Below are 70826 nucleotides of genomic sequence, written 5' to 3' on the forward strand. Positions count from 1 at the left end.
GCTTTGATTCAATGTTGCGTACTTGTGCAGCTCATTGCTTGTGGTGTTGCGGTGGCTACCTACAACGATGGGGCAACAGATTTCAGAGACACTCCTGCTTACAAGGAATCGCAAACACAGGAGTTCCCTGAGGAGTCCGAATCATCAAGCGCTGATGTGTTTGAAGGCAATCCGACTGAAGTAGCACCAGCTCTTGAGTAGGGCTGGCAAGGAGACACGAGGGAGAGAAGATGATGACCCTCTGTCTGCGGTATAGCCTATAGGACTTTTCCTTGAAAGTAGCTGGTAAGCATGTACGTTTTGGTTGAAATCATGATGCTATGAAATTTGGCTCGTAATTATTGTGTACTGAATTTTCCCCTGGAAGAAATTATAGATGGCTAGTACCTAGTGCTGATGGATTTCATCTGTATTTTATATATACCCACTTACCCAGAAGGCCAGAAGTAGGGAAAAAGAAAGAGAGCAACCGTTGCCATCTTTCCTGAATTTTGCATTCATGTGCTCCCTTTCCGTTAAAGGATGGCTATTCATGCATACAGTCCAAGAAAAATGTGTAATTCAAATGAATTTCACAAATTACATTCTGTACCGGCACAATTCAAATCATGTCAGTACTGCTGCTCCCTGCTGCAACACGTGGCATCATCAGAATCAGTCTGGATGTTTTTTTTTTTTCAACTTCATACAGTTCGTCCAGCTATCATTTCAGACTGCCAAGCAACTTCTAAATCTTGGCATGTAATTTGCTCTTTACTGCACATCATTTTAACTTAGGTGCTTTAGTGAGCACCCAAGTTACCCCAAGGGGTTGGGTTGGCCCTCCTGTACAAGGCTAATGGCTTTAGCTGAGTGGGCTCAAGGCTCAACCGCTGGACTGCTGGAGCCCCAACCAACCGGTGGCCACGGGACGAGCACCGGAGCACGCAAAAGCGCCATGGCCGTGGTGGAATTCCCAGGCAGACAGGGAACCCTCCGTTAAAGCGGACAAGCAAACATACGCATTGCGCGCTGCTGTTCTTGCGTCGTGGCCCAACTTTTCATGATCCGGGACAGCAAAAGAGGGCGAGGGCGAGGCCGTCCTCTTTGCGGAGCTTGCCTCACACGATCCATGGCGGCGGTGGTTGCGCACGGCACGGGAAAGCTACGGCGGCGGCGTCCATAAATGTTCGCTGCCAGTTTGCCATTCCATGACAACAGCTGAAACAGACGCGAACAGCAGAGAGCATCCCCCTGCCTGCCGAGGAACGATGGCGGCGTACGCGGTGATCGCGGCGGAGGACGCGGCGCGGCTGGTGTCCCTGCTGGCGCCCCTGCTCGTCGTAGCGCTCGTCGCCGCTGTGGTCGCGGCGGCGTGGGCGGACGGTGGCGCGCGCGGGGCCGTGGCGGCGCTGGCGGACGCGCAGGCCGCGGAGTGGGCGCGGTACGTGTTCGGCCCGGAGGCCGCGGAGTCCGCCGCGCCGCCGCCGGCGCCGAGCCCACTCCCGGTGGCGTTGCAAGGGCAGCGCGGCTGAGGTAGATTAGACAGTAGTCTGGTGCGTACAATGCAGGCGCCCTTTTACGTTCGCTACTAATTCCTCAGACGTGTGCGATGCTTATAGATGTCAAAGCATCGTCTTCGTCTCGCTTACGGATCAGATATTATTGTGGATCCGAGGTTATTGCAATTCAGCAATTGCAAGTGTCGTTATACTGTCTTACCATTTGATTGATTTACTCTATCTCTACTACTAAAAATTCTCTAAGCGGGACGCTACCTTCCGTCGTCCGTCCAGGTCGTGCGATCCGCGCACGTCTTCTTTCGTTCAGCCACCATCCCATCCCATGCGTCCGATCAGCATTAGTCCATTTTGTGCTACGTGCGGCGTCCGATCGGAGTCCAATTCGAATTAAAAAACGCGTACAAAGCGCGCCTGTATCCTGCCGTGATCTGCGCAGGCTGTGATCCTGGGCGACGTCGTCCCCATCGCCGCCCCTGTACGCATCGCAACTGGCGCATCTGCTACGCCGCACGGAGCACGTCGTCCGCATCACCGCCCCGGTCCGCATCGCCGCCGGCGCCCCGGTCCGCTCCGTCCAGATCCGCGCCCCGGTCCGAATCACCCACGCCGCCCAGGTCCTCATCCCGCCGGAGCCCCTGTCCGCATCGACGCCGGCGCCCCGGTCCGCATCGACGCGGGTGCCCCGGACCGCATCGCCGCCGCCGCCCAGGTCCGCTCCGTACCCTGCATCGTCCGCCGCTCCTTCCCCGGCGTCGGCGAAGGCGTCTCCGCTTCTCTGTTCGGGCGTTGCAACTCCACGGCTTCCTGCTGTCGTCGCTTGTTGCTGGCGTCGTTGCGACGGGAGTTGGGATCACGAACTGGCGGCGCAGCTCCATGGTTTCAGGCTTTCAGGTGCTTTCAAGCCAGAGGCTATGCCATCGCCGGCCATCCCTGATCCCAGACTTTGGTGCTGCTATTTCAGGTGATTTGCCAGGGAGTTCTTTGCCATCGCCGGCCATCCCTGATCCCAGACTTTGGTGCTGCTATTTCAGGTGATTTGCCAGGGAGTTCTTGAAGAGTTAGACGTAAGGGTTCTCCTAGAGGCTCCCTTTACATACCTGCATTTCATTATCACAGTCGGTACCATATAACAGGGATATCCACTCTTACTGCGGCAAGACAGGACCCGCGTAGTTATCCGTAACTGCGCGCAAAGGACGGAGTAGCCAAGTCACACGGGTCAGGCTCTTTCCTCACCAGGCCAATGGCCCCGGACCCGTTCCCCGGCTGGGGATGGGTCCGGAGACGCCACGTGTCCCTAAGGAAGGAAAGCTCCGAGCTGACAGCCGAGGCCTCGGACCCCCATAGGGGTCCGGGACCTCCTGCGTCCATCCGGACCTCCCTTACCGCGTGAGGGTCCGGAGCCGCCACGTGTCCCAGAGGCACGGGCGCGGGCTCGTGCGCGAGTCTTCCGCTGGAAGACTCGCCCACCCACCGCATTTAATGCGGATGGTTGAGGCATGCTCTGTCGCCGCGGCACGCGGGACAGCCTTTGTCAGGTCTCACTGTGCATCGCGTATTACCAAGGTACACAGTGCAGCTGCCTGTGCCGCACCCGCTCAGAGCCCGTCTGCCGCATTAATTGGATACGACGGCACGACACTTTTCCATCATGCCGCCTACGCCGCAAGCTACACGGCCCGTTTAGCTACGTGGCAGACAACGCCACTGGCTATACCTGGCGCCGTTCCGACAAGACAGCGCATGGACACGCTGAACGGGGAACTCCAGGAGCAGACAATGGAATCTAGAAGAGAGATCTCCTTCGCCTGCGACGCCATAATTATGAACAGTACGTTATCTTGTACTACATCATTGGGCCCACCTGTCGGGGTCCCAACAGCCATGTACGCGTCCCCTTGAGATATAAAAGGGAGGCGCTCGTTGTACACAACAAGCTCTCCAGAGACACACAACACACAAGCTCTCGCGGACTCTCTCGAGGCAAGGCAATACAACACACAGTGGACGTAGGGTATTACGCTCCGGCGGCTCGAACCACTCTAATCCTGCTGTGTTCATCGTGTTCTTGAGCGAGATCGAACTAGGACTAGCTAACCCCCGAGTACACACCCTCTGGGCTTAGGCAGGTGCCTTCCGCCACCCGGCTGTGGTTTGCAGCACCACGACATTTGGCGCGCCAGGTAGGGGAAGTACCTGGTGGCAGTTCATCTCTTCCTCGTCTCCATGGTTCGTGTGGACGATGTGGAGATGACGGAGGGTGTGGCGTCCTCCACGCCACACGCCTCTCGCGTTCCTGCTCCAGTGGCAACCGTGCCCGTGGGGCAGGCGCCGTCGGCGGCAGCGCGCGCTGCTCGATGGCAAGGGTCAGGGCGGCCGTCACGGGCCCCCTCGCAGGCTGCGAGCGGCGGAGCGCTGGCGGCGGCTAGGGAGTTGTTTCGCAACCCTCCGGCTGCTGCAGCCTCGCCAAACGCCCTGAGGCAGTGGCGGGACGACGTTGACCGTCTCCTCCATCTGGCTCAGGCCTCCCCCAGTTCTGTAAGGACTGGGCAACGACCTCCGCCCGGCAATGCGGTGTACCTACCACCAGCGCCAGGGCGGTGCGTCGGCATCCGTGCGCTCCCCCACCGTGAGGGGTGCACGGACAGAAGACCTGCGGGTGGAGCTCAACCGCCGGCGCGCGGGAGAGGATGCCCGCATCTCCGTCGAGAGGGCGCGAGAGCGCCGTCTCAACATTGAGGGTCGCAACCTCAATGCCGACTTGGACGTGGCAGCACCCAAGCCTCCAGTGAACGCCCGGATACAGGCGTGCGCCCCGGTGGCTGGGGTGGGCTGCGCTGCGCTGGCGGAGGACCTCCGCGCGGTGGCATGGCCGTCCATGTTCCGCCCGGACCTGCCGGAGAAGTACGACGGTACCACTAACCCGTCGGAATTCCTGCAGGTGTACGTTACCGCCATCACAACAGCTGGTGGTAACGACGCCGTCATGGCGAGCTACTTTCATGTAGCCTTGTCTGGGCCAGCCCGGACTTGGCTCATGAACCTCACTCCTGGGACGATTCAGTCCTGGGAGGAGCTCTGTGCGAGGTTCACAGCGAACTTCGCCAGTGCCTACCAGCAGCATGGTGTGGAGGCCCACCTCCACGCCATGAGGCAGAAACCCGGAGAGACGCTCCGGGCCTTCATCTCGCGCTTCACCAAGGTACGGGGTACCATTCCTCGTATCTCCGATGCATCTATTATCACTGCTTTCCGCCAGGGGGTACGTGATGAGAAGATGCTCGAGAAGCTGGCGACGCACGAGGTGGAAAGCGTTACTACGCTTTTCTCCCTGGCAGACAAGTGTGCCAGGGCCGCTGAGGGCCGTGCATGGCACTCAGCCCCCCAAGACGGAGACGCCAAGGCTGGTGGCTCCGGTGCTACCGCTCAGGGCGGTGGCAAGAAGAAGAAGAACAAGAACCGGAGTCGCGGGGAGCCACATTCTGGCGGGCCAGTCGTTGCAGCAGCGGCGCCAGCAGCGGCGCCGGCTGCTGCAGCAGCGGCTGGGGGCCAGAATGCACATGGCAAATGCCCTCGCCCGCAAGGTGGAAGCGGAGGTTCATGCCCAGTGCATCCCACCGCTCGCCACAGCGCCGCTGACTGCCGCGAGATCCAGAAGCTCGCGAAGCGGGTCAGTGGGCGGCGTGAGCAGTCTTCCAAGGACGGCTCCCCCCTCCTTGCCAGCGGCCTGGCAAGGAGAAAGCCTCCGACAGCGGAGTCGCTGCTGGAGAGAAGGAGCTGGGGTACCAGTCCCCCGCTCAGGAGCTGAAGGGCGTCTACCACGACGACGACTCCAATTCCGACAACGGCGACCGCCGCAAGAAGCTGTACGTAATGTACGGCGGAAGCTGGGAGCTTGTCTCCCGGCGGGACGTGAAGACCCTTCGCCGAGAGGTCCTTTCGGTGAAGCCGGGGGTCCCGAAGGCCGCGCCGCACCAGAGGTGGATGAACACCACCATCTCTTTCGGGCCATCCGACTGCCCGGAGAATATGGCCGGAGCTGGTGTGCTACCTCTAGTCACCGCTCCTGTTATATCCAATGTGAGGCTCTATGACGTGCTGATCGACGGTGGGGCTGGCCTCAACGTCATCAGCTATGCAGCGTTCAAGCAGCTGCAGATCCCGGAGTCCAAGCTGACTCCCTCTCGCCCATTCTCCGAAGTGGGCCCATATCCGGTGTTCCCTCTGGGAGCATCACACTGCCGGTCACGTTCGGGTCCGAGGAGAACTTCCGCACAGAGAGCGTTCTGTTCGATGTTGCGGAGGTGAACCTCCCGTTCAACGCCATCATTGGCCGGCCGGCACTCTACCGCTTCATGGCCATTTCTCATTACAGGTATTTGGTCTTGAAGATGCCTTCCCCTGCCGGTGTCCTCACCGTGCAGGGCGACCGCACCACTGCCGTCGCTGCAGTTGAGTGGTTGCATGCTCTGGCGGCAGAGGCTACACGTTCCGAGGAGGACCCATCCCCCTCGCAACCCAGGGCGCCTGCAATGGCACCCAGAGTTCAGCCGTCCGATCCGGACGATGTCCCCGTGAAGACGGTCCAGATCGGGGCGGACTCCTCCAGGACCACTCGCATCGCAGGGAACCTGGAGGAGAAATAGGAAGACACGCTCATCGCTTTCCTCCGGGCAAATGTCGACGTGTTCGCCTGGGAACCGTCGCAGATGCCCGGGATCCCCAGGGAATTGATCGAGCACAATCTGAGGATCTACCCCGACGCCACGCCGGTGCGCCAGAAGCCTCAGAAGCAGTCCGTGGAGCGACAGAACTTCATCCGCGAAGAAGTGCACAAGCTGCTGCACGCTGGCTTCATCGAGGAGGTCCACCACCCCGAGTGGTTGGCCAACCCGGTCGTCGTCCCAAAGGCCAACGGGAAGCTTCGGATGTGCATCGACTACACCAGCCTCAACAAGGCATGTCCTAGAGACCCCTATCCTCTTCCACGTATCGATCAGATCGTGGACTCCACCTCCGGGTGTGACCTTTTGTCTTTCCTAGATGCATACTCTGGTTTCCACCAGATTCAGATGTCTATAGAGGATAGGAAGCATAGTGCTTTTGTAACAGTAGATGGGCTTTATTGCTACATTGTCATGCCGTATGGTCTAAGGAATGCCTTACCCACGTTTGTACGAGCTATGAACAAAACCTTCTGTAATCTAATTAGAGATATTGTTGAGGTGTATGTTGATGACATTGTGGTCAAGACCAAGGTAGGGTCAACACTAGTGGAGGACCTGTCCCTCATCTTCGACCGGCTCCGCGCCACGCGCACGAAGCTGAACCCCGAGAAGTGCATCTTCGGCGTCTCAGCAGGGAAGCTACTGGGTTTCCTGGTCTCACATCGAGTCATCGAGGCAAATCCAGCCAAGATCAAGGCGATCGAAGCGATGAGGCCTCCCGGCCGCATCAAGGACGTCTAGAAGCTTACTGGATCTCTCGCCGCTCTTAGCCGCTTCATATCGAGGCTGGCTGAGAGGGCCCTCCCCTTCTTCAAACTATTGAGGAAGTCCGGTCCATTCACTTGGACCGAAGAGGCTGAGCAAGCCTTCCAGGAACTGAAGCAACATCTCACCTCACTGCCAGTATTGGTGGCTCCAGAGCCAGGTGAGCCGTTGTTTCTATATCTTGCTGCGTCCGCAGAGGCGGTCATCATGGTGCTGGTCACCGAAAGGACGGTGCAAACCCGCCAGGGGGACACCAGGGTCTCCCCGGCCAAGGATGGTGAGCCGGACCCCGGACACGGGGGCCCGTCAGCCTCACCTCTGCTTGAAGCTCCGGAACCCGGACAAGGGGGTCCGGAGGAGCCTCGTACCAGTGGGAACCCAGGACCGCTGGGGGCCCAAGGACCTGACGTGGAGGATAAGGGCGAACCGGACCCGGTCACCAGGGTCCGGACCATCCAAAAGCTAGTCTACTACGTCAGCGAGGTCCTCCACGAGGCGAAGGCCAGGTATCTTGAGACGGATAAGCTTATCTATGCGATACTTATTGCGTCCAGGAAACTGTGCCACTACTTTCAGGCACACCGAGTTGTTGTAGTGACCTCTTATCCGCTAAGAGCGATCCTGCACAACTCCAACGCCACAGGCAATATCGCCAAGTGGGCAGCAGAGTTGTCTGAGTTTCAACTGGACTTCCAGCCTCGCCATGCAGTCAAGAGCCAGATCTTGGCTGACTTCATAGTGGAATGGACTCCTTCCCCAAGCAATTATGGGGGTCCGGACTTCAACGCCGGACCCCCAGAGCCGGAAGTCAGAACACCAGTCTTCACCGAGCCCCACTGGACACTCTTCTTCGACGGGTCCGCCCGCGAGAAGTGGGCTGGAGCTAGTGTGGTCCTCATCGATCCAAATGGAGATCAGCTGAAGTACATGGTGCACCTTGAGTTCAAGGCCACCACCAACATGGCGGAGTACGAAGCTCTGATCTTCGGCCTGACGCAAGCCCTATCTCTGGGGGTCCGGTAGTTTCTGGTGAAGGGGGACTCACAGCTAATCATCAAGCAGGTCCGAGGGGATTGCAGCTGCAACAATCCCCAGCTCGCGGCATACCTCATCCATGTGAGGAAGCTCAAGAAGGACTTCGACGCCTTGGAACTGCAACACGTTCCCCGCGAACTCAACTCAGCAGCGGATGATCTCTCCGCGAGAGCATCTACCTGGGCATCCGTGCCCGAGGGCGTCTTCGAAAGACGGTTGCTGAGACCTACCGCCCAGCCTGCCGAACTGGGTGAAGGGGATAAAGCTAGCACCTCGAAGCTAGCTGTCCCGGCGGCATTCCACGTGTGGTGCCCGCCCTGGGTTGTGAGGTCTGTTGAGGATCCTGGAGACCTCATAGAGCCACTCCCACCTGCTCAGGAAGCTCCCGATGCATGGATCTCCGAGATCCGGGACTAGCTGAAAGACAATATCCTCCCTGATGACGATGTGTCCGCTGAGCGCATAGTACGATTGGCTAAATGCTACGCGGTGGTAGAATGGGATCTCTACCGCCGTGGCGCCAATGGGGTCCTCATGTGGTGCATTTCCCAGGGAGAGGGCCGCGAGTTGCTCGCGGAGATCCATGGAGGCGAGTGTGGAAATCATTCCTCATCTCGCACGCTTGTTGGCAAAGCCTTCCGGCATGGCTTCTACTGGCCAACAGCACTTCAGGATGCGGCTGAGTTGGTAAAGTCCTGCAAAGCATGCTAGTTCCATGCAAAGCAAATACACACACCGGCTCAAGCTCTGCAGATGATTCCGCCCTCATGGCCATTCGCCGTGTGGGGCGTGGATATCCTGGGGCCATTCCCCCGGGCCGTCGGCGGGTACCGGTTCCTCTACGTCGCCATCGACAAGTTCACAAAGTGGCCGGAGGTTACCCCTGTGGTGAACATCACCAAAAAGTCAGCAGTCACATTCCTCAAGTCCATTGTGTGTAGATTTGGCGTCCCAAACCGCATCATCGCGGACAACGGGACCCAATTCAAAAGCAGACTCTTCCATCGGCATCCAGCTGTGCTTTGCGTCCGTGGCACACCCCCGCAGCAATGGACAGGTTGAGAGAGCGAATGTAGAGATCCTCAGGGGACTCAAAACCCGCACCTACAACTGCTTGAAGAAGCATGGTGCCAAATGGGTTGACGAGCTTACGTGCGTACTATGGGGAAATCGGACCACACCCAGCCGAGCCACCTGGGAGACTCCATTCTTCCTGGTCTACGGGGCTGAAGCATGCCTCCCCCTAGAAATTCACCTGGGCTCACCACGGGTCCAGGCTTTTGACGAGTCCATGCAGGAGCAGCTGCGGTGTGACGACGTGGACTTCGTTGACGAATGAAGGTGGCGAGCAGCAATCCGAAATGCACGCTACAACCAGGCGCTCCGGCGCTATCATCAACGGTTCGTGCACAGTAGGGAGCTCCGGGCTGGCGACCTCGTCCTCAGACGGATCCTGAACCGAGCAGGGTTCCACAAGCTCTCCCCCAGCTAGGAGGGGCCCTTCAAGGTGACAGAGGTGTGCCGGCCCGGATGCATTCGCCTCGCCACAGAAGATAGAGTGCCGCTGCCCAACCCATGGAACATAGAACATCTGCGTAAGTTTTACACTTAGGCAGAGTGGCGAAATGAATTTTTCCTTTGTAATAAGATAGAATCAGCGTGCGGCCCGGAGCGGTTGGGGTCCGCCCCTGTAAACCCGACCTCTGGCATCCATCGCACCGTCGGCTAGCATTAACGCGCGGCCCAGAGCGGTAGAGGTCCGCCCTTGTAAACCCGGCCTTTGGCATCCACCGCGCAAGCCATGTATATCAGATTGCAAAGGAAAGATTTGCCCAGTTCTATCTTTGTGTCAAAATTTAAATTCGCATTACGATTCTTGAGATTTTACTTCCCTAACCCCCCGCGTGAACTTCCACTTTTGTCGCTACAACTAAGATCTGTATTGAGTTACTGGACTGTCGTACTGGTCCGGACCCTCTTGCTGCTAGGATAAGGGTCCGAACCCCTAGAGACCTGCTCTGGAAAGGGGGTGCTTGTTTCCTGGGGTGGTCCGGAGCCCTGTGTAGCCGCTTAGCCGGTTCCGTACCCAAAGCCTACACACTCCACCACCCTGTAACAAGTGCTCTAGTACCTGGAGCCGGGTAATTAGGGGCCCGGACCTCATTCTAGCTCAAAAGTTGGCTTCCTAAGTCCTACACGGCATGTCCAGCTCCATATCTCAAAGGATCGAGTGCGACAGTGACCTCACCCACTGCTGGGAAGGATCTGGGGCGTCGAAGCCAGGTCCGGAAAGATCGTGTTGTTTCCTGGAGTGGTCCGAAGCCCTGTGTAGCACCTTAGCCTGGTTCCACACCCTAAGCTTACACACTCCACCACTCTGTAATGAGCACTGAGCTACCTGGACCTGTGCATCTAGAGCCCCGGACCTGGTACTAGCCTGGGACCCATCCAGAGTAAGTCCCGCGGGCCTGCTACTAAGCTGTAACTTTGAAGTGGTACACGGGTTAAGCCCTGGCTGGTGGTAGCCAGCCTCAAATCATTGAGCCTACCTACCAGGGGGTCCCGGCATCCGCTTTAAAGGTTTCATGCAGATCGAAGTCCAGTCTTGATGGTAGACAAACTCAAAACAGCTGAGTCTATCTCCCAGGGGGCCGGGGCGTTTGCTTTGAGCCAGACACCAACGATCGATCCTGCATGCATCAAACAGCTAAGTCGCAGTATCGTTACTACCATGCGAACAAGTTGATTCTTCTCTCTGTAGTTCTTTCTGCTACGCAGGGGAAGGAATAAGATGCTCGCTCGGCTTGCAAACTATGCGGCACCTATGCCCAAGGAGGTCCAGAGTATCTTCTACGGCTCAGGTGGCAGACAGGTCCAAACAACTGAACCTATCTGCCAGGGGGCCAGGGCGCCAGGGTGCTGCATACCGCAAACCAGCAACTAACAAACAGCTAAGTTGAAGTTTTCTTCTATTTCAAAATTTTCAACTAGTACAATGTTTCTTACATAACGCAAAAAGGAAAAAGATACAATGCCCAGCTCAAGGGTCTGCAGGCTCCCGCTTGAAGTAGGCGGCGACGAAGTTGACGACCTCCCGCACGCTGTCCCGAGCAGCGGCCTCCGTCTCCGCTACAGGGCCATCGACCACGGGCGTCAGCGAGATGGCCGGGTCGTGGCTCCGGAGGCTGGTCAGGATGTGCTCCGCCACCATCCAGATCAGCTCGCGGCCCTCGGCTTCGAGCTGGCTAGCAAGGACCGGCTCCAGACGCCGGAGCCTATCCGAAGCAGAGTTCAGCACTGGAAGGGCATCAGCAATCGATGCTGGCGCCTCTGCCACTTGGATTGGGCTCATTCCAAATGGCACCAGTGCTAGGCTCGCTTCGGTCGCCCAGTCAGCGATCCACTGGGCCCCCATGCGCTGGTCCTCCTGGTGCTTCCGGACCGCCTCCTGGACCGCCTCCTGCACCCGGGCGTCCAGAGCCGCTTTGGCTACGTCCATCTCGCGGGACCTCCCCTCGAGCTCAGCCTTCTTCTTTGCCGGTCCTTCTGCTTTATCCACCGACTCCTTCTGCTTTTTGAGGGACTCGCGCTGAATCCCAAGCTGCTTCTCTATGCCGGTGGCGTGGGACTCTCACTTAGAGAGGGACTTCCGGTCCTCCTCCAGCTCCGCCTCGGCAACAGCTAGCTTGCTGGCCCTCTCCTCCAGCTAGCTTGCGTGGGACTCTCCCAGAGAGCTCGTCCAGCTCTTGCTTGCAGATCTCAAGACCCTAGCTGCGGGTCTCAAGCTCGGACCGCTGGGCAGCGAGCCTGGTCTCCAGTTCGGACCGCTGGGCAGCGAAGCTGACCATCTCCAAGGCAAAAGTCTCCTCCCGCTGGGCCAGGGCCTTCTCCCGGCTCGATACTGCAAGCTCCCGGTTGAACACCTTCAGAAGGTTGGCTCGATAGGCCCCTTGGTCGGCTTTGAGCTTTGACCGGGCTTCTGCAGCACGGGAGGCTTCAGCCTTCGTGTGCGCTTCCAGGCGGGTGTGCCAGTCCGAGAGGCGCTGGCGCTCGCTCTCCAGAGCAGCCCACTCCCGCCGGAAGGCTGCCTCGGCGGAGGAGGTTGCCTCCTCTATCGACCTCCGGACCTGGATCAGCACCTGGGGAAGGGAAGCCGCTTCCTCCTCCGGGAGTTGGAGCTGCAGGAGCTGCCTGCCAAAGACCACCTCCAACTCCTCCTCTGCAACAAGACCGGAGCTGGAGGTGGGAGCTTCCGGTGAAGTCATCGGAGCCCTAGAAGCCGTTGTGCTCGCCGCTGCAGCACTTGTCTTCGGCGCCTCCACCGCCGCCGCGTCGGGTGCGGCTGCACCTAGCACTTGCGCCTCCGCTGCCGCTGCGTCGGGTGCGGCTGCGCCCAGCACTGGCACCTCCGCCGCCGCTGCGTCGGGCGCGGCAGCGCCCAGCACCGGCGCCTCCGCCGCCGCCGCGTCGGGTGTGGCTATGCCCAGCACCGGCGCCTCCACCGCACCTGCGTCGGGTGCGGCGGTGCCTAGCACCAGCGTCTCCGCCGCCGCTGCGTCAGGCGTGACTGAGCCCAGCACTGGCGCCTCCGCCGCCGCTGCATCTGCCGCGCCCTCCACAGGTGCATCCGCCGCTGCAGCGTTGGGCGCTGCTGAGCCTTGTGATGGCGCGCTCGTCACCACCGCATCGGACACCACCGGGCTGGCAGAGGTCGCTGCACCCGAGGATCCCGCACCCGCCGTCGCCTCCGCTGTCGCCGCCGAGGCCACGGTCGCCTGGGCACCAGCCGACAAGCCAGCGATGGTGGAAGGGATGCTTGGGCGAGGAGCCCTGGCAACAAAGAGAAGGAGCTTTCAGCGTAAAGCAGAGCACCGAGAATAAGGAGTGTGACCAGAATAATACTAACCCTGAAGCGCCGGGAACCCAGCGTCCATGGAGGCTCGACAACTGCTTCTATTGCTGCCGTTGTTCCCGTGGCGGTGACGAAGGCGCAACACGGGACTGTTCCTGCTGTTGCTGCTGCGGCTCCTGTTGCTGCTCCTATTGTTGCTGCTGCTGCTCCTGCCGCCGCTGCTGCTGCTGCTGCCGGAGGGAGTTGTCTCTCGGCGGTGATGGTGGCGGCGCGGTTGCCCCGGAGGATCTGCGAGGGCCGGAATCCCAGGAGCTACCCTGGCCCGCGTCGCCCCTGAGTAGCCTGCGCCGGCCTGCATCTCCCGACGACGCGCCGGGACTGCTCCGGACCTGGCTGGGGAAGCTTGTGGCGGCACTGCCGGGCACGGCCTGCTTCCCCTTCGTAGTAGGGCCGGACCCCGCGGTGCTCGGAATAGCTTGGTCCCCGGACGCGCCAGGGATCCGGAGCCCACGGTTCGGGTCGCCTCCGGTCTGGCGTGCGGCCAGCCCGCCGTCGTCGAGAGTCGGCAGGGTGGCCAGCACCGCAGTCCTCAGGCGTGAGTCCTCGCAGAGGGGGACGACACCCTGGGGAAGGATCAGCTGCTCCGGGATGAAGGCATCCCCCGTCACCGCCCGCACCAGGACCTCCAAGGCTTCCTGGGTTAGATCGCTCCCCTCTCCGCGGTGGGTCCTGCTGCAGTCGTTGAGGCCGGTGAAGTTCCAAGCAGGGCGCGACCTCTGCTTCAAGGGGGCGATCCGACGCTTCATGAAATCTCCGAGCACGTGCAGCGAGGTGAGGCCGCTCTCCGCAAGCGACCTGATCTTGCCCAACACGGAGTCGAAATCCGGCTGCAGGATCGGCTTGGCCCTCCAGGATGCACGGTCGGTGGCGGGTCCCTCGGTCGGCAGGTCGAGGCGCTCGTTAGCTTCGGTGGTGGCGATCACTCAATCCCTGCGCCACTCCTCCCACCTCCCGCCAGTAAGGCCGGGAATGTAAGGCGTCGGCAGGTCGCTCCTTGTCTGGAAGTAATACGCCCCCACCTCATCCTTCGCCCTCCCGGACTTCACTAGTATGAAGAAATGGCGGAAGAGAATGACGCAGGGCCGCACTCCCACGAACATCTCGCACAAATGGATAAAGATGGACATTAGGAGGAGGGAGTGGGGCGTAAGGTGCTGAAGTTGGAAGCCGAAGTCTTCCAGCAGCAACAGCAGGAACGAAGAGACCGGCAGCCCCACGCCGGTGGAAATGTGCAAGGTGAATAGCACAAATTCCCCGGCGCGGAGGTCGCCGAGGGGAACCGAGCCTGCTCGGACCCTCCAGCCGGTCTCCTGCGCACTCCACCCAAGCAGGCGGCACACCGTGTTCAGCTCTTCCTCGGTCTGGAAATGGCGGGAATGAACAAGGGATGCCATCTCTCTGTGGAGGCGAGGAGCAATCTGCGCGGGGAGCAAGGGGCAAGGAAAGCTCGAAGGCAAAGGGGCGCAAAGGTTGGAAGGGAGAAGGCGAATGCGGGAAAGTAACCGCGGTATGCGGTTCGCCCCATTATAAAGCCTGACTCAACCGGCGCGCCCCGGAACCGTCGCTGGAACCCAAGCGACGCCCGCACCTGGTGTTAACCGCCGGCCCATGACAAGGGGGTCCAGGCCCATCTGTCAGGGAGAGCGGGTAACCAACAAAGGTGTGAAAAGGCGGGATCTGAACCGTCGCCCACGCGCGAAGCGAGGCGGAAGCTGAGCTGACGTGCGCGTATTAAGCGCTGGCGTGGCCGAGCTTTTCGGGAACTGCGCCGATGGTAAATGTATCGTTTACTCTGGCCGCAACAATGCCGAGCGTCGCGCGCATGACTAGGTTAACCACTGTGCGTGGGGGGGCATGAGTCAATAAGCCGTTGCGATGTGATGAGGCAGCAAACAACCCGATGGATGGTCAAAGCCGGTCAAGACCCCTGCAGTAAGAAGCTTCAAGCTATGCAGAGCCAAATCGCAGTAGTGGCCCCACCTGCGGGTTCGTACCTCCCCCAAGGTGGGCCCGGGGCCACTGTCGATACCCTGTAACAGGGATACCCACTCTTACTGCGGCAAGGCAGGACCCGCGTAGTTATCCGTAACTGTGCGCAAAGGACGGAGTAGCCAGGCCCCATGGGTCAGGCTCTTTCCTCACCATGCCAATGGCCCCGGACCCGTTCCCCGCCTGGGGATGGGTCCGGAGACGCCACGTGTCCCTAAGGAAGGAAAGCTCCGAGCTGACAGCCGAGGCCTCGGACCCCCCATAGGGGTCCGGGACCTCCTGCGTCCATCCGGACCTCCCTTACCGCGTGAGGGTCCGGAGCCGCCATGTGTCCCGGAGGCACGGGCGCGGGCTCGTGCGCGAGTCTTCCGCTGGAAGACTCGCCCACCCACCGCATTTAATGCGGATGGTTGAGGCGTGCTCTGTCGCCGCGGCACGCGGGACAGCCTTTGTCAGGTCTCACTGTGCACCGCGTATTACCAAGGTACACAGTGCAGCCGCTTGTGCCACACCCGCTCAGAGCCCGTCTGCGGCATTAATTGGATACGACGGCACTGCACTTTTCCATCATGCCGCCTACGCCGCAAGCTACGCGGCCCGTTCAACTACGTGGCAGGCAACGCCGCTGGCTATACCTGGCGCCGTTCCGACAAGATAGCGCCTGGACACACTGAACGGGGAACTCCAGGAGCAGACAATGGAATCCAGGAGAGAGATCTCCTTCGCTTGCGACGCCATAATTATGAACAGTACGTTATCTTGTACTACATCGTTGGGCCCACCTGTCGGGGTCCCAACAGCCATGTACGCGTCCCCTTGAGATATAAAAGGGAGGTGCTCGCTGTACACAACAAGCTCTCCAGAGACACACAACACACAAGCTCTCGCGGACTCTCTCGAGGCAAGGCAATACAACACACAGTGGACGTAGGGTATTATGCTTCGGCGGCCCGAACCACTCTAATCCTGCTGTGTTCATCGTGTTCTTGAGCGAGATCAAACTAGGACTAGCTTACCCCCGAGTACACACCCTTTGGGCTTAGGCGGGTGCCTTCCGCCACCCGGCTGTGGTTTGCAGCACCACGACAATCACATTGCCATGCTATGTTATTGATTTTTGGAATGCACAAGTGGAATGTTTGTGCACAGCAATAACTAATATCTCAGTTCCTATTTGAAATCAGGAACACAGTTGTATACATGGTTTGTTTTTCCAAAAATTTGCTATTACCTTTTTACTAATATAGATGATAGACAAACTAACACCCTGATTGTTGGTGCTATGGGTGTTGTTAAAGAGAAAACAAAGTACAAACAATTTTATTTCGTTCTTCCTGATTCCCACCTTGAATTTAATTATTTTTTACCACACAGATTTTTAGGGGACAAAGGGTCAGAATTAGGAAGGGGACTGCATAGGTTTCATGGAAAAGCTCACAACTCAAAAATTAGAAAGGGGAAATCACTGAAGACAATAACCAAGCTGCTCAGTTAGTATTGTTATCTTATTTGGGAATAGTTAATTTCACTTCCTTCTAGCCATAGTATAGGATTTGGCATTACTGCAGCAGATACTTTCATGGTTTACTGATTGTGGTGGTGGAGAAAAATGTAGGGAACAGGGGAAGGAAAGCAAAAGCCAATGACTAATCATTAGTAGGCTTGTTGGATTACAGAATATCAATTTTTTGGTGAACATGAGGTTAGTATGTGTCCTTTGAACCTTCTTTCTATCATAGTTTGATCTCTTTTTATTTGAAGGGCACATGGGGTAATGCGCTGACCAAGCATGTTCATGATACATCAAGAGCATGTGATTTGAGCCTTTACAACATACATGAATTTCTCTATGGAAGTCATATATGAATTTTACCTATTTTATCAAACATTTTCTTTCCAATGGATGAATGCAACAACATGTTGAGGGAGAACTGACTATACCCTGCTGGAACAAGTGAATATCTGAAGCACTCTCTTCATCTTTTGAATATCTGAAAAATCTTGGTTACACCATTTGTCCACTGGAAAATCTAGGTTACTCCATACAAAGATTTGACCATCCCAGCTTCTCTTTTCTGTTGAAATGATAATGCATATATTAAAAATTAAATGAATTTCCTCAATGCTTTTCAAGGAAACAAAAATGATGTGAAGCCCTGAAAATTCTAACACTTCCTATTTCTAACTTTCATGCTTTTTTTTTCTTTCACCATGCATGCTTGAATTGAGCATTGAAAAACAAATGGGAATAACACAGTTGTATAATAGTCATGGAAAGAAAATAGACCCAGTTTAAGAATGACCATACCCTTATAGACGGATTTGTTTCATTCCACCCTTCAATTCGACCACAGCCTTCGCTCCAGCAGAGGTAGTATTACCTAAACCATTGAGAACTGGGTAAATAAATAGAAATCAATTATAAGATATGAAACAGTGTAGACAGCCAAACGTGGTACAAGATCCATAATTGCTCTACACTGATTTTTTTCAGTTGGAGAAAGATCAGTGTTTCCCACATTTTCTTTAGTGGAGATGTTTTGTGAAGTGGCTACTTTGTCAGCTGCAAAACTGGTGTTTTGAACTCTTCCATGCAGTGCAGCGTTTGGCAGTTCCTCACCTCTACTGAAAGTTTGCTCACTCAAAGATTCTGTATATTGATTGATTCATGGAGTACAGAGGAGATTACATATAAATAGACTGTGGACCCTTGGCTCCTCAGGCTATTTATATGTAATCTCCTCTACTCCATGAATCAATCAATATACAGAAGCTTTCATGGTATCAGACGCCTAGGTTCTCACCCAGGCCGTTTTCTTCCGCAACAGGCGCCGCTCCAAGCGCGCCGCCCCTCCAGCACGCCGCCCAGGCGCTGCTCCAGCGCGTCATCCAGACGCCGCTCATGGCCGGCGACGATGTCGACTCTTCGGCCGCCGCCGCCACCGCCGCCTTTCATCCTGATGGCCGGCCGGTGACGCCCGCCGATTCCACGAAGGATGCTCGCGCCCGCCAGGCCGCCCGCGACGCTGCACTCGCCCATGCGGCTGAGGCAGAATGCGGGGCCACCGCGGCGCAGGCAGACCATGATGCGGCCGATGCTCGTCTTCGTGCCACTCTTGGCTGTGCCGCGCGGGAACGCGCTGCGGCTGACCTCCCTTCTCCGCCCGGCGACGATGACAATGACGCCTCCTTTGTCATCGTCGACGACGAACCCCTCTACGACGCCGTTGCTCAGCACGAGGCCACTGCGCTCCTCAACCTTCACGCACAGGCGGTCTCGGTGCAGAACATCCGCGCCCTCATCCCGCTTCTACTCGACAGTGCGTCCACCTTCTACGCCCGGTGGCGCGAGTCCTTTCTCCTCACCCTTGGGCGGTACTCCCTGGAGCGCCATGCCCTATTGGACATCGCCGTTCCCACCTCCGCCGACTGGTTCCGGATGGACTGCGAAGTGCGGACTTGGCTTCTCGGCACCATCTCCGACGACCTCGCCGACACCGTCTCCGAGCGCTGTGCCACCGCCCGCGACATTTGGCTCGCCATCGAGCCCCAATTTCTCAGAAATCAGGCGACGCGCGCCCTGTACGCCGACGCCGACTTCCGCAACTTCTATCAAGGCGACCTCTCCGTCGCTGACTACTGTCGGCTCTACAAGCGCAAGACGGAGGATCTCCGCGACCTCGGCGAACCCGTCTCCGACGCACCCTCGTCCTCAACATCATCCGCGGCCTCAATGAATGGTTCGAAGCCATCGGCCTCCACCTTCGCCGCACCAACCCCCTACCCAGCTTCCTGTAGGTCCGAGCTGATCTTCAGATTGAGGAGCTGACCATGGCCAAGACTGCCCCGCCACCGCCCTCTTCTCCAGCTCTAGTGGCGGCAAGGGCTCCTCCAACGGGGCTCGCCTGCCCGGCGCCCCCCCGCAGCACCAGTAAGGAACCCCTGGACTCTCCTCTAGGCGCGGCAAGCGCGGCGGCAAGAAACACGGGGGCGGCGGCGCAGGCGGCAGCAACTCTGGGGGCGGCTACGGCGCCGGGAACGCCGGCGGACGGCCCGGCAGCGGAGGCAACTCCGCCTCCTCTGCTTTGACTGCGTCTGGTGGCCAAGGCCCAGGAGCTGGCGGCTTTTGGCCCAGCTATCACAACCCGTGGACAGGCTCCATTCATATGTGGCCTGGGCCTCGCGGTCCCCCCCGCCCGTCGCCTGCTGGGCCGGCCCAGCCCCCTCACGCCTTCATCACTGGGCCGCCTGGTCAGTGGGCCGGTCAGTGGGGTGTCCCAGCCCCAAATCCACCGATGGGCCCTCCTGCCGCCAGCCTCTACACCACTAGCTGGGATCAGCAGGCTTTGGCGGCCCAATTTCAGACGGTCCATCTTCAATAGCCTCCTCAGCACGACTGATATTTTGATACTGGAGCCACAAACCATGTTGCCTCCGATGCTGGTACTCTCTCTTCCACTACCCCTAGCTCTATTTACTCTCCCACTAACATTGTCGTCGGTGATGGTAGCCTTGTACCTGTCACATCCACTGGCACTGCTCATCTCCCACATAATCTCCATCTTAATAATGTTCTTATTACTCCAAAACTTATTAAGAATCTCATTTCCGTTCATCAGTTTACCATTGACAATAACTGTAGTGTGGAATTTGATCCTTTTGGCTGTTCTGTGAAGGATCTTCCCACTCGGAGCGAGATCGCCAGGTGTAACAGTTTCGGGCCTCTCTACCCTCTACTACCTTCGGCCTCAGCTCTACTTGCATCTTCCTCCCCGGCGCTTTGGCATCAACGGCTCGGATACCCCGGTCATGAGGCGCTCTCCAAGCTCGCTTACTCGGCTGCCATCAAGTGCACATCAAGCAACACCGATGGTCTCTGCCATGCTTGCCAACTTGCTCGACATGTTCACCTTCCGTTTCATGCTTCCTCCTCTCGTGCTAGTCACATATTTCAGTTATTACACTGTGATCTCTGGACCTCGCCTATCACTAGTGTCTCTGGTCACAAATACTATCTTGTCATTCTTGATGATTATTCGCATTATCTATGGACGTTCCCTTTACGTCTCAAGTTTGACACTTTTTCTACCTTGTCGAATTTTTTCGCTTATGTACACACCCAGTTTGGTGTTCCTGTTCAAGGATTCCAAAGCGATAATGGTTGCGAATTCGACAATCTTAGTGCTCGCTCATTCTTTGAGTCCCACGGAGTTCTTTTTCGCATGTCGTGCCCATACACCTCCGCTCAGAATGGCAAAGCTGAACGCATTATCTGCACCACCAACAATGTTGTTCACTCCCTGCTATTTCACGCAAGTGCACCACCTTCCTATTGGGCCGCCGCCCTCGGCATGGCGACACACCTCCTCAACATTCTCCCCCACCAAAACCCTCTCTTTCTCCACTCCCCACCTTGCACTGTTTGGTGTACAGCCATCCTATGAGCACCTAAGGGTTTTCGGGTGCAAGTGTTACCCCAACCTCTCCGCTACAGCCGCTCATAAAATGCTCCCCGCTCCACCCTATGTGTGTTTCTTGGCTACTCCCCTCACCACAAGGGCTATGTTTGTCTTGATCGCCACACAAACCGCACCATCATTTCTCGCCACATTGTCTTTGACGAAACCTCATTTCCCTTCGCCGAAGACCCCTCACCACCACCTTACGAGGCTTTTGAATTTTTGGAGGATTTTTCTAACCCTGTGACAGTCCCCTTTCCACCATCACCATGTTTTCCTTCTGCAGGTCCCCCCATCACACCGGCTCGTGGGCCCTCGGCTTCATGCCCACTTCCGGCCACCCCTGCCGTGGCCCCTGACCCACCGCTGCCCCGTGCGGCCTCGTGGGCTCCTGGCGGGTTGTCTTCCCCTGATGGGCCACTGCCTGTGTCGCAGCGGATAACCCCCCCCCCCCCCCGACGGCTCACACCGGCCACCCGTGACGGCGCCATCTCCACCGCTGCGCCAACGGTTCGGCATCGTCTACACCCGCCGCGACAAGGCCACCCCTGCTGGCAGCTCAACCGCAGCGGCCCCCGATGAAGCGGCCCTCGGCGCCCCCACTGCATCGCCACCTGATGTGGCGGCCCGTGGCGCCCCGACCGCGTCGAGCTCGGCTGCCACGCCATCTCCGGGTGCTTCAGTCCCGCCGACGTCCGGGGCTACCCCGGCACTAGGCTCGACTCCGACATCGCCGTCTTCTCCGAGCATCCCTGCTGGAGCCGTACCCGTGCCGCCCGTCGCCAACCAGCATGCCATGCGGACTCGCGGCAAGCGCGGCATCCGCATGCCCGCCGTCTTTCAGGACGCATCGCTATCTCTGATCCCTCGCCAACAACACCTGGGATCTCCTTCCATGGCCGTCTCATGCCAATGTGGTGACAGGCAAATGGGTTTTCAAACACAAATTCAAGGCTGATGGCTCTCTTGAGCGCTACAAGGCAAGATGGTCCTTCGCGGCTTCACCCAGCGCCCCGGTATAGACTTCGCTGAGACTTTCAGCCCCGTTGTTCGAACTTGAGACCTCTGGCTTTGATACCATATTGAGTTGCATGCACCAACCAGTTCAATCCAAAAGCTTAAGCTGATGGGGAGAGGTGGGCAATTCACTTATATTCCAACACTCACCTTCATGGGAACAATCTGGGGCATCTAGTGTAGCTTCATTTACAAATATAGCACGAGGAGATTGTACACATTCCTTCAGAATATTTCCATCACCATTGGCAGGCTTAACAACAACTGTACCATTTGGTGTTGCATTATTTCTTTTCTCGCTGCATGCCAAACCATCTTTTGGTTCGACTCTTTGCTTTCACCATACCTGCATCTTCGGTGCCATGACCTCGATGTTGTCCAGATTCTCATCACTTTGTCAACTTGATCTGAAGAACTGCAGAGTTCTCCACAAGATTATTTGATGATCTGGTAAAGATCTTCATCAATGTCTGAATCTACATATACATATGACACATTGGGAACTATAGGCCGCCTGTTGCCAGCTGCAACTGCAAGTAACACAGCATCCCCCTTCCTTTTCTTCTCATTGATTTCTTTAATCTTAACCAATAGAATGTAATTTAATATGAGGTAGTTTAAAAGCAGGTATTCAAGGTGTCAAAGGCACTTTCTCTTCTTCTCAAGGGTGGCCTCAGGTATTCAAGGTGTCAAAGGCACTTCAAATGAGCCAGGGGGTGCCCTTATATAGAGTGGAGAGGGTCACATAGCCGTTGGAAGTCCACTGCAGAAAAACCGTGACCATCGGAAGAATCGACGGGTGACAAATTTAAGGCGTCGGTTCAACCGGTCTCTCTGTGTCCAATTAGTAGCCGTTGGGGTTTCTGACACAGTATATAGGCTTGCGTCATTGCACCGGTGTATGCTCCGTAGAGGCATCGGTTCAACCGGTGCTGAAGAGGTTCACTGGTCAACTCAAACAAGCTCTCTGGAACATAGTACAACAAATGCACCGGTGGTTGATTCTGAAGCGTCGGTTCAACTGGTGCTGAAGACGAGTTGAGGTCCACCAAAACATGCTCTCTGGAACATAGTACATCTAATGCACCGGTGCTTTGCTGTGATGGCTCAGGTTTTTAAATAGCCAATTTAAGGTAATTAGAACCAAATCATGCATCATTAATTAGGAAACCTTGAATTAATGCATGTGTATGCATGAATGTCTATATGTATGTGTGTTTGAACACAGGGTAGAACACTTAAATAACTTTTGAACCGATGCACGTGTGCATATGAAATTGATTAGGCATCTCATTAACATCATGATAAACCAAAGTTTAGTTGATGTCAAGGGGAGAAAATGAAGTTTTACACATGAAATGACGGGTTCTTCAAATTACAGCTGTTAAACGTTTAAATCATCTTTCAAATCATAACGAACAGGTATTAAAAATGAATTTTAAACTGTTGCTCAAATGATTTTTTGCCCGAAACCAATTTTATAGGTTTTCAAAAGACAAACAATTTTCGTGTTCAAAGTTTTTCGAGTTGCTACACAAAAATGGGAGAAAAAGTTGATTTCCGAAGCGTATACAACATTTTCAAGTACATTCAAGTTTCAAATTTTATTTTTCAAACAAAGTCTCAAATGGAAAAGTGCTTAAAATGAAAGTTGTAGATCTCGAAATTTTAAGCAAGTTTGATATTCAAAAGTTTTTTATTTGACCTTTAGAATAGGGAGAAAAATTGAGTTTATGAGCTGGAGTTTTGAAACTTTGTTTATTTACGAAGCTGCCATCACATCCATCTCCCTTCTCTGTTCCCGTCGTGACGCCGTTCGCCGTCGCCGTCTCGGCGTCTGTGCCCACGTGTCTCCATGCCATTCCTTTCCACCACCGCCTAAACCGTCGTCGAAGCCCAATTCGATTTCGCTTCTCCCCTCCTCGCGTGAGAGCTGAGCCCAGCTCCTCCCTGCGCCAGAGGCGCCGCCCGCCGTCGCCATGGCCGCCGAGCTCAGCTCGCCGTGGACCTCCGCCTCCGTCCCATTTCTTCCAAATCCACGTGCCCCACAAGCTTCTCCACCTTCCATAGATGCTTCCCGACCACTCCATCGCCGCCCCCAACACTTCGGAGCGCCGCCGCCGCGGTTTGCCGTCGCCGCCGCCCCTATGTCGTCGTGGAGCCCCTAGCTCCGGCCTTCCTCCGCCAAATCCAAACCCCTATAGAGCTCCAACGGTCCACACTGGTCCTCCTAGGCTCGAGCCCGCCCCGAATCGGCCGCCGGAGCGCTGCCTCCACCGTGAACCGCCGCCGCCGACCGCCGGTGCCTGTGGAGCCGCCGCCTCGGACCTCCTCCCCGCGAACCAAGGGCACCTAGAGGTGCGGCTCAGTCCCCTTTACCTTTTCCCCATCCTAACCCTCGCCGCCGGCGAGCAAACACGCCGGAAATCCAGCCGCCGCCGGTCCTCTATTTTGCCCAAACCGGCCAGGGACCTCGGGTTGAAATTTAAGAAAATCCAGGGGGTTGTTTGAATAGCCTGTGACTCAGATGAATAGTGATTTAAGGACATCTTCGTTATTTCTAGCTGTAAACTTTGAAATTCAATATAAATTTGTAGAAAATTCGTAAAATAGCAAATCCAGTTGTTCTGGAATCCTTATGAAAAGCTCTATGCAGTAGAATCAAAATATGATGGGTGTTTGTTGAAAGTTTTTTCTGTACAAATTGATTTGTGTCACTAGGTACATAAAGACTAGTTGTTTATCTTTTCTTTAACTAATGATTGAAGCCATATCTTGCAGTGAAATTTTTATGGTGGTTTGTTCTTGTAACTATAGTATTTCTATAAAAATTTCGTGGTCAGTTCTCATGTGTGGCTATTTCTTTGATTTAATCCATGTTTAGTAGACTTTAATTATAATAAATAGTTTATGCTGATGATAAATTATGAAAATATTTCTGAGTGATCTTTTTGAATAGTTTAGCTTGCACATAAAGGTTGAGCCCCAGTTAATGACTATAACAGGAGATAAAAATGAATCTTGTTAATCTGATGTCTGTTTTGTTTATTTTTTCAGAATTAATTATGTGTATATAAAATCTTGAAAAATTCACAGTAACTAATTAATACCTGTTTAAGACTACTTTTAAATTTTGAGCTTATGTTTTGCTCTGGTTTAACCTGTATAATTCAATCTTTTTGTAGGTGTTGTTTGAATGAATGAATTGTTTTGAATAAATGGATACATGTTTTGGTATGAAATTTACATGATAGCTTACTCTATTCATATTCTATTTAGTGTAATTTTTGCTAAATTTATTACTGTTTGTTCTCTGAGTTGTCAATTTATTAACAAACTATGATTTACTTGCTTTCGGAAACAACTACCATTTGTTTATGAAGTTAGTAAGCTTCTTTTGTGCCGTTGATCATGATGCCTTGTGTAGTTAGAAATGTTAGATTCTACTCTATAAACGGTTGCCCAATGAAACAGAGAGTGTGATGCTGCACCACTTAACCTGAGTTGTTGGATTACAACTCTATAATGTCTTAATCTTAACTTGTTATCATCGTCCACTCATGCATGTGCATTTCATATAGACACGACTACTCTCGCCGACGGTACGTATGAGCTGGTGACTGAAGCGGAAGAAGGTCCCGGAGAAGCTCAAGTGAACTTCGCCGACGCCGTCGAGAAACCGAACCCGACTCCAGAAGCCTCGGAAACTAACTTAGCTCAAGAAGGCAAGCCCCGTAGCATGTCCTATCTATTTTAAATTTATGCAACTTATTATTGTTTCTATCTACTTGCGCATTTAAGTTTACAGGAGTTGCTTGGAACCTTAGCTGCATAATCCTAGGTACCTATGCTTGAACACTAGTATGTGTAGGTCGCTAGATGGCTAGGCTAATGGTTCGGTAGAAGTCGAGTGATTTCCTGTCACTCGCGAGAACTATAGGAATTGAATGTCTACTACATACTGCAACTATAAGGCTCACGGGCGGGGCTGTGGTATTTGTGATGCCCCGTCTGTTTAGTGAAAATGGATAAGACCGCAGTGTGTGGTAGTGGTGGTTAAGCGTTTGAATGTACTAACCACATGCCGAGAAATATGATAATCGGTAAGCTTAAGTACCTGATCGGCCCGGCGAGTGGACTTTACTTTCACCCTCTTTGAACGTTGTTCTCATGCGGCCACATGCGGGTGCAAGGAGGCTCACGACCCGGCGCCGTACTGTGGCGTGGATCCTTGTACTCGAAGTGGGTGACCCTGATCCACAACCCGGAAAGAAAGGGGAAAAGTCGCGTGGGCGAAGCGAGATGTCGATCCCCATGCGTGTGTGTTAGGTCTGCCTGGCCAGGTTAACAAATTCGATTCGAATCGTCCGCTTCTCACGGTTTGGGACTGCTTAACCCTTTTGCCACATAGAGTAAGAAGTGAAAGATGATGATGAATATGGTTGGTTGGATGATGAAAGATAATTGCTCCCACCATGTATGCTATTGGATAGATGCTCACCTAGAATGATTAATTGAACTGGAATTTGGAAGCTAAAATCTGGAATTAAGGATCTACTCTTTACTGCTTTTCGGCAAAACAAACCCCTCAAGCCAAAAGTCTTGCATGTCTAGATTAAGGGCTAAGTATACCCTTAGTCGGGTAAGCCTTGCTGAGTATTAGTATACTCAGCCTTGCTTGTGGCTTTGTTTTTCAGGTGGTACATCGGAGGTTACGGTTGACGTCATGTACGGGCTTCATCATGACGTCTGATTTCGACGCTAGACTATAGTTCGTTTTTCGTCAAACTTGAACTCTGTTGTTCTTTTATAAATTCAAACTTGGTTTGTAATAATAATTCAATTTCATACTCTGTGCTGTAAAATCCTGTTTTAAGTGATTTAATCGGGATTTTACCCGACAACACTGCCAGATTACTCCGTTTTAAGTGCGTGTTAACCCTGATTGTCGTTTTGATGATAGTTAGCGCACTTAAGCCGGATTAATTTAGGCGGGACTGCCACATTTGCTTGGGACCATCGGTTCAACCGGTGCTATAGAGATTGTTGATTTGATTTCTGCTTGCATCCAGAGAGATAGACCGACAGGGGCGTCGGAACTTCCGCCAAGCGTCGGATGCACCGATGCTAAGGCATCGGTTAAACCGGTGCTGTTGTTTTTCTTCGTTTTCAACTGAATTGACTTGGATTTGAATGTAACTTCGATTGTTTCTTCTTCCAAGCGTTGTGTTAACTTCTATTGACCATCTTGGGCTGTTTTTTGAGCGAGTGTGTAAGATTTCTAAGGCCAACTCAATTTTGGTCAAGCTACTAACTCATGAACCCCTCTTAATAGTACGGTAAAGAACTAAAAACTATAAACCCTAGCTAAATCAAGTGTCCTTCATCTCCTTGTGACACTTGAGACTAGAAGGTCCTTAATCTTTAAAATTGAGTCCTTGGCACGCATGATTGTTTTGAATTGAGGGGTCTCCTTTGATATTTCATATGAGACTAATCTAATCATTGATTTTTCCTTCAAAACGCATGTTAGTCGCATACGGTTGTCATTAATCACCGAAATTTACCATTAGCATCTATCGGCCTAGATGCGCTTCACATGTGCATACCTTTTGCAGTTGTCAACTGGTTTAATTTAATTTTGTAGTTCCATATACCGCTACAAGTTCAGTCGCATGTTGATATGACTTTTTATTGCATTCATTTCATACTAACAAAATAAGGTGACAACGTAGGCGTGTGTTAACATGAGTGTTCCTAATTTGCACAGGGAACCTTCGCAATGGAACACTTTGAACAGGATTTTAACTACTTCCATGAGAAGGATCCTGTGACGAAAATGGTATGTCTCTAAGCCATATTTTGAAATTGTGATGGTATTTATTTTAATGTTCACTTACAATAAATATAAAATAATGGAATGATCTCTTCCTTTTCTGTAGACTGTGAAGAAACATCCCGTTATGAACATCAAACGACAGGATCTTAGTTCATTTGTTTCAAGCTTCCCTGGCGAGGACCCAAAAATGCTATCCAACTTTAATGATCTCCTGAAAAGAATATTAGTGCTAGATCCAGAAAAGAGGTTAAAGGTGGAACAGGCACTTAACCATCCATTTGTATCTGGCGTGTGAAATTCAGTACAACTTAGAAACTGAAATTTTGGTTTGAACTCGTTTACATTTCTGCCCTTTTCCTATACCACTGGAGCTTTAAGACCATGATAGCTGTTTGAGACATGGAACGGATGATGACCATCTTAGATACTGTAACACGCAAGCTTGGATAGATTTGTAATATACGTTAGACCGCTTGCTTGAACACGGTTTCTTTTCCTGTGCATTTTCTGTCCCAAGGATCTCAAATTATCAATTGCTAGACTTCTTCGGTTTGCTTGGGTGCAAATTTTACCTAACACGTGACAAGAATATCATGTTGCTTCTATTGTGACACTGAGTTTCCTTTTGTTTTGAAAAATTGTGGCACTGAGTTATTCGTGTGTGTGGAGCCGTCACACTGCCTACTTCTTTTTTTGTTTTAGAAAAGTCACTGCCTACTTCCTATGCTTTGGTCCCGTGAAAGCATCGGGGTTTCTTCCTGGGTTCCAATTCTCCGTAGCAGCGGGCTTCCACGGGCTTTATTCTACTGCCTTGTAGTTGCAGTGCAGATAGCCCACCAAGGGGATCGCGCGGCCCCACGGCCCCACCACGCCACGCGTACCGGTGGTTTGGGCGGGAAAGTGGAAACTTCCCGCCCGCGTCACCAGCTAAGACGGCCCCGCGTTGTCAGTGACCCGCAGAGCGGAGGCCGCGCCAAGGCAAGGCCAACAGGCCCACACACGGCTTCCCAAACAATCCATTCCCCGCCGGTTCTCTCCTCCGGCTCCGCCTTTTCCCTGTCGAAGCAGCAGCAAGCAAAGCCACGCCGGCGAGGCGGGCGGGAGGCAATGCCGCCTAAATCGGATAGCGTTGAAGGTATTCACCCCTGCGGCCCTGCCCCCTCCCAACTGGAATGGTTAACCCTTTTTTTTTGTTTGGTTCAAAACCTTCCCGATTTCGACCATCCGTAGCACGGCCTAATCGATGTTTCTGATGATGTTACGGATCCCTTTTCTCTTCCATTTTTGCAGGAATCGTCCTGGGTTTCGTCAATGAGGTGCTGCCTCTCCCCTGAATTCCTGAAACCCAACCCCAAAACCCTAAATCCCTGGTCCTGCTTATGCTTGCGCAATTAGGGTTCGATTTTTCACTCTGTTGGTACTTGTGGGGATTTGTGATGTATAAGAATTTTTCTAGAATCCTTAGGATTTTATATATTATGGATGTGACAACGTTAACTAGAGTACTAGACATACTGGGTATTGATTGTGCGGTAGCTCTGATAGCAGCATGCTGTTTGATTAATACCGGTTATTGTCCACATTTTATTTCTGTAGATTCAGGTGGTTAGTTAGAATCATGAAAGACACCCTGGTCACCATGCTGATTAATTCATACATGTTAGTTGCAACTGGCATCACTTTTTTTATCATTATTCAGAATGATTGTAATTGCAGTTGCCCTGTAATTAAGCAGCTACCTGCAGTCAAGTACTGAAACGTAGCTGGATAACTTGGTAGTGAGCAGCTCATTCCTATGGCCAGCATATGAGTTCTATGCTAATCCCTAGAATAGATCAAAATTTTAGACTAGTTTCAGTTTGAATGTTGACTCCCTGGTGCTAATTGCATTGTGGTTTGTGTTTGCCCTTTGCATAACACAATTTATCAGGTTCTCTTTCAAATGCCCCCTCCCAGCTTAGCAGGACCGTTTATGATTTACCAGAAAACTTTCCCCTTAAGATTGTCACTACAAATTAGCTCACAAATGCTTGCAAATGGTAACACAACTACAATGCTTGTGTAGATCAGTTTTAGTTTTTGCTCTTCACTGTAGGCTATTTTTTCTGCCCTGTCAGATGTAGTTATGCTCACTGTAGACTGTTTTTCCCCGTTTCAGAGAGTTGTATATGTTTCTACTTTCTAGAGCATGTGTTATAATGTACTTTCATTAATTCTGCTTTTGTTACATTTTTTATTTCCCAGTTAACTTATTGAAGCTTCCTTATGAATTCAAATAAATAAGATGTGGAGGAAGTGTTACTGTCTTTCCCTTCAGATACTGCTCTTATCCCGATTTGATTTACATATGTGCAGTATTGTATGCGAGTGTCAATATGAGATGAATTTATTCAGAAAGTTGTTTGTGTACAGTTCTTCAATTTTATGCAAAATATAAATATAAAAAATGACCACACTATCTGGTCAGATTGGAGTACTTCAAATCGTCACTTTCATAGTTGATATAATAGCACATTAGCCGCATGTTTTGTTTTTTCAAGCTCTGGGTATCACTGAGTTGACTATTACCATGACTGTGCAGCAAAACAGGCCATTGAATTCACAGAATGTAGCTGACGCGCTACAGAAGTTTAATTTGAAGAAAACTGCAGTACAAAAGGCACTGGATGCATTGGCCGATAGTGGACAGATTTCCTTCAAGGAGTATGGCAAGCAGAAAATTTACATTGCTCGGCAAGATCAATTTGACATTCCAAATGGGGAAGAACTTGAGGAGATGAAGAAAGCAAATGCCAAGTTGCAGGAAGAACTTGCAGATCAAAAGAAAGCAATTAGTGAGGTTGAATCTGGTAAGTTCCGAACTTCCAATTTGTATCCTTGTCTTTTTAGTGGTCTATCAAATGCAGTATGCCATGATCATAGTTCAATGGTATCTAAATTTAAATCTTGTACAGAGGTACGAGGTCTGCAATCAAACTTGACGCTGGCAGAGATTAAGTCAAAGGAGACTAAATTACAAAGCGAAGTATGTGCATACAAAAATGTTCCCTTCTGCTCCTTACTAAAGTGTCTGTGTTCCTTTGGACCAGTTCTGATTACAGGACCGTATTTGTTTAGATCCAGGAAATGGAAGAGAAACTCAATAAATTGCGGAGTGGTGTCATCTTGGTGAAACCTGAGGACAAGAAGATCATTGAGGATTCTTTTGCTGAAAGAGTTAACCAATGGAGAAAGCGGAAGAGGATGTTCAAGGAGCTTTGGGATAATATTACTGAGAATAGCCCAAAAGATCAGAAGGAATTCAAGGTTTTTGCTGCATTCCCCCTTTATGTTTTGCCCTTTGACTGCACTTGGGATTTACCCTTCCTGTTGCTGCCATCTAGCTATTCATGATGCTGATGAACAATATGTATCTGCAGGAAGAGCTTGGCCTTGAGTATGATGAAGATGTCGGCGTGAACCTGCAGTCTTACACTGACATGCTGGCAAGTCTTAACAAAAGGCGTAAAATTTCTCGCTGATGTAGCATGAGCATCTAAATCACAAGTCAAGAAATCAGTTACAGAAGTTTTGCCAACTACACATCATGGTTCTGCTGTTTCTTACGGTTTCTGTAGCTGAGCTGTTCCAGAATCCAGATTGATGATGTTGTCATCTGTTAATATTTAGTTATTTATTGCCTTATGAGTGTTCTAGTGGGTAGTTTCAGACCTTAGCAGATGTGTTAATCCTGCCAGCAATGAGGTTTAATATAGCTTTCAACCAGTTGAGTGACAGCGAATTCTCCATCATCTTTGATTGTATCTAAAACCATGCATTCAGCAATATATGATGATTTTGCACCCTGCTTACAACCTGGCATCGAATCAAATTTCTCTTTTTCTCTCTTTTTATCATTTACATTACACACATGGCATGAGCATATGCCATCGGATCTAACTACAGGCATATAGCGAAAGTTCGACAAAACAAATCGAGATATATCGAGATCACGAAACCATTTCCTCTGTTGCCATTTGGTTGAAGCTAAAATCCCCACCTTGTTCTGACTGATTGTGGCTTGCCCCTAGCAGGCTCCCAATGCTCATTGTGCTTCAGGTCGTTGGCTGCAGCGTTGCCATGATTTGCCTCGTCCTCCGGCAGGATCTCAATCTCTGAACTGTAATTCCGGGCATGTTCGATCTTCTCAAATTTCTTTCCATCAACCGTGTCGTCTTCTTTCTTGCTGTCATGACGCATCGGCGCCGTTCCTGTCTTCCTCCCGTCGCCGGGCCCCCTGGGTTCTCCACGCGAGAGCTCCATGGCTGCCTTCGCGGCGGCTGCGGCCGAGGCGGCCGACTTGAATGCGGCCTGCGCCGCTGCCGCCACGTCCTTGTACCCCTGCGCCGAGTCGCCGGAGATGTCTTCGTCCAGGTCATCAACTGGTGGCGTCCTGATCCTCTCCTCGTCCTGCTTCGTCTTCCTGTGGTCGTGGTTGGAGCGCCCGGAGCCCTCGCAGGGAGGCTCATAGACGAGCACAGTGATCCCTTTCTCCGCAGCAATCTCCTGGAGCAGCATCTGGCGGCTCTCGAGGCTCGGCTGCTTGGTCGACAGCTTCTGCACGATCTGAATCGTTCGGGTTTTCGTTAGAATTCGTCGCAGAGACGTTTGATTTCGAGTGCTGATCGAGTCAGAGCTTCGCCGGGGAGGTGCTCACCTTGGGGTTGACCCCGCAGCCGCTGCGGAGCTCGGAGGCGGCGGAGACGAACTCCCTGCCGAACTTGGCGGCGAGGATGGTCCTGACCTCCTGCAGCTCCGGCAGGTCCCCGCACCTCGCGGCGGCGTACACGAGCCCCGCCGCCGCCTCCCGCAGCTCCTCGGGGCACTCCCTGCACGCGTCGACGAGCGCCGCCCGCTCGGCGATGAGGCCGCAGTAGGCCTCGAGCTCGGCGAGCGCGTCGAGCACGTCCTGCTCCCGGACGGCTTGCTCGGCGCGCGCCAGCGCGCGGTCGGGGCGGCCCAGGCGGAGCAGCTGCTCGACGTCCCCGCGCGCCTGCGCGCACCGCACCTGGCGGTGGCCCCGCACCACGCCCAGGCGCGTCACCGCCAGCCCCAGCAGCGACCGGAGTCGCGCCGTATGCTTCGTCGCCCGCCCCAGCAGCACGTCCAGCCTCCTCCCCATCGCCGAACACCGCAGAGCTAGAGCAACCGCCCCCTCCCCGAGCTCTGGCTTATCTGCCGACTGCCGCCGATCGTGTTTGGTCGGGCCCGGTGTGTCTGCGAAGACCGAGCGGTTTCGCCCTGGTGTTTTATACTATCCCCGTCGGGTGCCAAGGCGCGCGCGCGCGCGGTGTGGAAGGGAAGCTGCGCGTGACGCGAGCAATTAAGGCGAAGGATCCGAGGGTGGCGATACGCTTCCTTGCGCGGGTGGGTGTGGGGTTTGCTTTGTGGCGAAGGCGAGCGAGGGCGACGGGGTTTAAACGTCTGAGCGGACGCGTGGTGGGCCGAGCTGTCAGACGGGGGGCCCGTTCAGCGGTTGGGTTCCGCCGCAAAGGGACCGGGTCGGTCGTGCGCGCAAGGACCCGCGCGGCCAGTTTGGCAGTTTCCATCGGGGCTGTGCGGTGGAAGAGTCGAAAACGACGGGGCAGTGGCTGCGGTTGAGAACTTTGAATCCGGGCAGTGGATACGGAAGAGCACCTGTGCACTTGGGCAGGGAGCGCTTGGTCAGCAGAGGGAACTGTGTCCGTGTAACAACGTTCATATGACTGCGTCTCGTCCTGTCCCAGTCGACGCGGTCACAGTAGAGTGGTGAACGGTTCGCCGTGATGGCGACCGGCGGGAGGCCCGGTTGACTACTACGGCTAACGCGGTTTTCCTTTTCTCCGTAACGGAGTAATTGTTCTTCTTTTTCTGTCGTGGCTTGCTTGCGATCATACGTAATTCCTAACCACGGTTCTTTACTGGACAACAAAAAACGAGAATCGTTAACTATAAATCCGGTAGTTCCCAGTCCCACCCTCTCTCCGATACCTATCCAACTCGAGGAACTCGGCATGAATCGTACCATCCGCGTCAATCCGGGATAATTCAACTCGAGTGCCAAACTGCCAATATTTACCTGCTAGGGGTACGTTTATGAACTGCCTCGAACGTACGTATGCCACTAACGCCTACAACAGTACACCTGTACGTAGCATCTTGCTGCAGATGCTTCTTATTAGAGCAGTCGCCTTCCACCGATGCGAAAAACAAAACAAAACCACCAAGTTGCTACTCTGGTAGGGAGTAGGGACTGATTGATCCTTACTACGAGCCTATCAATCCACGGTCCAAGCACTGCGCCACCATCACAGATTCACAGGGATCGAAGTTCCACCCTCGTCTCAACAGGCATTCTCCGAGCGAGAAGAAGCTATTTGGTTCGGTTCCGGCGTCGTGACCATGGAAAGGGTAACGGCGCTCGTCGCGTCAAACTAACGTATGAACGCCCACGGCATCGAACCAACTCGTCTCGTGCCGTTCCCCCGACCACGCGCACGTGACCCACCTCTTGGGCTGTTCGATCGGCCACTTGTCACAACCTGAGCGTAAATATCATCGTCGACCGGTTCAAATCCCGAGCCCGGAACGTCCGGAGGAGGGAAACCACCCGTCAAGAGTCACGAGCCGCGTGCGTTTTTTTTTTCCGCCCCGGCGACCGGACCTGAGTTCCGAGTTCGTTTCACCGTTTCGGCGAGGTTTTTCAGAGCCAGCCGGCGCAGAGCAGACTCGTCTGGTTCATCGCTTGGGTGTGGCTATTTTACAGTTAACCGTACGGAGGAGCTCCGTACGATCGATTTTCCGACCGTTCGTTTTTTCCTATTTTAGTAAATTTTTTGTCGTTTTCTGATTTCAAGAAAAAATTTCAGAGAAAAAAATTTTGAGAAAAAAAAAGACAAAAAAATTTGACGAGAAAAATTTTTGAGAAAAAAATTTAAGATGGAAAATCAAAGAAAAAAATTGGAGAGCAGAATTTTTTTTTTAAAAAAAGGAAACAGAGAACCTTCGAGAAAAAAAAAATTGCAGTGGAAAAATTTTGCAACAAAATTTTGCGAAAAAAAAATCAAACCTGGGAGCTCCGCCGCGCCTCCCCCGCCGGCGATGGGCCCGCCGGCGCCGCGCTACCATGCCGGCGCCCCATAACGAACGAGCAAGCCAGCACGGAAGCGAGCGCGCCGGCGGCGAGGAACCGAGCCGGAGAGGCGGCGACTCACGGACAGGGTTTACTTTTCCGACAGAAAATGATTTTCCGGACGTTCCCGGAAACGGGAAATTACCGGTTTTCCGTTTTTTTCCGGATTTTCCGATCGGAAAACGATTTGAAATTCAAATTTCGGTTTTTGACATTTTCCGACCGGATTTCGGTGTTTTCCGACCGGATTTCGGTGTTTTCCGACCGGAAAATGTTGTTGGTGATCGGAAATTGTAAAATCAGTGAGGAAAAATTAAAAATTTTACAGCACTTCGTCTAATTTTGCATATATAACAGTTCACAAAGCATAATAAATATTTCACACACCAAATATTAATAGGATTCACCTAAAACATGTATGTCCAATTGTCCATACAAGACATACAATCTAAATCCAATATAATGCAATACCAAGTCCATTGTCCTAGTCATACAAGCCATAGGTTCATTGCAATAATACAATACCAAATCCATTGTCCAAGTTATACAAGCTGATCATATATAGAACATGTTTTGCTAAATAAACCCAATATGTGTAATAGTCATGTGAGGAATATATTATTTTTACGGAATATATGTGTGTTTAGTCATGTGAGGGATACTTATTAAGAGTTTACATTTCTATTTCATATACGGATCTATATGTGTCTAGTCATGTGAGGGATATATTGTTTTTACGGAATTTGAATGGATATTTCGTGTTTAAATTATATATACATGTGTAATAGTTCCTTTGCAATACCATATATACCAAAATATTTTTTACATTGCTAAAACAATGTTTTCCGACCGGAAAGCACCGAAATCCGACTGGAAAGCAACGAAATCCGGTCGGAAAATCCGGTTTTCGTTTTTTATGAATTTTTTTGAATTTTTGAATTTTGAAACAGAAAAATTCGAAATTTCGCCGGAATTCGTTTCTCGGATACAACCGGTAACGGTAAATTTTCCGGTAAACCGGATTTACCGTCCGAAATTTTTTCCCTTGCTCACGGATCAGATCGGGCGAGGTTGGCGCGCTTGAGCTGTGACCCCGTGAGCGCGTCTTCCCTGGCGCCGCGCTTCATGCCCCCATGCACCGGCCCCGCCGCCCCTCGCCGCTTCCAGAACGCGACGCGTCAACCGCGTGTAGCCGCGTGATACAACCCCAGCACGGCAGCGTGCGCTAGTGCACGTGACGCGAGCGAGTATTCCGCCGCTCGATCAGCTCCTGCAAGCGATCCCCGGGCGGTGCAAAGCGTCTCCGGCGCCGCGCTGGTTACGTACTCGCAAGCTACCGTACGTATTGGTCATAGATCGACGTGGCTTTGTTGGCCCGGACATATTTTGAATACCTGCCAGCTCGTGGATCTGTCGCTGTTGAATTGGCGGCCCTAATCACCGTGCGTGGTTTAATAAAATGGTAACGTATGCTATGCAAACCATCTTAGTTTGCAAACTATGAAAACTCCAATCTGAACCATCGGATTAACATTCAAGAAGAGGGGCGCAGGGGTGAGAGGAGAGATTTGCAAAAATGTGATGACTCAATTCAAGGGCGGGTCCAGATTGTAAAATTATCCCATCCCTCATGCTCCTTAGAAGTTGATCCGATGACCCAGATTGGAATTTCAATAGTTTGCATATGAAGGTGGTTTGCATAGCATACGTTGCCTAATAAAATATAGGGTTCAGTTATCGCTCGCAATAACTATATTATTAAAAGTTTGTTTAGTAAATAGTTAGGTGAAACTGAGATAGGTGTATATTAGCATGTGGTAACAACGACAACAACCGCTTCAGCTGGCAAGAAGTGCTTCAAGTGCACGACGCTTCAGCTGTGACTGTGAGCGCATCTTGGACTAAGTAAACGCTTCGTGAAGTAGTCGCCTTCCATAGAAGAAAACCGAGACAGCAGCCAAGTTTAAATTCGCGCGAGGGGTCATCTGACGGCTGCTGTTCCAGCACCCAGGCAGCGTCCAGGAAGGTTCCATTCGGGCGGCATGAGTGACCTTGGGTGAGAGCGGCGCTCGACGCGTTCAGACTATTTGGATTTGCACGGCGTCAATTCTCATCTCGCGCGCCGAGGGCCCGAGTTGCCGACCTTGGCCGCCCGCCTCCCGGCTCCCGCACAAGAACTGAGACTTCGGTCCCTGGCTTGCTGACTCCCTGGCCATTGCCCAACAAGCTTCCGAGACCCATCTCTACGGGCCGTGGACCGTGGGCCAGTGCTGGAGCATTGGGCTTTCTCGATAGGTTCGGTCATTTGCCACTTGTTAGAAACGAAGCGGTAGTCTGACTGCCTGAGACTGTCTCGATGGGTTCAAACCCCGGATCAGCTCAGGTCTCTTGGTTTTAAGTATCTGTCACATTAAATATTTAAATATCAATTCGAATGTTCATATGCTAATTTGATATAAAACTAATTGTATAAATTGCAATTAGAGCTCTAGACGAATCTATTAAATATAAGTAATGCACAAATAGTGGACGATTACTGTAGTAATTAGTGATCAAATTATAGACTAATTAGACTTAAAGATTCATCTCATGATTAAGTTATGACTTATAAAAATAATTTTGTAATAAATCTATACTTAATACTCTTGATTGGTGTTTAAATATGCGATGTGACGGAATTTATGATTTAAATTGAAAAAAAGCAAACGATATCCGAAAGACCCGGATCCAAAGCGAAAACCAATCGTTGCGAGGTCACGCACGAGCCGTACGCGTCTTTCTGGCCATTTCTCTGGCCCCGAATATTCACCGCTCCGTAGGTTTCCAGAGTCTTTCTGGCCATTTCTCTGGGCCGTGTTTGGTTCTCCAGCCAGGGCTGGGCAAAAAAACCCGAGAACCGAGAACCGAACCGAAGTTACCGAGAACCGATACCGAAGGAACCGGAACCGAAGAAGTTCGGTTCCTGTTCGGTTCCATGATCTAAAGAACCGAAGTTCCTCGGGATATTCGGTTCTTGGGCTCGGTTCTCCCGAAGAACCGAAATTCAACCCATTGGGCCCAGTCTAAGGTTGCTGAGTTGTTGTAATGCGTACTGCTACTATGTGTTGTGGTGACTTGAAGTTAGTCATTTGAATTTGAGACAACAAAAACATCTATGTGTTGTACTATAATGCTTGCTGCTACTATAATGCTACCATTGCTTGTTTGAATTGAATAAGCTGTTTTTATACATCTTGAAACTTCGGTTCCTTCGGTAAGTACCGGAACCGAACCGAACTACCCGAAATCGAAGTTGCTCGGTTCCTGCCTCTAAAAAGAATCGATCGGTACCTATTATCTAAGAACCGAAGTTCTGTAGGAACCGGTTCGGTTCCTCCCGAATGCCTAGCCCGATCTCCAGCGCTACCTAGCGCTAGAAAAAAATCTCGCATGTATGAAGTACTAAATGGAGTCTATTTGCAAAATCTTTTCAGGGATGAATGTAACTTTTCGCGACAAATTTAATGACGATAATTAATTGATAATTAGCTATAGTAATACTAGAGTAGGTATCATCCAGCGCTGTCGCTTTCGAACTGGCGACCAATCGATCACCGCTGCAAAACCAGTGGGAGCAGCCTATCCAATCACTGCTCCGGCGGAACTTGGTGGCGGCTCGGACCATATGTGCTTCCACTGAACTATCTGCACACTATGCGGAACACCCCTCGGCCGGCCCAAATCCGCGCTTCTCCTGAACTGGGCTGGGCTGATCCCTTCTTCCGCGGTAAGGAAGCCCAATCTGGATGGAAATTTTTTTATAACAACAATCTAGACGAATTGTTCAGTTGTTCCGCATAGCTTATACAAGTACTTTACGCGCGCCTTGGCGCACCCTCATTTTGTTTTTAATGAGATAAGAAAAGATTAGGAGCATTCTTACGTAATAAGCGTCTTAAGCTGCAACAATATGAAATTTTTGTGGAGATCCAAACATGCATACATACACATTAAATCTACCGGGTCATTATTTATTATTATAATAGGATCTAAATAGACGGGCACAATTATGTGCAATGGCACTAAGCTAGAATCTATGTTTTTTACCTAGAAATTTAAATGTAGAACTACATATAGTTATAAAGAAGCAGCACCTAAATATTTTATTGGTAACTGATAAATTGGATTACAAAGTTCTTGGAGCCTCTTGCTGCGTTCATAAGGCATTAGTGCCAATAAGAAGATATGTATCAGCTTAAAGACTTCAACAATAAGAGAAAAATAGCTAAAGAGAAATAATTAAAAATTGTTTTCAATGAGGGAAAACCACTATCTGACAGGTTTGAAATTGTAGCAGACAATAAGAAGCAAGGAGCACTTTAAATTGGAAAATGAATGATCAAGGGGAGAATATTATGGAAATTGTCAGCTATTCAGGAGCAACATAGTTTGTAAAGAACAATACATGTGTAGATTCATATTTGGAAACCCTATAAAAATTGTACACTCTAAGCCAAAATAACAGAACAAATTACACAGAAGATCAATTAGAGACAGTTACAGATGTTCCTGCAGAAGAAGAACTCAATATTTGTTTACCAACTTTTTATAGTGACATTATATACTATGATCCTCGTTATTCAGTAAACATTATAACATCAGTTATGGTGGTGAGCTAATCACTGAAAATGAAAGATACTGGCGGGAATAGAAATGCTAATGTACGCAGAGAACTCACACTTAAAGTTCACCGGCAGCCAAAAAATACAATTCAGAACTGCAGCACACCAGGGTGCAAATACATATGATGAAATTCCCGTGAGGACATTTTATATGTGAACTATAAGAGCTACATTGTTGGAACATAAATTGGCAAAGACTGATGAAAGAAGATTTCTGATTTCTTCAGGCTCACCCATACTCTATTTGAGTTCTGCACATCCGCTTACCTCATTTCCTCTCTTTCTTGCACAACAAAAAATTGACATAAGATCCATTGCAATCACACAACAGGATAATAAGAAGTTCCCTATTTTAGAAAAGGATAAAAGAATTTAAATGCATGTTCATGGGATGCATCTCAAAATAACCTATCCATTGCTTCAGCATGGTGGCTCTACTTTGGCTGACCCATAGTCATCGCCAACGAAGTTTACCTGAAGTATGCACATGACCTATTCCCGAACCAGATGGAGTGCATGCAGCAGTCATCATGGGTAAAAATGGTTGTTCACAATTCTCGAGTAAAGTAGTACAAGGGCAGAATTATAAGTAACGGAGTCATCTTGGAAATCAGCAGTTGCTCTAATATTCTAAAATCAGAACACAAATACATAGATGATATGCTTTGCAAGATTGACAGAATGGTTAGCTCCATTCCAGCACGGAATTGTGACCTGTTCACTGGATCAGGATGAAATCAACGGATTTTATTTGAGCTATACGAAAAGAGCAATGTAGACAATAATCAAGTATTTTTTTTCCGAATACCTTTTATTTATGTAGCTAGATCGGAGCACATGTCAGCAGCTGTGGACAGATCAAAAGAGGTAGGTGTAGGCACCTTTTGAATAATATGCAATCTATTGGCTGGGACATATAGGTTTAACACAACATATTATAAATACAAAACAATATTAAGTTTTCGGAGGTTGGCACTTTCACATTCTCATCGCTGACTGGACAGGATCACCTCTTGCACCTCCATGTCTCCATGTAGATCCTTTTCAAATGGCAAGCTCTGCATCTGTATAGAAAAAAATGACATATACATCAAACCCATTTGACTTTGGTGATTGTAGTAACAATAAGGAAACCGTATAAGGACATTTTGTTATACAATAACTTCATACAGAGAGGATTGAGCTCTTTTGTGGAGATAATCCGTGCTTGTGTATGAACACATGTATCAGCTGACCTGCACACACTGGTGTGTACCAGAATTGAAGTCAGAAGAAAAAAAAGAAAGGCATGAAACATGTGAGTTTCCTCCATTTTAGGCTGGTCCTGGCAGTGCGACGAATCTCGCGGCCTGGAATAAGCTCAAAATATGTGGATACTGGTATTGGTTAGCCGTAAAAAAATAGATAGAACAAGAATATAGGTACTCAATCTTTTGTTTGGGAAATACATCAAGCAGTTGGTGTGCTGTGTGCATCAGAACTGAAGCAAAAATGAAGGGCATGGAAAGCTCTCTCCATTGGAGCCTCATCCTACCAGTACCCTTTGCTCACTCAGAATCTCACGCCCCTAGAAGAGGTCCTTTTTCATCACCAAGTTGAGCACCTACAACTACCAAATTGAACCAAAATCAACAACAAATTGATTACAGATTCATAAAATCGAACTGCAGATTGACAAAATCGACCTGACAGGGGAACCCACCGCGTGGCTGTAGGGGAGCTCCATCACGCAGACCTTGTCGTAGGGAGATACTCCCGTTGCACGGAGATCGAGGTAGGGCAAGTCGGGGCTGTTGGAGGGGGTGACGGAGACGCGATGTGGAGGAGGCGGGGACCAGGGATTGGAGCTGCGTAAGGTGCGGCAGGGCGGCGGCCGAAGTGGCGTGGAAGCGGGTGTGGCTAAGGCGTTAGGCCACGGAATCACAGGAGGGAGGAGATCGGGAGCGGTTGGGCGCCGGCCGTAGCCAGGACCGGCGCGCTGGCGGGGAACACTAGCCTAGCAGGGCGGGTGGGGGAAAAGGGGGCGCCGGAGAAAGAGCCCACGGTGGAAGCGAAAGTGGGGATGGTCGGGCGGCGGGGGGAGCAGCTATCGCCGCCGCCATCAGCACCTTTGCCATGGAAGATCCGGAGCACCGGCGGGGGAAGCTCATAGGGAAGACACAAGAAGGCTCCAGCCAATGGCTGGGGAGGAGGGGGAGAGAGTGGGCCCACGGGCCGTTGGATGGACATCGTGCGGACCGCAGCTTTTTTCTATCGTGGCCGCCCTGAGCTCGCACGGAGCGGTGCGCGAATGATATATACGAGTACTTTGCGCGCGCCTTGGCGTGCCTTGGCTTAATTTTTTTATATAAGTAAATCTTAAATTTATATGCTTGTAATAGAACATTTAAGCAGCACAGATACTATTTATTTATACTATAGGAATCTAAACGAAGAAGTACATTTGCACATAATGATATTAAAGCTGATATCTATGATTTGCATTGAAATTTATATGCAGAAGTACATATCATTAGGGAGATTCTATAGCTAAACATTTTTTTGGTCCTGATACATTCGATCATAAAATCCTTTGGGTCTATGGCGGCTCTTGTTACCTGTAGGCTTTGGCGCTCCTTTTTTTTTTCCTTCTTTTTCTCAACATGAGTAAATATAGAAATCATATATTTATAATGCCACATGTTATCTACAGAGAAGTATCATTTAGTCTTCTAGTACGAATCTAAATACATAGGTAGATTTGTTTACAATGGTAATAAAGCTAACAACTATGTTTTTCCCCCTAGAAGCTCCACTAAAATATTTTATTGGTAACTGAGAAATTGGATTATAAAGTTCCTGGAGTCTCCAGTTGCTTTCATAAAGCATTTGTTGCACATGGTCTCCTGCAGGCCATTTAAATTTTAAAATATAAGATATCAGTTCAGTTGTGCTTCTGAAATAGGTAACAGAGTGTGATATTACCTGTAATAAGGTTATATTTATTAGTGCTCTAGGAAGTGACATGATTTTCCTTTTTTTTGGCAATGAAGGCTGGAAGGATATCATTCGTTGAATTGAACTGAAAGAGGTATGTTTTTTCATGTAGAAGTTGTTTGGCAACATTTGAATTTAGAAAATTTTTGGTAGCATCCCAAGCTGTGTAAACGACTTCAGCACAATACAGTACATATGTCATTAATAGGTGCAGTAGAAAAGAGTTTTGGGGCTCTGAAACTAAAGGAACCTCCTAACCTCAGGACACATAACCAAAATACAATGGTTCATACTGTTGTTGGTGAGATAAGAGTGCCTAATAATCTGTATAAGATATTACACAGAAGCTGTTCCATTTTCTTTCCAAATGGTATTGACTGGTAGAGCTATGGCCATGGAATAGCTGAGGGTGTATTGGTATGGGAGAGAGGTAGGTTTCAATATAGCTGATGAAGCATTTTGAAAATGGGCACCATATAAGGGGCTGCAAATGTGGCGAGGATGATTGCTATGATTAAACGAATAAATCTTTTCGTATTTCTTTGATTGTGATTGCCCTGCGCGCATATTCTTTTTTAAATTTTAGGAGGAATCAGCTAATGATGGGCAGTGAGGGAAAAAGGTGAATTATCGAATAACTTCCAAGTTTTAGACATGCTGGTCGATATAATGGAAGGAAAATATAGTTGTGTAAGTTTGGAACTGTATGAATGGAAACAAAATAAATTTATTATTATGATTTTATACATTTGAGAACAGAGCCATTGTGTTTGAGTAGTTACCTAGCATTTGCACTTCCATTCTCCGGGTTCGCTGTAAGGCTAAAAAAACATGATGAGTCATTCAATCTATCTGTATCTATAGTGTAATAATCATCTCTAGTATCGGTTCACAATTGGAGTTCTACTCAAAAGTTTCTGCAACCATATTTGGATCTTCGAAGAGATATGGTTTTCGTTTTAGTAAATAAATGCGGATAATTAGCATTTGGTAAGAAATAATGGACGGTGAATACCAATTCTATAGGCATTTATTTTGTTTACATGGATCTTGGCTGGATGAAGTATCCTGTAGATCAGTGTCTATCCATGGTAATACACATCACGCCATATATGACACAGTACATACTCGCAAAAAAAATGACACAATACATTGTTTTGGATACCCTAAAAACCAATAGACACAGGTGGTAGTTTAACATGGGCAGGCATATATATTTTATAATGTAGTAAACTAAGAGAGCCTGCAGCTGTTCATAGCCTCATGGGAAAAGAAATAATCATCCCAGAAGGTAGTGCACATCAGGACTGCATGGTCTGTAGATAGCTTTTCTAACTGTACATGGAAAGGAGAAAGAAAAATACTTAACTGGTTCAATCCATTGACATTCTATAGCGCCCAAGTAGTAGCTAAACTTGAACAGCACTCGAATCTCCTCAACCCTGCTTCTTTCCTGAATAGCCTACATAAATGATAAAGACAGCATATGAGTTCCTGAAATGTGCTTTTTAATTTCTGTTACTGCAGAACTACATGCACAGTAGGTATTGGCGAAGCAAAATTTTTCCAAATGAAAAAGTGTAGTATAGATACGGAAATCAAAAGCATACTTAATCTGGTTTTATATTTTTCATTAAGTCTGAAACAAATTTTGTACCTTGCCTGAAGCTTTTTTTTCGCAAAACTTAACTGAAGAAAAATAAATGCTTGATGAGTAGATAGGAAATCTGCTGGGACACAGAACTGGAACCTTCTACCAAGAGCAAACCCTGGTGAGGCCTGTGCTGCACATCAATTTCAAACTATGATAAATCTGTTTTAAAGGTTTCAGTGATTTAAAACTATTTGACATGTAATTGTCAAAAGAGTAAAAGGGTAGCCAGCTTAGAATTTTAAACAGTCACCTACCTGTAACTTGGTAAAGTCCACACTATTAGTATCATGCCTGCTGTTTTTGTGTAGACTCTGAACCAATATTCCTGCAAGGATTATTTATCTATCGCCTAGGCATCTTGTTTTGCTGTGATCGATGCAAAGCAATTGGATTTAATTATGCTGCAAGGGATAGCACACTTCTGATATAAACGGTGCAAATAACTTGATTCTAGAGTCTTTGTCATTCTGATCTACTAAGCAATAAAGATGAAGAACCCAGCTGGTATACAAAATAAAGCGGAAAGAGAAATTGAGATTCTTTGGAATATTGAAGGACCGTATAAGCTAAAGAACAAAAATTTTCTTTTTCTTTCCTCTTTGTTGCAAATGTATGGATATACGGTGAGTAGCTAAAATACATAAATCTGATGTCTAAATGCAGTAACAAAAAGTTGCAAAAATATGTATTAGAACTTTGAATAGTATGCATACCTGAATGTTGCTGTTCAGTGGTGAGGACCACTTCCGTGGCTACACTGCAGGATGCAAGCATTGACCGACTGGCTTGCTAGGCTGCTACCCTGTGTTCTCATAGAGTTGTTCCTCGCCCAAATCGGACTACTGCATACTGGGTCAATCTTCTGTCCACCCAAAGGGTAAAGGAAGCTAAAACACAGAGGTGAATCTTACCTTGCCTGGTGAGGAAGATGAAGGGAAGGGAGGAGAGGGAGGACGGGGCATCCATGGCCACAAGCAACCCGTGATAGTCGCCCCGCGCAGTTGTGATTGCATCCGATAGGAACCAACCCAAAATGCGTGCAAAGAAAGGGGAGCCGATCACCTGGCCTCCAACGACTGCATGGCCGGCAGCAAGCTCTGGAGCGTTGGTAGGGCGCTCTGCTGGCCGTGGTCGCCGAGGGCCGCGCAGGCCCGCTGCAGCTTGTTGACGAAAGAGATCAGCCTCTCCATGGCCGCCGTGCTGGGAGGGTACGATCTGTCCGGGTCGCGAGAGGCGGCGTGGGAGGCGAGATGGAAACACAGAAAGGGAGGTGCGGTGGAGGTGAGGTGAGGCCGACTGCCTAGCCGCATCTAGGCCCCGGTCATTGAAGTCGAGCTAAGGGCTTCGGGCGGAGGTCGCCGCGCTGGCCGGGGCGGGGGACCAGGCAGAGAGGCATGGGTAGGGGGAGGGGGAAGTTGAGGTGGAGGGGGTGGGAGGAGTGGAGGACGAGGCGAGGGGACGGGTTCTGCGCCGCAGAGGAGAGGCACCCCATCGCGGTGCGTGGATGAGGTCGGCGCCGACGGGTCAGGGAGGGCCCGCGGCCGGCGGCGGGGCAGAGCGGGCCCGTGGCCAGCGAGCCCCGGAGGGGCCGGCGCGCTCGGTGGCGTGGCACGGCTCTGGACGCTTGCGGCTCACGAGGAGCGCGGCAACAGAGACGGCGACGGGTCGACCATGGCGACGCGACTGCGTTTCGGCGCCGGCGATGTGCGAAACAGAGGGAAACAACCCGGATGGATCGAAGGCTCACCGGGTATTCGATTTTTGCACGTGGGTGGGCTAGGAGGAGGGCTGGAGGAGGGTCGTCGACGACAGACCGGAGCGACGGGAGAAACTCTAGTGGCGGCCGGCAGTGGCAGGATCGATTCTGGCGGATTCGGCCGGGGAGCAGCTCGACCAGGGGCTTGGGAAGCTGGAAGAGGTGGCGAGGGAGGTGCTCAAGTGAAGAATCGAGAAGGGGCTGCCGGAGATGGTCGGAATCGACCAGCGAAGGGAGCTCGGTTCGGTCCGAGCCGGAGGAGATGAAGGAGAAAGCAGCGTGTGCTGAACTGCTGATAAGGCTCACGGGCTGTTGAGAAGGCACCAGAACCTTCCGCCTACTGGAATGGCACGACATGTTTCAGGGAGGTCAGAAGCTACGACGACCGCATGATGCGCATCGGGCGGTCCAAATTAATTTTGTTATCGTGGCCAGCCTGGTTGAGCTCCGAGCGGTGCGCAAATGACATATAGAAAAGAAACAAACAAATATCTTACGTGCGATACTATCGCCGCTCATAGTAGGACTAATTCGGCCCACTAATAAATTTGATGCACAATCCATCAGGCGCACGGCAGCCGGAGGAGCTAGTGCTAGTGTGGAGCCCCGCCGGTGGAGGTCCCTGGGCAATCGGCGGCAGTTTTGTTTTGTTTCTTATCTCACGTTCGTCTCTCATCTACATTAATTAGTTTTATTTTTCATTTCTTTTAACTTTTATATTTATTATTTATTTATTTTCCTCTTTCCCTCTTTTTTATTCTCAAACTCATATACAATAAAATGTTCCTGGTCATTGACTCATTTGTCCACTTTGTAGATTAAAATTGTTCTATGACGTTGATCCATTTGTTCGCAATGTTTAATATTCTGTTTGTTGTATATTATTATTTGTTCGATATATTTTTTTGTTTGTCAAAGTAATTATTTGTTCGTCTTGTTAAACTATTTGTTCCCAGAATCTTAAATTAATTTTTAGTGTAAAAGAAAATATTTTAAAAAATATCATGCAAACACAGACAACGATGCAATCCGAATTTAATTTGGATGCTCAGTTTAATACTTGCAGCTTTTTTAATTTCAAATTTGTATGCATATGGATGATATCATCATTGCTAAACAATTTATTGTTGGGCTGACCACGGCCCATCTAGTATATCCTTAGGACGATAGTTTGAATATTTTTTATTTTTAACCTATTTTTTAATTTTATTTTAAAAATAATCCATCCGGACAAATATTTGCAGATCTAACCCTTTTAGTCGCGCCAATCCGCGTGGCGTGACAAGGTGTGCCACGTTGGCACGCTTCGGAGCGCTCGAAAGCGTGTTTTTATCGCGCCACGCTGTCGGGTACCATGATAGGCAAACACATATTAGGCAACTAGGCCCACGAAGGCCTACTGCCTCCTTCCAATCCGGAAGAAAGGAAAGGACTCAAAGAAGCCCAATACGCGGCCCACGTACACGGTGCGGCCCATCCAAGCCCCCTTGAACCCGCGGGGCGATCTCCGCCTCGCTCGAGGGCTCCCCGCCGAGACCCTCGACCGCGCCTCGCGTCTTCGCCTCGCTCGAGGGTAGCGAGCCTACCCTCGAGAGAGCGGATCGACTCCGCCTCGCTCGAGACCACTCCTCGACGGAAAGGACAAACCACCATCCGCCCGCTCTCCCACCGTACGGAGGCATTAAATTCCAACCACTCCTTCGCAGCTCCCAGGTCAGACGGCGTCAGGACACCACTCCGCGCGGTGGCTGTGACCGGAGTCCCGTCCGCCAACTCCGGTCACTGCTCCGCCATTCTGGACGATGTGGCGACATTGTGGGAACCTGCGACGCAGTGCAAGATGTGCTCGGCGCTGCTCCAGCCACTGCGCTGCCAACTCCCCATACCTCCTTCATACTTTCCCCTCCACGGAACCCTCGAACGGCATGAGCATGACCCTCAGAAGCGGCTCTGACCTTGACCAGGACAAGACCCTGGCCTGCAGGACCCTCAGAACATCGCCACATCACGCCTGGAGGACGGTACCCCCAACAGCAACCACCACGCCGCCCGCTGGAGCTACAAGGACGCTGGCGCGATCTCCGCAAGGCCAAGGACGCCGCCCAGGACGACTGCCACGCCAGGCGCCATACCCCGCAGTATACTTTCTACAGTGCTCGACCACTGCACCTCCGCGATTTGGGGAGAAGACGACGACTTTCGTGATCTCCTGTGCATGTACACCGCCCCTCCTTGTGTCTATAAAAGGGGGGAGGCAGGCTCTATCTTAAGGACGTTCATCTAGCTGAACACAACACTCGGCACCACTCACAGAGCACATATGCTCTTCTGAGCCCCGATATTGGCACTCGCCTCAATCAACTCCTCCTCTAGCAGAGACCTGAGAGCTTCCCTCCCTCTCTCACCTCACTTGTACCCCCTACTACAGGCACCCCCGGTGCAAGACAGTACAGTGCTCTCGCACACCCTTTTGCTGGACGTACGACACCGTGGCCGGAATCAGGATACATCCGTGTGTGACTGTATTGCCTCCTGCATCAACCATATGGGACGAGGAACACGCAGCATCATCACTAGTTGGGTCCGGACCACCAGGTCAGGACACCGACAGTTGGCACGCCAGGTAGGGGCCGCTGCGTGACATTTCTCTTTTTTTCCCATTTGATCTCCAGGGATGGCGAGCAGATCCAACCCATTTCCCATGGGCGCCTCGGATCCGCTCCCAGCGGGATACGAGATTTGGTTCGGGAGTCTTGAGTTCAGGGCAACCAGCAACGGTTACCTCATGGAGCTCCTCTCGCTCAGACGCAACCCCGACGCTCCGACTTCACCAGCCCGGCGCAAAAGGCACTCGGGCCTGTGCTCGCGACAAGCGCACATGGAGCGGCGCAGGGCGGCACGCCTCAGCTCCCCCATGTGGGTTGAGGTTGGCATGTCGCAGCTCAGCGTCGCGGCCGACGGAGCCACCACTTTGTCATCACGTGCTCCGGCGCCATCTGCACTGGCACCACCATCGACCGCAGCCCCAGTGCCTCCCAGGGAGGGCGCGACTGCACCGTCGCCCTTTCCCTTTGGGATGCACAATGTTGCCACCTATGCCTCTTCATCTAGCACCAACTTCACCGAGTACGAGGATCTGCCGGGTCATCACCTCCTCTCGATCCGCAACCTCATCGCGTCATCTCCTGATGACTCCTATCACGAGACGGCGGGCTCGATCACCGACCACATCAACTTCTTCATGGACAGCTTCATGGCCGAAGAGGCCGAGGACTACTCTGGGGTCCGAGACCTCGATGCTTTCCGATCGTTCCAGCTCGCGGTGGCTTACTGCCTCACCTGCTCCGAGGACTCCAGCGAGGGGGATTACGATCACACTCGGGAGTGCTTCATGGTCGAGCTTGTGGATGGACAAATCGATGGCGCTCCGGACGATGACGGGAACGGTGGGGCAGACGCGCAGGCAAACCAAGCGGTGGTGTCGGCAGCGAACCCTTCTACTTCGTCAAGCTCGGCAGCGCGGTAGGCACAGCTGGCGCACCTCAAGGAGCTTCAAGCCAGGCTCGACGAGCAGCACCGGCAAACGCAGGAGCTGCACACTGCGCTCGAGTAGCAGCGCACCGCGCGTGGCACGCAGGCCCGGGCGGCGGGGCGCGTCACCCGGGAACGGATCCTAGCCGACAACGTCGACAGACCACCGGAACTGAAGACGACCAGGGAGAAACTCGTCGCTGCGGCCTACCTACTCCAAGCAATGCCCGAGCCATCTACGACTTCGGGTCGCAACCTGCGCCACGAGGCACAGGTGCTCATCGAGCAGGCTGCTGTGCAGCTGGCCGAGAGCTCTATGTCTCGCATGCGCTCGACAGTCCCGAAGGCTGGAGGTGCAGCACACCAGGGCCGCGAGGCCTCGGTGCACTCTCCCCCGAAAGGAAAGGGCAAGGCAGCCGTAGCGGACGGTGTGAAGGCACCCTCGGTGCAGGACCGCATCAGAAGGACTCCCGCAAGGGAGCGACTCCACGACATGCGCGGACACGCCGGCGACGGCGACGCCCGCAGCATCATCAATGGTAGGAAGTACACCCCTCGACGGGGTGGTCGCTTCGACCCCAAGCACGACAGGGGCGAGTCACCGGAGCCTCCAGGCACCCGTGTGTTCAGCCGGGAGATTCGTACCGCTCCCTTTCCCCCGCGCTTTCGACAGCCCACCACCTTCGTCAAGTACTCGGGCGAGACCGATCCCGTGGTCTGGCTCAACAATTACCACCTGGCATGCCAGCTGGGCGGTGCGATGGATGACGCGGTCATCATCCGCATCCCCCCTTCACCTCGCTGACGCCACACGAACGTGGCTCGAGCACTTGCCCACGGACCAGATCCACGACTGGGCTGACCTAGTCAAGATCTTCGTGGGCAACTTCCAGGGCACTTACGTGTGCCCTGGGAACTCCTGGGACCTCAAAGGGTGTCGGAAGAAGCCCAACGAGTCCCTGCTCGACTACGTGCGGCGCTTCTCCAAGCAATGCACCGAGCTCCCCAGCGTCACCCACATCGAGGTCATCAACGCCTTCCTCGAAGGCACAACGTGCAGGAACCTGGTGCACGAGCTTGCGCGAAGCCATCCCGCCAGTACCAACGAGCTGTTCAATGCCGCCACCAATTACGCCGCCGACGAGGAGGCAGTTGGTGCCATCTTTGATGACAAGGTGAACAAGCACAAGGAAGATGCGGCCGCAGAGAGCAGCAGCGCCAAGACCAACGCCCCCGCCAAGAAGCAAAAGCGGGGGAAGAAAGGAAAGAAGCCAGCCCCACCGAACCAGCGCGGACCGGGATAGGCGGAGGACTCCGACGAGGCCTTCGTCGCTGCCCCGGACCGCAAAGGACCTCGAGGCCCCCCTCGAGGCGGTGGCGGCCTGTTCGATGATATGCTCAAGAAGCAATGCCCTTACCACAAGGGCTCGGTCAACCACACCCTCGAGCAGTGCGAGATGCTCCGGAAGTACTACAACCGCGTCGCGCATCGTGACGAGGACAAGAAGAAGAATGCTGGCGACAAAGGTGGAGACGATGAGTTCCCCCCGGTGGAGAACACCTTCTTCATCTTCGGAGGGCCAACGACGAACATGACCTCTCGGCAGCGCAAGCGTGAGCGCCGGGAAGTCTTCTCCGTCACCAAGGCCACGCCATCCTATCTCGACTGGTTGGAGGACACCATTTCCTTCGGCCGCTAGGATCACCCCAACTACGTCCCACACCCGGGACGGTACCCGCTTGTTGTCGACCCCATCATCGGCAACACTCGCTTCTATAAGGTGCTCATAGACGGAGGCAACACCTTGGAGCTCATGGGGATCGGATTGGACAAGCTCCGCCCTAGCAAGTCGCCATTTCATGGCGTTGCGCTGGGGAAGCGAGTCCAACCCCTCGGCCAGATCGACCTACCCGTCTGCTTCGGCACGGCAGCCTACTTCCGCATGGAAGTGCTCACTTTTGAGGTGGTGGGGTTTGGAGGAGCCTACCACGCCATCCTTGGCCGTCCTTGCTACGCCAAGTTCATGGCCATTCCCAACTACACCTACCTCAAGCTGAAGATGTCGGGTCCAAAGGGTGTCATCACCGTCGGCTCCTCGTTCGAGCACGCCTACGAGTGCGACGTCGAGTGCGTCGAGCACACGGAGGCTCAAGTAGAGGACGAGGCTCTCATAGCCACCCTCGACAAGATGGCAAGCGAGGCCTTGGACTCCACACACCGGCACGCGGGCAGCTTCGAACCCGCCGAAGGTATCAAGAAGGTGCCCCTCAACCCGAATCACCCCGACGACAAGGCGTTGCAGGTCATCGACTTTCTCCGCGCCAACACAGAAATCTTTGCGTGGAGCCCCTCGGACATACCTGGCATACTGAGGGAGGTCGCCGAGCACTCCCTTGACATCCGACCCAACTCCAAGCCGGTGAAGCAGTGCCTGCGACGCTTCGACGAGCTCAAGCGCCGGGAGATCAGCGAGGAGCTGCAGAAACTTCTGGCGGCCTGATTCATCAAGGAGGTATTCCATCCCGAGTGGCTAGCTAATCCTGTATTAGTGAAGAAAAAGAATGGAAGTTGGAGGATGTGCATAGACTACACTAGTTTAAATAAAACATGTCCGAAGGTTCCCTTTCCTTTGCCGCATATTGATCAAATCATTGATTCAACTGCGGGATGCGAACTTTTATCCTTTCTTGATGGTTATTTAGGTTACCACCAAATCAAGATGAAAGAGTCCGACCAGCTCGTGACCTCTTTTATCATACCATTCGGCATGTACTGCTATGTCACGATGCCTTTTGGCCTCAGAAATGCCGGAGCTACATACCAGCGGTGTATGCTTCATGTATTCGGGGACCATATCGGGCAGAACGTAGAGGCATATGTCGATGACATCATTGTAAAATCCAAGAAGGCAGACGACCTGGTCGCTGATCTCAGGATCACGTTCGATTGCCTAAGGGCCAAACGGGTAATAACCCGGAAAAATGCATTTTCGGAGTACCTCGAGGCATGCTCTTGGGTTTCATTGTCTCCCAGCGGGGCATCGAGCCCAACCCTGAAAAAGTCAAAGCCATCACACGGATGGGACCGATCCGAGACTTGAAGGGGGTACAGAGGGTCATGGGCTGCCTCGCAGCTCTCAGCCGTTTCATCTCACGCCTCGGCGAAAAAGGCTTGCCCCTATACCGACTCCTGAGGAAAACTGAGCGCTTCACGTGGACCCCCGAGGCTCAAGAAGCCCTCGACAAGCTGAAGGCATCGCTCACTCATGCCCCCATTTTCACACCACCCATAGACGGCGAGCCCCTCTTCCTGTACATAGCTGCGACGACCCAAGTGGTCAGCGCGGTGATCGTTGTCGAAAGACAAGAGGAGGGCCACGCTCTGCCTATCCAACAGCCGGTGTACTACATTAGCGAAGTGTTGTCCGAAACCAAGACACGCTATCCGCAGATCCAGAAGCTGCTATACGCGGTGGTCTTGGCTCGGTGCAAGCTGCGCCACAATTTCGAGGCCCATCCCGTCATCGTGGTCTCGTCTTTGCCTCTAGGAGAGATAGTCCGCAACAAGGAAGCCGGGGGTAGGATTGCCAAGTGGTCCGTGGAGCTGATGGGAGAAACTCTCACCTACGCGCCTCGCAAGGCGATCAAGTCCCAAATCTTGGCCGACTTCGTCGCTGAGTGGACGGACACTCAGCTGCCCCCACCGCAAATCCAAGCTGAATGCTGGACCATGTACTTCGACGGGTCGGTGATGAAAACCGGCACCGGCGCCGGCCTGCTCTTCATCTCACCGCTCGGAGAGCACATGCGCTACATAATTCGCTTACACTTCCCTGCGTCCAACAACATGGCGGAGTACGAGGCCCTCCTTAGTGGCCTCCGCATCGCCATCGAGCTCGGCCTCAAGCGCCTTGATGTACGCGGTGACTCTCAGCTCACCATCGACCAAGTAATGAAGGAGTCTAACTGTCACGACCCGAAGATGGAGGCATACTGCAACGCAGTACGCTGCCTCGAAGACAAGTTCGACGGCTTAGAACTCAACCACGTCCCGCGCAAGTACAACGAGGATGCCGACGAATTAGCCAAAATCGCGTCAGGGCGGACCACCATCCCCCCGAACATCTTTGCTCGCGACATCGCCAAGTCCTCCATCGATTTCAAGGATCCGGCGGAACCGGGCCCCTCGAATGCCAAGCCCCCCTGCGGAAACCCCTCGGCGGATGAGGCCGAGTCCATGGAGACTGAAACCGAGGCACCCTCGGAGGACAAGGGCGAGGCAATGCAGATCGACGAGGCCCCACTTTCGCAAGACTGGCGCGACCAGTACCTCGACTAGATCAACCGAGGGGTGCTACCCTCGGACCGCGCACAGGCGCGACACGTCGCCAAGCGAGCCAAGTCTTTCATCGTGATCGACAGAGAGTTGTACAAGTGCAGCCCCTCGGGGGTCCTGCAGTGATGCATCCCCATCCCCGAGGGTAGGGAACTACTTTGAGACATCCACGCCGGAGTATGTAGCCATCACGTGGCGCCACGCACCCTCTAGGGCAACGCGTTTCGACAGGGCTTCTACTAGCCCACTGCGGTCGCCGACCCCACTGACGTTGTGCGGACCTGCGAGGGTTGCCAGTTCTACGCCCGAAAGACACACCTCCCGGCCCACACTCTGCAGACCATCCCCATCACGTGGCCGTTCGCAGTGTGGGGATTGGACCTCGTCGGCCTGCTGCAGAAGGCGCCCGGGGGCTACACCCACTTGTTGGTAGCAATCGACAATTTCTCCAAGTGAATCGAGGCTCAGCCCATCGGCAAGATCAAGTCCGAACAAGCCGTGTTGTTTTTCACCGACATTGTCTTCAGGTTTGGGGTCCCGAATTCGATCATCACCGACAACGGCACACAGTTCACGGGAAAGAAATTCTTGGCATTTTGCGACAGCTACCACATACGTGTGGACTGGTCGGCTGTGGCGCACCCACAGACGAATGGACAAGTGGAACGTGCCAATGGCATGATCCTTCAAGGCCTGAAGCCAAGGATCTTCAACAAGCTGAACAAGTTTGGCAGGAGGTGGCTCACAGAGCAACCCTCGGTTATCTAGAGCCTGAGGACGACCCCAACCAGAGCCACGGGCTTTACCCCATCTTCCTACTCTATGACGCTGAGGCCATGCTCCCCACAGACTTGGAGTACGGGTCACCGAGGCTCAAGGCCTACCAAGAGTAGCAGAACCACCAAGCCCGCGAGGACTCGCTGGACCAAGTGGACGAGGCTCGAGACGTGGCGCTCCTTTACTCAGCACGATATCAACAGTCGCTGCGAAGATACCAAGCATAGAGAGTTCGACGCCGAGACCTCAACAAGGTCGACCTGGTGCTGAGACTTCGACAGGACAACAGGGGACGCCACAAGCTTTCACCACCGTGGGAAGGCCCATATATCATCGCTGAGGTGCTCAAGCCCTGCATGTATAAGCTGGCAAACGAAAATAGCGAAGTCTTCACCAATGATTGGAACATACAACAGCTACGTCGCTTCTATCCTTAGAATTTCAAGCTATTTGTACATCATTTATACTCGTATTTACGATCTCCCGAAACAATAAAGGAGTATGCTTTACTTGTTTATTTTTTGGAAACTTTCCGGACCCTCGGGGGCTCGGATACGCATGAACACTGAGGTACGCCTGGCTTTACCCTTGGCAAAGCCAAGCCTCCCTCGGGGAATACTACGTGGGGAACCCCCGAATGTCCCCAAAAATTGTCAATGTTTTTTCGAAAAATTTCTGTATCTAAGTTTCTCGTATACTTAGAAAGCTAAACGCAAGGCGCAAACGACTAAGGAACGGAATCGGCCGAGCCGCGGGACCGCCTACGCCTCCGGGATACGGCATCCCCACTCACCTCCCTACGCATAAGTCATTTGTGAACGCGAACATCCTCGCTGAAAGCTATCTAAAATGCATACGAGAACACGGAAATAGAGTAGAGAAACAAAGGCTCGAACGCACAAGGCCTCGATGGGCCACACCGTCAATATACGATAACAAATTACTTAATCCAGAAGTACAAGTACGACGAGTACTAACTTATTATATGGGCTCCGAGGCCCAGACTTCCTACAGGTTATCCTCCCCCCTCACGGGTCTTCAACGGCATCGAATTCGGCTATGGGGGGGGATGTCAGCTTCAAGCTTCCCGGCTAGGACAGTGGCGAACTCCTCGGCGGCTGCGTCGGCGTCATCCATGATGGCCGATGCAGCATCCGCACCGGCGTCATTTGGGACGACGTACCCCGACGACACCCTCTTGAGGTCCATAATGTAGTGTGTCGAGGCCACGACGAGGGCTCGTAGGACACCGAGGCGGAAAGTGCTCTTGGCGTGCTCGGCGATCCGGCCACCTAGCGCTCGCAGACGGCTGACCACCGAGCTACCAGACACGGCACCATTCCCCTCGAGCTCCTGGCACATGCTCACGGCGGTCCGCTTCAGTTCAGCGTATTCAACCTGCGCCGCCATGAGCGCGGTGTTGACAGCCTCCTTCACCGCAGTCTCGTCCGCCACTTTCTGCCTCAGCTCTGACCAGAGGAACCAAGATAAGTTGCGAAAAACTCAGATCAAACGAAAATGAAATTTCGAACACTCACCCGTGATATTTTTCTACGCCCCTTCCTGCTAGACCCGGGCGGTCTCCTCGAGCGACGACAAAGAGTCCTCCTTCTCCTTGAGGGCGGCCTCCGCATTTCGGATGGCCACTTGGTTTTCCTCGAGGGCTCTACCCTTCTCCTCGAGGGTACCGGTCATCGTAGCGACGGTCGCCTTCTCGCGCTGGAGCTCGGCCTCCTTGCCTTGGAGCTCGACCTCCTTGCGCTGGAGCTCGGCCTCCTTCTGCTCGAGCGCCGTCCTAACACGATGCAGCTCGGCAGTCTGCGCCTCGGCCTCCTGAGCCTACTGCTCCGCCGTGGCCCTCTGGACATCGCGCTCACCAGCGGTCTGCGCCAACTCCTCCTCTAGCGCCCGCTATGGCGCCCCCAGGTTTGTCATCTTGGTGTTGGCATCAATGTTCCGGAGCACCAAGTCGGCGTTGTGCTGCCCGAGCCAGCGCATCTGAGAGTACAGCTGGGTCAGCTCGGCACTCTTTTTGCGCGAAATGTCCCTCAGCTGTTGCAAATAGAAGAGCGTGAGTGAAACACCCAAAATCAAGACCAAATGCGAACGATTCCCGGGAGAGAGCCACCTACCTGACTGATCTGGAGGTCCGTCGTCCGGTGAAGCCCTATGGCGCGGTCGAGGTGGTCCTGAATTTGAGAGCCGACCTCGATCTGTGCTTTCTAGACCGCTTCCTCCTCCTGCTCGCTGCGGAGAAATTCCAAGGGGACCCCGGACTGGATGATCGCCCTATGACGGGGCCCCTAGGACGTCCCCGCGCTGAGTACCTCCTCGGAGGGCGACGCAAACTCGGCGATCTTGTCGGCGGCGCTGGCCGCCGCAACGGGGTTGACCTCTCCCGAGCCCTCATACTCCTCGCTGATCTGCGGCAGCTCCACAAATGGCACCACTTTCTCCGGCGCCATTTGCGCCGTCTCCGCTGCAACAACACCCTCGTTCCCGGCCCTTGCAGGATCCGAGACGCAGGTTTCCTCCACTGCCGGCGCCTTTGGTGCCGACTCCTCCTCCGTGACACCCTCAACCCCAGCCCTCGGGGGCTCGGGGGCGGGGGTCTCCTCCTCTTTTCGGCCAGCGGGGCACTCCGGTGCGTCCCCACCAGCTCCTCCTCCTCCTGCGACCGGCGCTATCCGCGTCGCCCCGACCGGCCTCGATTTCGATGTCCAGCCGGGCAGCGTCATCCGCGTTGTCCCGGCCAGCCCTCTCCTCGGCATCGGCTTGAGCGACCGTTACAACGCTGCTCTAGCCGGCGTCGCCCCCACTCTCCGGCGCTCGAGCCAGTTGGGCCTTCTGAGCGCCTCGAGCCATCGCCTCTTGGAGCTTCGCGGCCTCCGCCACTATGTCCATTATGGGCAGGGGCTGTGGTGCCGTGTGCAGCATTGCGTGCGCCCCGGTCTTGAGGTCCTTGGTCGGCGCAAGCTGGGCCGCATCCCTGGCGATGGCCCCGGAGCTGGGTAATCGGAGAAGAAACATTGAAGTCAACAGGACTGGAGGGTTGATTAAACGAATGCGAAGGATAAAATCAAGATCACTTACCCTGACCGGGCGCTCATGCTGCGCTTTCCCGTGCTGCTCCTTCGGGCCCGCGGCACACTGACACCTCCCGACGACTGACCCGAGGGCGCCGCCCTCAGCTCGGCCTGGCGCCTCGAGGCTGTCTGTGCGGGCGTTCCCGCGCTCACTGCGGACTCCGCGCCACCCGTCGCGGGCATGGGTGTCCTCTCGCTCGTCGCTGGCGCAGGTGATCTTTGCCTCGCCCCCGGCGTGGACGACCTCTGCCCCGTCGCGGGCGCGGACGACCTCCCGCCTGCTGCCGATGCGGGCGGCCTCCGCCCCACCGTCGGCGTGGCCGACCCATGCTGCGCACTTGCAGGGGGGCGGATCCACCAACGACCCCGGCGTGAGCCTCGCTTATCCCAACATCACCATCAAGCCCTCGCCGCCGGCACCTCGATAGACCGGCGGGGAACCCGCACCCGTCGCCACCTCGTCGTCGTCGAACTCCGAGAAGTTGAGCCCACCATCTGAGGGATCTTCCTCCTCGGTGGACCGGGGGCTTTGAGACATAGCCCTTCTGGCTCACTCCCTGCAAACGCGGCCAAGTCAGGAGCAAGGAGTGGGGAAGAAACAGCACAAATCGACAACGAATTGAAACTTAAACTCACCACAGAAATGTACCCCACTTTTTGGGGAACTCTTCCACCGCACTTTTCGCCCTCCGGGCAGCAATGTTGTGGGGGAGCAGCATGTTCAACGCCCTCGAGGCCTCGTACGAGGCCTTGGGGGTGAGATCGAAGATCGACAGCTTCCTCTCCATGAGGGGAATCACCCTCTGCCGGTGGAAGTTTGCAATGACGGCCGCTGCCGTCAGCCCCTTCCTCGCCAGACGCTGCAACGCGTTGGTGAGGACCACAAGCCTGGCCTGTGTGTCGGGGGTGACACCCCCCAATTCCATTTCTCCGGCCTCTCCCGGAGCACCTTGTTGGTGAACGCCGGGAGCCGATTGCCGAAATTGTGCAGATAAAACCACCCTCGGGTCCACCCAGCATTGTTCGTAGTCATTCTACAGGGGATGTACAGATCCGACTTGTTCCCACGCACATGAAGCATGAGGCCGCCGGCACGAGCGTACCTCTTCGGCTGGCCCCGCATGTTCTCGATGTAGAGCTCGCCGCGGAACAAATGGATCCACAGATCCCAGTGTGCCTCAATCCTCAAGTAATCCTCGCAGAGGGCGACGAAGACTGTAACACCTAGGTGTTAATTTTAACGCTAATAGCGTGCTTAATCGCCAATTAAGGTTAATCACCATCATTAGTGCTAATCGAGTTTGCATAGTAACTTTCGTTTTAGCCGTGTTCGACTGTGTTTTTCTCCTTGATCTGAGCCTCAAATCAACTTTCGCCCAAAATGAAAGTTGTAGATCTTCTTTTCCTCTACAACTTTTATTTTGGCCAAATTTCATGTTCCCATATCAAATTTTGAGTTTTGGGTGGTCAAAATCGGGTCAAAACTGTTCAAACGCGGCTAATATGCTCCACTGCGTCATTGTGCTCGCCACGGTGTCGCGCGCCGCCCATACCGGCAACTATGGCCGGCGGCGCCTCCTCCACGCGTCGGCCGTCGCGACAAGCGACCGACAAGCGAGCCCGTGCTTATCGCGTCCCGGTGCCATCTCCGTTCTTCCCTCCCCTTTGTCCTCTCCCTCGCGCCCGCGCGGAGCCAAGCCGAGCAGAGCTCGCCGTCGACGTCCCGCCGGCCGTAGCTCGCCCCCCGCCTCGATCCCTCGCGCCAGAGCCTTCCTCGCGTCACCCTGCACCCCTGCTGCACCGCCCTGACCTCGATTAGGCCGTTAACCGGCCGAAATCGGGCAACCGCCGTCCCCCGCCATCGTCGTCCGCCGCCGAGCTTCGCTCCTCTCCGTCGAGCTCCCTCTCCCGGCCCTCCTCCGCCCAAATCGAGCCCTCAGTGAGCTCCCCGCAACCTCCTCTCCCTCCCCGACCTTTTTCCCCCTTCGAAACCTATGCCACCGCCTCTAGAACATCGCCGCGCTGCCGTGGCTGCGCCACCTCCGCCGCTCGCCCGCCGCGGAGCGCCCCTGCACGGGCCCGCGCACCACCGCCGCGCGCCATGGGGCCGCTTGGCCTCCCTGAGCCTCGCACCGCCCGGTCCTACGACCTCCCTGCTCCACCACGGCTGCAACAGCGCTGCCGCCGCATGCCGCCACGCGCCGCCGCTGCCGCCCAGCCGGGCTCCGCCCTCGCGCTGCCACTGCGCGGGCCTCACTACGCGCGCGCGGCCCTGCTGGCCGACCGGCCCCCGCGGCCACCGCGCTCGCGCTCGCGCCCGGCGCGCCGCCGGCGTGCGCGGCCGGGGCAGAGCAGGGGAGCCCCCCTCTCTTTTCTCTCTGTGCCACTACCGGGTGGGGCCCGCGTGTCAGTGTGAGAGGGGGGATTTAAGGGTAGTTTTGTGTTTCTTTATTGTGTATTTCGGCTGATATTTCATAATTGCTTAATAAATCACAGAAAAATCCTAAAAATGCAAACCAAATTTTGTTAGGTTTCTAAAATTGAGATCTTCAGAAGAAAAATACGTGTGCATGGGAAATGTCACTTTTGCCCCTGCTAAAAATTTGGGTTGTGTTTAAACTAGTTTAATTAATACCGGTTGTTCTATGGCTCTTAAAATTATGAAAAATTTGCAGTGGTTTACTCCTTGCATGTGTAGTCCACTGGAATATTTTCAGGTGCATGGTCTATGTGCATATGTGTGGACCTATTGTTGCTTGATTTTCTTTTCTAGAGTTAAAGTAAATACTTTTATATATCAATAAATGTTGGTAATTTATTTATGCACTCCTTATCAATATTTTTTCATGATAGAAAAGTTGTGCTACTAGATCCTTGCGGCTTGTTAAGTTTTTGTGTGTAGCTAGTGCCTAGCTTATGTTTTTCTTTGTTTTCGCCGTGGCTAAGCAATGCCTTATTGCTTCTTTCTATTTATGGTGCACCTAGCTTCCCTAAAGCAAGTTTAATATTTGTTGTTTTGAAGGAAACACATCAGGCTAAAATGAGTTGAACTTCTGAACCGCATTGCATTGCATCGTTTTTTATTGCATCTCATCATGAGCACTCATGCGTCGCACTGTGTCCTAACTGTTGCATGGCATTCTTTTTCATACGTGTAGACGCCGCGAACGAAGTCGCCTATGAGCTGATCGCCGAGCCGATCCAGGAGCTGCAAGCAGGAGAGCAGCAGGAGGACGCAGTCGAGCCCACTTCCGAAGAAGTTGCTAACCCCGCTGACCTGCAAGGCAAGCCCCGGAGCATAACCCTTACTTCCGGTATTAAATGTTTACCTAAGTAATTGTGCATTTACGTTTATAGGAGTTGTATGAAACCCTAGTATGCATATTTTTCCCTAGGTACCTATGAGTCTCTACTAGTGTGCAGGTCGTTAGTACTGCAATGCTTAATTAGGTTTCGGTAGAAGTCGAGTGATTCCTGTCACTCGCGTGTTATAGGTCCTTGTTCTTTGGCAAAGTTGCTTGAGATTAAATCAAGGAGGAAAAGATAAATGGAGATCGGGCGGGAATGAGTTGGATTATAGATATGGAATGGATGAAAAGAAATCTCCGCCTGTGTCGTTTGAGGACCGTACCGTTGTTGGCATTGTTGATCGAGGATTGAATAGTACTAACCACATTTCGGGAGTAGGAGGTAGTCGAAACCGGTAAGTTCATTACTTGAATCGCAACGATACTTTGAATCGTGACTTGCTACTCTGGGATTGGGATGATGGCGGGTGTTGTAGTCGCCCTCGGGTCCACTGGGTGTTCGCCGTGTGGGGCTCCTCACCCGGGTTTTGGCAGGCGTGATTCAGATGTCGGGGTGATGATAGGAACAGTTGACGTGTGTAGCCCGACGGGGTTTCACGTGTCGTGTGAGTTAGGTCCACCTTGCAAGGTTAAATCGGATCGATTCGCCGTGACTCGCGGATATGAGAGCCTTGGTCACTGTGTCACATCGTAGTAAGAAAGTGGAATGAGAACGGAATGGAAAAGTTTGGTTTGTGAGTTACTGAAGGATAATTTGATCCACCATGTGTGCTCTAGATGTTTAGGCGAATTTAGTTAATACTCACTGTACTAAATGGAGCTAAAATATTGAAAGTAAGGATTCACTGCTAGCAACCTTTCAGCAAAAGAACTCCAGAGCCAAAAAGCTTTGCATGTCTAGGTAATGGGCTAAGTATACCCAAAGTCGGGTAAGCCTTGCTGAGTATTAGTATACTCAGGGTTGTTGTTGTAACCCTCCTAAGCAGGTTGTGTTCCCGCTGACTTCGAGGAGGTCTGCGCGTCCTGGATTGGACAGCCGCTTCCTCCGGGTTGGACCGTCGAGTGGGCCCCGTCTTCTCCATGAAGATCGGGCAGGTTGGCATCACATCGGTGGGCAGGATGTGGAGCTCACCTTGTATCGTTGTCGTGGTTATCGTATTGTATTTCGAACTCGGTCTTAAACTTCCGCTGTGTTTTGAACTCTGTCGTTTGTACTTAAGGCTTTTATGTAAAACCTGGATTGTAAATTAATTTGAAGATTTCTGTATGCTGGTATCACCTGTGCTCGTCTTCGTGCGGGTCTGCTTGTGCAATTGTGATCCTGGAGTATAGTAGTTTAATCGGGATTTACCTGACAGTCTGTCAGATTACACCGTTTTAAGTGCACAGTAATTTGATTAAGTATTAAGATGATGGTTAGCGCACTTAAGCCGGTTTAATTTGGGCGGTGCTGCTACAGCTGGCATCAGAGCTCTAAATTGCACTGGGGTGATTACTGGCGTGCTTAATTAAGTTAAGTAACTCTTACCTTGCAACGATTTCGGGTTTGTCGAAAAATTGACGCTAGATGCGCTAAGATATAGGATAGATAGTTCATATGCCCTAATTATGTGTTACAAGTTAGGTGGTATCTAAGTATCTATTTTATTCCAGCACTTCTAGCATTTACTTTCCGTTAAACCTTACTTTTGTGCACAACTACTATTATGTAACGACGCACCTACGCTGAGGTAAGACAGGTAAGCATTCTGGTAGTCCTTAGAATAGCCCACGTGTTTCATACGTGCGCGGGTCCCGTATGATGAGCATACGAGGAGGTGATAAGACTCAATTCAAACGAGCCTGTCGCTATCTGCCGCCTGATATGGAGTGCGGATTTCCTACCGTGTGATTGTGATCACGGCCATTTCATAAGGTAATGTTACGAGATGTAAACCTGTCATGCGGTTGGCCATGACCGTGACCCTTGGGACACGTCTACCCTTGGATGTCCCGTAAGGCGAGTGTACGGGAAGTGAATATGTTGTTATGACGTATGCAGCGCTGCCCAATCAGCGTTGAACGTCTGGGTGCCATCTCTATAGTGGATGGTAATGTATGTGTGAATATGTGGGAAACTTCATATGCGTTACCCGTGTGGCGTAGGACACATGGGGGCCATTCGTGAGTGCTGGCACGAAGGGTCCAGAAGTGGTTATATACTCTGTGTTCTTCTGCAGGAAACTAACCACGTTAAGCACGTTATGAAATCCTTGATCGTAGGAACGACTAGTCTATATATAGGGAGAGTACGTAATTGTGCCACCGGTTGTCCTCGTATACCATATTTTGGTACTTGTTTGGGTGAGAAACGCTAGAACGTGCATGCATCTTGCATCTTGCACCGAGTTTGTTCATCGTTTTGTTGCTTACGGCGCAGTAACCGACGGGCGCGGTGGGACTGTAGCACTGTTCCATCCGTCAGCCGCCGCCCACACCTCTTCGCCTACCCGAGGTAGCCGCCTAAAAAGGCGCGCCCCGCACCGCGCTACGCATACTGGGCCACGTAGCCCATGACTAGCGGGAGACTGGCGCGCACAACCAACGACTCTGCTCCATTTTAGCGAACCGTTATGGAATATTCTCCCTGGGGATTCCTTACCGTCGAAGGAAATCAATTACGAGGCCTTACTGATTAGGGGTTCGAAGCATGGGCCGTCGAGGGTTCGACAGGCGCCCCAGATCACCAGAGTCAAGGACTGCATGGATGTGCCGTACAAGCTACCCTCGAACACGGATTCGAGACACCATATGTAGTGTTCAAGGCCAGTGGAGGGTGCCTAGCACGGGGATCCCATCGAGGGAGAGCATCGAGCTGTGCCTAGCGAACCTTTGCGAGCGCTTTATGTGACTTGTTCACGGACCACACGGCGACCCTTATCGAATGGGGCATGGACGTCCACTTGAACCACCCGCTAACAGCTCACTGAAGCAGCCATAGCTCGTGGCCCGGGCATGGGTAGTATGGTGCGCTTCACCCCTCCTCCCTGTGGAAGGGCGACGAGGGTCATAATAAAAGTCGAGGGTCCCCTGAACGCCTTCACGTAGGCCAGGGCCCGGGGGCTCCTTGCACGCCGCGGTTCAGGCCGCACCCTCGAATGGATCGACAACCGTCGATTGTGAAGTTCCACGTGTTTAGCCAAAACCCTCACTCCTAACGTGTGCCCGCCACATGGTTCAACAAGACCTCGAGTCGCTGCGCCAGCACGAAAAACGCCGAGGCCGGCTGAAAAGAACGCCGATGCCGGCTGAAAAGGAAGCTGAGCAATCTCCCCAGTAAAGCAACCAAGCAGGGCGACGTTTATAGCCCTTGGACGAGTGCAAACACTCCTCCAAGGCCTCAGGGGCTACACCCGCGGGTGCGCTGACACGCCCCCACGGAGGAAACTTCACACATTCGAGGACCAAAATCCTCTGCAGGTCTGCTCGAACGCCTTCAGCAACACGACGGTGACATCCCCAGCGGCGGCGCCATGGTGCTCGAGGTGACTATGATCTGCATAGACAACTCGGAGTGGCCTCCTCATTGCTTCTCCAATGAGAAACCCCTACTTTGGATCAATCTTCTCCAACAACGCTCTCTGGAGCACTGTCGCGCCCCCGCCGGTTGAACCGAGATCCCCACAATCAGCACCCGGGTCACGCCTTCAAGGAGTCAAGCCTCTGCAGGGCTGATGCTCATCCCCACAAAGGCTCGGGGGCTACTGTCGGGTTCTATGATTAAGGGCACCATAACCAAGGGACTAAAATTGCCCTAAAAACACAAACACATATTAGGCAACTAGGCCCACGAAGGCCTACAACCTCCTTCCAATCCGAAAGAAAGGAAAGGACTCAAAGAAGCCCAATACGCGGCCCACGTACACGGTGCGGCCCATCCAAGCCCCCTCGAACCCACGGGGCGATCTCCGCCTCGCTCGAGGGCTCCCTGCCGAGACCCTCAACCGTGCCCCGCGTCTCCGCCTCGCTCGAGGGCTCCCCGCCGAGACCCTCAACCGTGCCCCGCGTCTCCGCCTCGCTCGAGGGTAGCGAGCCTACCCTCGAGAGAGCGGATCGACTCCGCCTCGCTCGAGACCACCCCTCAATGGAAAGGACAAACCACCATCCGACCGCTCTCCCGCCTACGGAGGCATTAAATGCCAGCCACTCCTCCACAGCGCCTAGGTCAGACGGCGTCAGGACGCCACTCTGCACAGTGGCTGTGACCAGAGTCCCGTCCGCCAACTCCGGTCACTGCTCTGCCATTCCGGACGCTGCAGCGACACTGTGGGAACCTGCGATGCAGTGCAAGATGTGCTCGGCGCTGCTCCAGCCACTGTGCTGCCAACTCCCCATACCTCCTTCATACTTTCCCCTCCGTGGAACCCTCGAACGGCATGAGCACGACCCTCGGAAGCGGCTCTGATCTTGACCAGGACAAGACCCTGGCCTGCAGGACCCTCGGAACATCGCCACATCACGCCTGGAGGACGGTACCCCCTACAGCAACCATCACGCCGCCCACTGGAGCTACAAGGACACCGGCGCGATCTCCGCAAGGCCAAGGACGACGCCCAAGACGACTGCCACGCCAGGCGCCATACCCTGCAGTATACTTTCTACAGTGCTCGACCACTGCACCCCCGCGATTCGGGGACAAGATGACGACTTCCGTGATCTCCTGTGCATGTACACCGCCCCTCCTTGTATCTATAAAAGGGGGAGGCGGGCTCTATCTTAAGGACGTTCATTTGGCAGAACACAACACTCAGCACCACTCACAGAGTACATACGCTCTTCTGAGCCCCGATATTGGCACTCTGTTGGTGCTCCTTAAGTACCCATTTTATCCCTTGTTTATCCTTGATAATGGCATGAATTTAATATCAAAATCACTAACCGTCCTAACCCCAGCCTAATTATTGGTCATTTTCACATTTGCACATATATTTTGGAGGAACTTTGTTTTTGCAGGTTTTTGGCCTATTTTGGAGTATGAAATGACGAGGCTCGTGATCGAGCGCAAACACGGAGAAAGACGATGGCCAAAGCCCAAAGGAAGGACCAAAGCCCATGTTGATTCGAAGCCCATTCATGCACATCCATCCTCCAAGAGAGCCCAAAGGACCAAGCCCACGAAGATGAGATCAAGATACTTCGGGATTAAGCAAAGCAAATGAAGATTTAAGGAAGGATTCCCTATCCTATCCCCTTCAACCGGTGGCTTCCTCGGATTAAAAATAGCTCGCACCTTATTCAACTCGTGGCATCCATCCACCTATAACTCGACGAAAACCTAGGGCCAAGACCGGAGGGAGACGACGGCCGCCGTAAGTCTTCGAAGTTGTCTAGGAGATGGCTTAGGCCGCCCCTAGCCGCCATGGCCTCCCTGCGTGGTTGTGCCATGGTGGAGTTCATGAGCTAGTTGGAGTCGTCAATGGTATGTACTCGGTGGTGACGATCCAAACGAATCTATTATGTGAGCAATGATAATCATGTCTTCCGAATCTTTTAGCGACCATGTTCTCTCTTTCGATTTCATTCTTTTCTTTGGATTTGCTTCATCCTAGATCTATTATCGAGATAGATTGCTTAGCATGATCTTGTAGTCATGGTGGCTAGAGGTTCATGGCGGAACTACCAAAGGGGGTTCGACTTGCTTTAGGGTGCTCTCGTCCAAAGGGGGGGCGTCGTGACAGGGCGTTGCTTAAGTAGATGGGGTATCGAAGGATCGGATTGGAGATTTTGGGTTTAAAGATGCCATTGATTGAGATGCATGATTTATTTGCTCGTTAGCTTGAACTACAACTAGATGACAATAGGCCTAGTCATGTCTTTGGTTTTGCTATGGTTACGCCTATGTTCATGGATGAGATCAACCTTTACACAACACTCATATCTATTAAAGGTTACTCTATATGTGCAATTCATGCTTCATGTTAGGATAGATCCGTTATATTAGATGGAAAACCTTGGGTAGTTCTTTGTCGATCCACGGATTGATAAACCTTGGGGGAATACTCTAAGGGAAAAGCTACACGATTCCGTGCACTTGCGGTATATAAATTGGGGCGCTAAGGAGCGTCAACAAGCTTTTCTGGCACCATTGCCGGGGATCGGCAACTCGAACCCTAGGGTGATCTATCTAGTTTTTTGGACTAACCCTAATTTTTATTATTGCATATACCCTTGTTTTCTTGTTTGTGTCCTTGAAAGCATGTGGAAAAAGCTAGACACCAAACTTGGAATTCGAGAAGTCCATAATCCACTTGAACAAATTTCAATAATCGGCAACAAGATGATCGAGGAGCCTCGACATGGAACATCGACAACGTCCACATCGACATGACGGCAACAACATCAAGATTCGCTCTTTAGTGGTAGGTGCTAACTTTTGTTAGAAGCCCAGCATACGCTATCGAGTCCCCACTCCCCAAAGCAAAAGATGATAAATAAGGTACACCTCCGTGTCAATTAATTTTAAAGACTAATGTTTTTGGGAAGAATTGTTTGTTCAAGCAATAGGTATGAAGCATGCCCGCGAAGAAAATCGTGCGATCATCATCATCTATGAAGTGTTACTGTTGTGATGAGTTTTTCGTCCAAGATCAGAGAAGTACCATGAGCAAATAATAGATTATTTTGAATCTCCATCAAGTCTTCTTTCCAACGGATCAAGAACCATCAACTTTGGAGATCGGTGTGAAGAGTTATGGTAAAATCTTTCAACGCTGCGCGTTCTGAAATCCCTCTGGACAGATTGCAGCACCGTAATAAAACAAGCATAATTTCTTTATCCGGAGTCCAATTGGGGCGAATGACCACTTGTTGGAAAGATAATCTGATGCACCTTGCAATGGAGTAGAAGTTTGGTACATGTTGTATACTGATGAAGGGGAATTCAACGAGGACAGAGGCAGTAGCAACCGACGAAGAAGGTGATGACGATGTCAAAGGATGATTGGAAGGCTGTGTATGCAAAAGATGATAATTTGAAGTTGACCAAAGCTGGAGGCAACAAGATTAGAAGAACCACAATACCACCTATCTTCTCCAGTAGGATGCTCGATATACTTCTAATCGAGTGATGCTATCAAGGAAGGAAACCGTTCGGATCATCAACACGAAGCACATGAGCATCTTCCAATCCCGACATCTTGGGTAGAGCAAGAACAATGGAGAAGACACATCATTGAAGCTGTGATATTTGCTGGAAATCAATGGTGATGACCTTGAAGCCTAGGGACGCACGACACTATGTTCCAAAGACCACATGATCGAGATCATTGACATCTTCGGATGAATTCACAAGAAGATATTGTTCTCATCAATCTCCAGCTCGACCTCAGAAGCAAATAGCAGCATATTTTTGGATATTCAAAAGCTCCGCAAAGTTTCCGTTCCAACGAATCAAGAACCAAGTCAATCGGAGATTCCTACAAGCGGTTATGGCCAAAACATTGAATGGTGTGCACTCTGAAAATTTCTGGACAGCACGCAGCACCAAAAGTGAAACGGGCATAACTCCCTCGTTTGGACTTGGTTTAAGATGAATGACCACTTGTTGGAAAGGTAATTTCATAAACATTTCAATAGATCTATATTTTGATATATGTTCTGTTGAGTATATAGGAGATATTCCACGAAGAAGAGGCAGGAGCAACATGATGAGAACAAGATAGAGAAGATGACGATGACAACAATGAAGGGGAGCTTGGGCGATGCTTTCATCAAGCGTACATGATAAAATTCAGAGGCTTGGAGCAGAGGAAGAACCCCAATGACATTGGCAAATGAAGGCACAAGCGGTCGACCTTCGACAAATGAAGATGTTGCAAACAAACCACGACGGATTACAAGAGCGCAACATTCAACACATGGAGACGTGAGAAGCAAACCACGACAGACCACGAAGAGTGCATCAAGATGACATCTCGCACAAAGCACCACGACTCCAATGAGTATGAAAAAGTTCCGAGGCTAAGGTATACATTGAATTCTCAAGCTTCTATTGGTTTTGTTGATAATCTTTAAAAATCTCATGCTCGAACCGATAGTCGGAATGAAAGTTTAAATTCTATGCCTTGTTCTTTTCATGATGATAGGCTAGAGATTCTTGAGAATGTTGATTTCATGCTTAAAGAACCTCTGCCTAATAATGAGCTCTACGCTATGCAAGAAACACATGTTGCATTTAATTACACCATGCCTTGTTGATGAAATTTAATTGAGGATGTGATTATGTTGCATATGGTTACAAATAATTGCAAATTTCGATCTTGCTTTGTGCTTGGTCAATCTCATGACCCTAAAAGAGCACATGTCGGGAGAAGCCCCGAATTTCACTAACCATGCAGGACATGAAACTCAAATGATGAGGAGAGAAATCGTGTCCAAAATTTTGAACACCAACATCAACATCTTCAAGTTTCAAGAACGGACGTCGCTAAGCCTCATCAATTTTGTGCACAAGTCCATAGATTTACAATGCAAGAAAGTTGAATATTCAGGATCTCCATCAAGTCCTCGGTTCAACACATCCATGATCGATACAATTGAAGACCCACGGGAGGAGCTATGTCTCAAACATCGGAGATGCACGTGTTGAAATCAGGACGGGGCAGATTGCAGTGACGGGGAAAAAGGGGCATAAATCCCTCAATTGGAATGTGTTTTGGGCAAATGAAGACTTGTTGGAAAGAAGATTTCGTGCACCTTGCATTGGATCAATTGGTTGGTGCAACTCCCAATCTGGACAGAGAGGAAAATCTGTGAAAAGAAAGGTAGCGATGAAGGACAACAAAGAAGGAGGTGACGATGATGTGAGAAACGATTGGACAAATTTTCCATTAAGCGTGATTGATCATGTCCAACATGGGAAGTGGAATAAGAGCTGCATGAAACACCTTCACCTCTTGCATGAAGGACCATGGTTTCGCATCAATTTGAAGGTAAGAAAGTCGAGCTCTATGACTTTAAATGAAGCGCTTTGCGGGAGACAACCCGATCTTTTATTTTATATATATTAATATGACCGTCTATATTGCACTCTTTAATCAGAATATCAAGTAACACTGTACCATTGCTCTAACAAAAACCACAACTTTATGTTGTTCATTCTAAATGTTATTGAGGGGGCACTTTGTTATTTGATCTTGGGAAACTTGTAGACCTTTTTGTGCGCCTATTAGTGTTTAGAGTCTTTTTATTTGTGTCCTTTTAGAGGGAAATATGAAGTGTTGCACCACCCTTTGATTCTAAATTTGTGGATAGTTAACTTAGACTAACTTTTTGTTTTGTTTTAGACCACCTCATCATGTCATATCATTTTATTCACCCACCCCGTGTTGCATTGCATACCATGTTGTTCGCCTCACCCTTGCATTGCATTGCACATTGCATGTTGCATTAAAAAAACTTTTTCTAAAAACATTGACTAGCCTCGCTTTTGAGATCCTAAAACCCTTAGGAAAACCACTCATAGAGCAATCCTAAAACCATAGGTTATGTTTTTCATTAAAAAAAATCTAACTTTTGTTTCTCTCTAGGTTTTTTTTTAAAAACCCACCTTAGATAGAATTTCTATACCCAACACTCTCTCTTCAAAATTTTTGTTTTAAACCAAAAAATTATAGGAAACCCATAAACCTACTTCTAAAACTTTGTTAGCTCCGTTGCTTGGTCCGTTTCGATAAATAACATTTTCATTGACAAAAGCCTCACTTCTTATGAAGTGTCGCGAATGCTTTTTGTCACTCTTAGCAATTGTTTTTGAATAAGCTAGTTGCGGAACAACATCGAAAGATCCTTTCAACCTTTCTAACACTTATTTTTGCTAACTTTGCATTTGCACTTTGCATCCATTTCATTGTTCATGCCACATGTTGAGTCTAGGGATGCTTGGTTTGTTGGCATTTGTCTCTACTCCCGACCGTCTCCCCGAGGGTAGTGTGTGCACTTGATTGTTTTGCAAGCATGACAAAGCGTTCCCATGAATTCGTGATCAAAGAAGAAATCAAATTCGTCAACACCTCCAAAGTTCGAGAGCAAGTCCAGCTGTTTTCATCAAATTTTGCACATGGACAGATACGTACAAGGAAGAAAAAGTTTATATTTAGAAGCTCTATGAAATTTGCATTCCGATGCATCCAAGATCAATGAATTTGAAAACCCGTACAAGGAGATATGGCAAGAACATTGAACGTTGCGCGTTCTAAAATTCGTCGGGACAGATTGCAGCGCTAGAACGAAATGGACATAACTCTCTTGTTCGGAATCAATTTTCGGCGAATGAGGACTCGTTGGAAAGAAAAATTCGTGCACTTCGC

General features: G+C 51.7%; 3 protein-coding genes and 2 long non-coding RNA genes across 29 annotated transcripts in view; 3 read left to right on the forward strand and 2 right to left on the reverse strand.

Annotated features, from left to right (window-relative positions):
• LOC120691568 overlaps positions 1-435 on the forward strand; it is a 1503-nt gene extending 1068 nt beyond the window's left edge. The window contains exon 2 of the mRNA XM_039974664.1: positions 31-435. Coding sequence (XP_039830598.1) covers positions 31-201 — 171 coding nt within the window. The 3' untranslated portion in view covers positions 202-435. The remainder of the gene's footprint in view (positions 1-30) is intronic.
• Positions 436-27164: 26729 nt separating this feature from the next.
• Positions 27165-27727, forward strand: LOC120687871. Its single transcript, XR_005680890.1, has 2 exons — positions 27165-27248; positions 27349-27727. It is a non-coding gene; the product is annotated as an uncharacterized LOC120687871 (long non-coding RNA).
• A 487-nt stretch (positions 27728-28214) lies between these two features.
• LOC120691349 (homologous-pairing protein 2 homolog) lies at positions 28215-31096 on the forward strand. Its single transcript, XM_039974389.1, has 6 exons — positions 28215-28380; positions 28536-28561; positions 29827-30094; positions 30200-30270; positions 30363-30551; positions 30665-31096. The coding sequence occupies exons 1-6, from the start codon at positions 28353-28355 to the stop codon at positions 30764-30766; spliced, it is 684 nt and encodes a 227-aa protein (XP_039830323.1). The 5' UTR covers positions 28215-28352; the 3' UTR covers positions 30767-31096.
• Positions 31021-32647, reverse strand: LOC120691348. The gene is made up of 2 exons (XM_039974388.1): positions 31942-32647; positions 31021-31850 (listed from the first exon to the last, which is right to left on the reverse strand). The coding sequence occupies exons 1-2, from the start codon at positions 32404-32406 to the stop codon at positions 31272-31274; spliced, it is 1044 nt and encodes a 347-aa protein (XP_039830322.1). The 5' UTR covers positions 32407-32647; the 3' UTR covers positions 31021-31271.
• Positions 32648-38670: 6023 nt separating this feature from the next.
• Positions 38671-45758, reverse strand: LOC120688325. Of its 25 annotated transcripts, none has more exons than XR_005681062.1 (4): positions 44400-45758; positions 43941-44011; positions 40759-43801; positions 39085-40665 (listed from the first exon to the last, which is right to left on the reverse strand). It is a non-coding gene; the product is annotated as an uncharacterized LOC120688325 (long non-coding RNA). The 25 variants fall into 25 exon arrangements; XR_005681061.1 differs by having other exon boundaries at positions 40759-43816; XR_005681059.1 differs by having other exon boundaries at positions 40759-43494; positions 43941-44052.
• Positions 45759-70826: the final 25068 nt, after the last annotated feature.

This window comes from Panicum virgatum, chromosome 9N (genome assembly GCF_016808335.1).
Source record: "Panicum virgatum strain AP13 chromosome 9N, P.virgatum_v5, whole genome shotgun sequence".
Classification (NCBI taxonomy): domain Eukaryota; kingdom Viridiplantae; phylum Streptophyta; class Magnoliopsida; order Poales; family Poaceae; genus Panicum; species Panicum virgatum.

What these genes read in the sequence shown, in the direction of transcription:
- LOC120691349 (XM_039974389.1), top strand. Translation starts at nt 28,353, where the DNA reads ATGCCGCCTAAATCGGATAGCGTTGAAG. An exon ending in AATTAGTGAGGTTGAATCTG is followed by an intron (nt 30,095 to 30,199) that starts GTAAGTTCCGAA and finishes AATCTTGTACAG; the next exon opens with AGGTACGAGGTCTGCAATCA. An exon ending in AAGATCAGAAGGAATTCAAG is followed by an intron (nt 30,552 to 30,664) that starts GTTTTTGCTGCA and finishes ATGTATCTGCAG; the next exon opens with GAAGAGCTTGGCCTTGAGTA.
- LOC120691348 (XM_039974388.1), bottom strand. Translation starts at nt 32,406, where the DNA reads ATGGGGAGGAGGCTGGACGTGCTGCTGGGGCGGGCGACGAAGCATACG. An exon ending in GCTGCGGGGTCAACCCCAAG is followed by an intron (nt 31,851 to 31,941) that starts GTGAGCACCTCC and finishes CGAACGATTCAG; the next exon opens with ATCGTGCAGAAGCTGTCGAC.